General features: G+C 35.5%; 1 protein-coding gene across 1 annotated transcript; it reads left to right on the top strand.

Moving 5' to 3' along the window:
- The first annotated feature begins 14,629 nt into the window (after positions 1–14,629).
- LOC120769404 (mucin-5AC) lies at positions 14,630–69,356 on the top strand. The gene is made up of 5 exons (XM_040096382.1): positions 14,630–14,716; positions 64,767–65,082; positions 65,145–65,382; positions 65,441–65,603; positions 65,663–69,356. The coding sequence occupies exons 1-5, from the start codon at positions 14,630–14,632 to the stop codon at positions 68,909–68,911; spliced, it is 4,053 nt and encodes a 1,350-aa protein (XP_039952316.1). The 3' UTR covers positions 68,912–69,356.
- The last annotated feature ends 2,733 nt before the right edge of the window (positions 69,357–72,089 follow it).

The raw sequence follows: 72,089 nt of genomic DNA, 5'->3' as shown, positions 1-72,089 counted from the left end.
AGCAAATTGGTTATTTTAATTGAAATAATTAACGAATCGGCAATATTTAACTAGTTTGTTAATAAATTGACCAGATTAATTGAGAAAATTAACTAATTGACAATATTAAATTAGTCAGTCAAGAAGTTGACTACATTAGTTGAGTTAATTAACAAATAATTAGATATAATAAAATACATTTTAATTATTTAATTAGTAAATTGATAAAATTAATTGAGTAAATTAGCTATTTGACAACACGAAATGATTTAATTTTATAATAATCAATTAACAAATTGGCCATATTAATTTAGTCAATTAAAAAGTTGACTAAAATAATTGAGTCGCTTAACGATTTCCAAATTGCGAGACAAATATATTTACCAATTAAGTCAATTAATAAATAATAATAATTTAGTCGATTAACAAATTGATGAATACATTAATTGACCACATTAGTTGAGTTAATTAGTATGGTGATAATATAAATTTTAATTAGTTAATTAATAAATTGATAAAATTAATTTAGTAAATAAGCTAATTGACGACAATAAATTATTTAATTAACCCAATGACCATATTGAAATAATTAATTAATAAATTGGCAATATTAATTTAGTAAATTAAAAAGTTGACTAGAATAATTGAGTCACTTAATGGTCTTATAATTATATGAACAAATAAATCTACTACATTAATTAAGTCAATTAGCAAATAATAATAATTTGGGTGATTAACGAATTAATGACTACATAAATTGACTTAATTAGGAAATTAATAATTCTAATTGAATAATTTGACAATTTAGCATTATTAATTTAGTCAAATAAGAAGTTTATATGAATTTTATTACATCCTTAATAATTTATGAAATTATTTCATTTAATGTAATAATATCCACATTTGTAGCAATTCTGGTAACGAAGTTATTACATTTACTACTATTCGTTGGCAACAACTCGTGCGTGGCTAGTTGACGAGACTTCCGCACGAATGAACTGTAATCCAAGGAAAAGTACTTATATGTATGTGCAATAGGGGTATAACTTTTTGAATTTTTTTGAAAAAAAAAAAAATTTACATGGCATAACACGATGAGGAATAGTAAAAAAATGATAACTGCGTTTTTAGTCTTTCGATTTATTTCAAAAACTTCACGCAGAATTTAAATTGAAAATTCGTATGAAAATTTCATACATATGCCAAGAAAAAACACCATATGAGATTATGTTCTTTTCTTTGTGTCTGTTTTGTTTTGCTCTGCTTCCGTTATTCGTCGTATTTTTGCATATGACAAAAATAGATAACGGTTAATTTGAGTAAATGCTTTATGAATGATTGAAACTTCTTATAAGCGTCGCGCCAGTTGCCTTTATTTAGCTGTCGGTCTCTCATTCAGTGCGTGGCGGCTGGAGTGAAAGTGTCTTTTTTAATTAACAATGTCTTTTAAAAAAAGTGGTGCTGAAGTTTTGAAAAATGCAAAATATTGGGAAAACAATTTAATAACATTTGAAAAATCTAAGAATAAGAGAAGAGAAATCAATAACATTGAAAACCCCTTGAGTGAATTGTGTAAGATTCCAAAACAGACCGTGATTATAGGAAAGTATAATGAATTAGCAAAAACGGAGAAATTGAAAAAGAAAAGATGCCAGATTATTTCAAACGAAATGATTGCTTTGTGGTCGAAACTAAACTTTCCGAGCATAACACGTATAGCTGCACAACGGAAGATAACAAAAGTTTTAAATGATTATTCAACATTTTTAAAATTCCCGGATGGCAGAAATGTTACAATGGCGTTCAACAAGTTATGTGATATAACTGATTTAAAAGGTGTCTGGCTAGGAACTGAGGACAAAAAGTTGTATGAACTCCAAACAACTACAAATGGAGAAGTTGGGTACACAACAGCTAAAGCAGTTTGTGTGCATCCCTCCAAAGCTGCCCTTTTAAGAAAAAATGATCAAAGCACCTCGTGTTTAAATAAAGTGGCGCTCAACACTTCAACATCATCAGCTGAATCTGTCGAGCAATCACATTCTCCACCTGTTGGTGAATATAAAGCTCCTCTTCAAAGAAAAAGAAATGCGAAGTGTTCAACAAAAGCAGCAGTGACAATGGTAACAACAGCCCATGTAAGCACCAAAAATGCCGCTAAAATATGCAAAGAATTGTCCAAAGAAGGAATAAATATAGCAACACCAACACAAGCAGGTATTAACAAAGCGATGATTAAAGCAGCGTTGAACATGGAAAAAAATTATAAGAATTCCTTAAGAGATGACATTTGGTGCATTCATTTNGACGGCAAGAAATTTGGGAAGAAAGAAAGGCCGTGGGTTAACAAATGAAGCTAAGGAAGTTAGCGGCAATGGTTCTTGAAAACGGGAAAAGTTTGTCAATTTTTGAAGTTTCTATTTAATAATATATTTTTAGAGCATTAATTAACTTTCTATAACTTTTTTAAGGAATAAGGAATGTATTGGATAAATTTAACCTTTGGAATTCCATTAAAATGATTATTAGTGACACTGACAAACGTTAATACAGAGGTTAAAGTGGAGTTGTTCGTTTACTGCAGAAATGTTTTCAGGAAAAACATTTGTCCCCTACCGCAGTATATTCGATGCCAACATCATGTATTAGATTTAATTTTGAAGCATGTGATGAATGAAGTACTAGGTGGAAAGTCGACATCGCCAAACATCAGTTATGACATATTTACCGAATTGATTATGAACTACGAAAACCTAAAACAAAACTACAAACAAAATGAAGAAAAGTTGATCTTAAGATCTATTAAATGGCGTGATGACATGCAATTTTTGTATGAACTAGGGCAATATTTTAAATATTATGAAGTAAACAACAAGTTTCCATACATAAAATTTAGAGTTTTACCAGCGCTCAGCAACGCTCGATGGAATTCTAGAGCTATATTAGCGATTTTAACGTTCATACTAATACCGGAACACAGAATACAACTTTTTTTTGCCAATTCATATGCAGCGCATGGTATGATGCTTGGTTCTCGGATCACCGTTTTCATAACAATGATTTTGAAATATTGGAAAAATCCGTCAAGCAATTCGAAAACTGCGCATAAGTGTTTTCTTAAACACTGGGTAAAGGAAGATTCTGCCATTCTGAATTTAAAAAGATCTAATATTTGCGCTGAAAGAGCCATCAAAGTTATTCAGGAAATTTACCCTTTTTGTAAATCTGAATATAGTTTAAATCTTAAGTTTATCTCAAATAATATCAAAATGAATTAAATATAATGAACTAAAACGTATATTTACTATAAAAATGTATTTGTCTTGTACTTAAATTAGTCTTATTGCTTCTAAATCAAAATTTGTCTTCTTCTTCTTCGCTTATCACATATGAATTTTTTTCAATTTAAATTCTGCGTGAAGTTTTTGAAATAAATCGAAAAACTAAAAACGCAGTTATCATGTTTTTACTATTCCTCATCGTGTTATGGCATGTAAAATAGGTGTTACAAAAATAGACTACCTAATGGGCACATCTGCATGGATATTCAGCAGCAATATTTGTAATAATAACGACGACAAGCTCTTCAATCACTTTCATTGCTGTGTGCTGCATACCAGACCAAAGGCGTGTGTGTATGTATGTGTGATGCTGGCTGGCCAATCGATCAGCGATGAATCAATATTTGACGCAAACTATTGGCATTGCTTGATTACAAGCAATATAACAAATACATACATACACACATACATACAAATAAATAAATAAGTATAAACAGTAATGCTTGCATCGGTATGTTTGTGTGTTTGAGTGTTGCCAGCATTCAAGTATAGGGAATATTTGCGATGCCCAAGAACGTGCTTTGCGCGCAGGCAGGCATCTCTATACATATGTATTATATATACTATGTAGTATATATGTCATCAAATGCATACCACCAATAAATGTATTTGATTATTTTGCAACAACTGGCTGTTCGTCTGCATGCTCCTTTGTGTCTGTGTGTGTGCGCTTGGTGTTGTCACTTTGCCAACAGCGGGATCGGCAAGATGCCACACAGTGGAGGCCACAGTACGAGTAGCCGGCGCTGAGATGGCGGTGGCGACAGTGGCGGTAGCAATCTGGCATTTGACACAAGCAATGCTGAGCTGACATGACATCAATTTCATGTTGCAAAGCTGCATGCAGCACGCATGCCAACTGCAGCTGGATGATGGTACCTGGAAATGTATGATTGTATATGTGATTATATATAAATATTTAGTATTGATGATGCGAAGAAGGTGGGCAGTTGAGAGAGAGCAAGTTGGAGGGTGTGCGTGTGAGTGAGTAAGAGAGAAAGAGAGACTGAAAAGGGAGTGAAAACTGGCTGAAAGCTAGTGATTGCTCAAAAGCAATGAAGATTGAAGTTTGCGGCGAACAGAAAGCAGCGGTGGAAGTGCATGGAAGGGGGGAGGTATGCAGGAAATGCAAAGTACCACGAAAGGAGTGGCTACTTGTGGCTATGGGTGTGAGGCAGGTAGTGGTAAAACTTGTTATAAATTGCAAATTCTGCAAAGACAAGTGTTTGTCTTAAATTCTTATATTTTGTTACACATAAAAGAAAACAACAACAACAGTAACAACGAACTAAGCACAAAAAACAAAGCTGCTGTTGGTGGCAACAACATCGGCTGACTGACTATCAAAGTGGATAATATGGCGTTTGGTTTGTTGTGGCAAGCGCTGCTGTTAATGATGTAGCCACAACTGTGTTGTTGACAGTAATGCTTGCCTCGGTGGCGCTACCAATACACAACAACATATTTGGATATGTTTATGCTCGATTGCAAGAAATATCAAAGTGCCAGCGCGACAATTAACGCCACAGTCACTTGGTGTACGCTTTGTGGTCAGCAAGTCTGCTAAGCGGCAACGCCGTGGCACTCAGGCAATTATGCTGCAAACTAATGGAGTTATCAACGTTTAAAATTTCCAATTATTGACGCTGGTTTCTCAGTGATATATTGAGTAAAATATCAATAAATTTGAAGACATTCAAAAGCGTTATGAACTTGCCACTGTGCCGCTAAGCTGCCTGATGAAAGTTTTGACAATTATTAACTATGTATGTTGCTAAAAGAAGTTGAAGCCAACTGCAATAAAGAAAAAAATTTATTTTTTTTGCAATTCCTAGAATTTCACCTCAAAATATAAATAAATAAAATGTGATTGAGTAAGAATTTTGTTAGAAAGTTGTAGTAAAATTAGTTGCCACACCTGTCGTAATACTCTTTGTTTTTCATTGAACTTTTTTGGCAGCTTGCTAGTGACACAAATATGTGTTAAATTAAATGCGGCGCCACTTTGACAAGAGTAATATGGCAATAAATAATAAAATCATAAATTTTCTCGCATTAATTGAAGAATTTTTCATTAATTGCCTGCAAAACTAAGTGGAGTGATGGTAATAATATTTCCGTAAGCTTTTTTTAGTTGATTGTGCTTAGAAAATTAACAGAGTTTATAAATTACCATAAATGGTGTAAAGTTACAAAGATAATTTCTTGTTGTAATCAATCAACTTCTGCCTTCATAATTAAATTTCAGAAATTTAAAAATGTTTGTCGGAATTAATTTGGATATGAATTTTCGAGTATTAGTTTAGTTAGAAAGTTTTTTTTTTGTTAAATGTTAAAGACGAATTAGCTAATATCATTAATTAAAAGGGAAAGTTATGAATTTAGTCAATTAGTTAGTTAACTACCTTAATTGAATCAATTAATAAATTTATAATACTAACTTATTGAGTTAAAAATTTTAAAATTTTATTTTCAATTTAGTCATTTAGAAAGTTAATTAGTTTAATTGAGTAAATTTGCTTATTAATAATATTAACTTAATGAGCTGACAATTTTACAATATTAATTTTAATTTAGTCAATTAATAAATCGAGTACATTAATTGAGTCAATTAGCGAGGTGATAATAATAACTAATGGGTAAGAAAATTGACAATATTATTTTTAATTTAGCCCATTAATAAATTGAGTTCACTAATTGAGTCAATTTATAAATAATAATAGCGTATTTTATTAAAAATTTAAAATATTACATAATCTTAATTTTCAATGTAGTCAATAAGTAAGTTGACAACATTAGTTCAATTAATTAAAAAGTAATATTAATTTTGTCGATTAACAAATAACAAATAACAAATTAACAATATTAATTTTGTGATTTAATTTTTAGTTGAGTAAATTGCTAAATAATATTTTCTATTGGTCACTTAATTTAACTACGAAAGAAAACCAATTAGCTTTGTAATTTGAAACGAATGATTCGATATTTTCTGAGTTCTGTTGTTTTTTTACAAGGTAACTACATTAAATGAGTCTTATAACATATGTACGAGGTGTGTTCAAAAAGTATCGCTAATATTGTGTTTTTTCAAAAATTATTTATTTATTCATGAATATCAATTTTGTCCCCTTCAAAGTAATCCCCATGAGATATTATACACTTGTGCCAACGGTTTTTCCAATCTTCGAAGCACTTCAAAAAATCATTTTTTTTTTACTTCCTCAGTTCTTCCTTGGATGCCGTCTTTATCTCGTCAAGAGAAGCGTAACGTCGTCCTTTCATGGTCCTCTTCAGTTAAGGGAACAAGAAAAAGTCACAGGAGCCCAGATCTGGGGAATACGGAGGCTGCGGCATCATTAGTGTGTTGTTTTTGGCCAAGAAGTCGCGCACAAGCAACGATGTGTGAGCAGGGGCGTTATCGTGGTGCAAAAGCCAATTTTTGTTCTTCCACAAATCCGGGCTTTTCTGGCGGATTGCTTCGCGCAATTTGCGCATAACTTGCGAATCGATATGTTTAGGTCCTCAGCAACTTCTCTAACGGTGATTCGACGATTGGCCAATACCATTTTCTCCACTTCATTAGTTTTTTCGTCTGTTGTTGAAGTGCTCGGGCGTCCGGCACGCTCTTCGTCGTTCACATCTTCTCGGCCTTCTGTGAACATTTTGTACCACCGATAAACGTTGCTTCACACACCTCGTATTAGTATTGTTAATTTAATGAATTATGATTATTAATAAATCGAGTGCAATAATAGTCAATTAGTAAACTATATTAATTTAGTCAATTAAAACTTTAGCAATATCAATTTAATTTATTAACTAATTTGCTCAATAAATAATGAGAATAAATAAATTGACTACATTAATTTAGTCGACTAATAAATAGTATTAATTTAGCCAATGAAAACATTAACAATATCCATTTAATGTATTAACAAATTTACTCAATTAATTTTGTGAATAAATAAAGTGACTACATTAATTTAGTCGATTAATAAATAGTACTAATTTGATTGAGTAATAATATTTTTCAACTGAATACCTGATGCAGCTATGAAAGAAAATCACTTAGTCCATTTAATAATTCAATGTACGTGATTTGAAACAAATAACTACATATTTCTGGAGTTCGATGTTCCCTTGCTTTATAAAACTTATATAAGAACCGGAAAGTTATGAATGTCAGTTAAATGAATGTCAATTAAAACCCAGTAGCTCTTGACAGTAACTTAAGATCAATAAGCACATACATACACCTTACTTACAAAGCAAGCTGAACTGAGCGATATAGCTATTTACACTTTGACCAAATTAGAAGCTCGTCATACCTGTTATCAGTAAGCGTGTTAAAGAGGGCTTGCTGATCCACTGTCGAAATACCATATTCTGTGATTTTAGCAAGTTCTCCAGCCGTTGTGAGTGATGTTAGCGCGTCGATTACTTGATCTGCTTTGAGATCTATCAGTAGGCCATAGTGTACGATGAAGTCAGCGCCAATGATCGTAGATTAAATGTCAGCGATGATGATGGGCCATGTGAATGCTCGACGAAGACCAAGGTTGAGAGTAACTGGTAGATGGTCGTTGCATAGAGTTTAAATTCTGTGATGTGAATGCCACATGTGCTGGAAGAGCCTGGATGCTGGTTGACATGACTTGAAAGCTGGTCTGATTTTCCATGTCACTGTCTGCAGCTTCGGTTAGCTGCTCAAGCGTACTGTTATTCGGAGCCTTGAGGATTCTGCACACGATATCAGGCAGCAGCGCCAACTATTTACTACAAAGAAGCTCTTCTGATGCTCTGCTATCAGCCAGGGTCTTTATCTCTCTGAGAAGCTAGCTAGGCTTCCGATGCCCAAGTTCAAGTTCTGTTAAAAGCTTGTACCATTGGCGTTAAACTGAATTGGTGCAACGTTGAATGAGATTTGTTTTTACATAGGTATACTTATCGGAGCCCTCTTTTTGTACTTTTGGCTTCAAGGCACCAACGTCTGCCTTGTACATGGTGTTGTCATTTCCGACGTTTCGCGACCCAAGCTGTACCTCCACTCGAATGCACCAGAGCTCAGAATCGTTGAGTTCTGGACTCAGGGAATTTGAGTTGTGTGACTGCCAGGATGTGATAGGAAGGCCAGTTGCTGTTTCGCTGAAACGCACGTGAGGAGCGTCTCCAGATAACGTTGAGTTCTGTAGCAATAGGTCGTCTTGCCGCTGATGCTGTGTCTTTGCTATCATTTGATTTGCTTGGTTTTGCTCATGGCGAACGTAAAAAGAATTCACCTCATCATATGATACTCTGCAATGGCGCCGTGGTAGAATTTGTTGAGGGCGGAGTTGCCATAATTCGTGTCATCACCGTATTTACCGTCCGATGATTTTTATTTAGAAGCATGAGTGAAGTGAGAGCCGAGAAAATTAAGCAACAAACCATTAGTGATGAATCTGCTTTAAAGTTTTATTCAAAGCAAGGAGTTTCGGTGTGTAATGTAAGTTTTGTCAGCAACAAAACACAGTGTTGCCAACTTTATGCACATTCATATTAGCTTAACTAGCTGTATATTATTTTTCACTTTTTTCACATTTTTCACATTTCTTACATTTTTATACACTTTGCCAACACATTCCATTTCCTTTTACTCCATTAGCCGCTGGCTAATCACACAACTTTATCTCGACTGCCCGCACATTGCTTTTTTTGTTGTGCCTCATTGTCGCCCGCTGCTAAGTAGTCTTCATCTCTTCTGCTCCAATTTTCACTAACTGTCTGTTGCTAGCGGCTGTTAGCTGCATTTCCTCCGTCTAAGAAAACGGCAAGAAAGGCGTCTTTGTAACTAAGCAGCGCTGCTTTGTTGTAAAGTTGTCTTACGAAGCGCTAATCTTTGTTGCTATCATTGTGTCCATAGTTCATATTGCATTGCAAGCTGTTGGCTGTTTGAATGTACAATTTATTTTCTGTTTTTTTTTTGCACCGAAAATTTTCACTATTCTCCTTGCAACTTTTTGTTGCTAGCGCTTGTCGCGCACAAAACTCGTTCTCAACTTTGTTGCAAACAACAAAGAAAGGCGGGCAGAGGCCGTCGTGGCAGCGGAATTTGGTAAAACTCCCCGTGCTGCTTGTTGGCAAGCTGCTGGTCGCTTCCACGGGCTTGTTGTTCACTTTTCCTGCTTCGCCCATTTATTTGTCGCCAAGCGGGTGACGCGTTCGTTTGTGCGCTTTAGACTTGGACTTGGACTTTGCGCGTTGCATTGTGCTTGTTTGCTTGTCGTTGTTGCTGTTTATTTTTGTTGCCGCTAAAGTTTTCGCCGAAAAGTGAGAATTTCCCTGCAGCGTTTCTGCTTTTAATTTATTTTATTTCATTTTGCGCATGCAGCTTTTCATTGCCTCCACTCTTTGCGGCCGCTTGTTTGTTGCATATACAGGATTGTCCACTTTTCTTCGCTGTGGCGCTGTGATATTGGCATTGTCAGTCAGTTTGACTTTGTGCGCGGCTTGACTACTTGTCTGGCCTTTAGACCCGCTGACTTGCAATTTATCTAACCATTCCCATTTGTTGTTGCGCATATCGTATTTCCAATTGTTGTAGAAAAGAAACAAGTTCTCTGTTCTAAGTTGTGGGCTAAATAAAGTGTCTTGTCAATTAAGTAAATATAATACGTAGCGGGTGGCAATCCTCAAGGGCTTAAGTTCAATTTAATTTTTCATATTTATTGTTGTTGCTGAAAAATTGTTGTAGACTCATGGCCACTCGAATACAATATATCTATAGTATGAATGATCAATTCGGTTTTTTTATATAGTTGTCTAAGAAGGCAAGAAATAATGGTTTAAACACGATGTAATGGAAAAATCAGCTGTAGGTCACGGTACCGCTATTTATCTCTAAAGTAGTTTCGAATAGCTTCAAGATTTTTATTTTCATTGAAAATGTTTTTAACCCTTTGATTGTGGTCGAAGGTCATATTGACCGCATAATTATGAAAATTTATTTTTCATTCATTATACTCTTGTTCTATGCTAAGTACTTCGAGATCTTATTAAAACAGTCTCAAAAAAAATTGTTTGCAAAGAATTATCGGGTTCATTTTGAGACTTTTAAAATCCACCACAAAAGATATTCGGTCACTAATGGTGAATATGCAGTTTTTGCGCAAACGAAGTGTGGCTGTCTGATTTGGATCCGTTGGTGTATATCAATTTACACTTCGGTTTTTACTTTTCTACTGCGTCATTGAATAGCTGGATATATTGCTCTGCATTGATGGTTTTTTTTTTTTTTTGAAACTTGAAGAGCGTGCCTATTATTGACGATTTCAACGTCACCCAGTGAGCATGACTTTTCACTTTTATGAGTTGCAGGGTCAAAGTCATATGAAGTTGATTAATAATATTCAAGCATTTTATGATGGCAGATGGCTTTTTGATTTTACGATTTGTTTTTAATAGATTAAACTAAATCGAGTTTTTACACTCTAGAAACTTTATGTACAAGCATTCTTAAAGTATTAGTATGAGGGATTTGAGTGTTTTCAAGAGAAAGGTTGGGGAAGGTGCACTGTCTTTTCCAGCAGATATAAAATGTTGAAAATGTTAATCGACGATCAACAGTCACAGCTCTTTATGGAATGGTAGGAATATCGAAATGAGCAAGGAACCATTTTGAAAGGTCATTTGGGCCTAAGAAAATTAAGGGCACGATCCAAAATCCCTCAATTTTTTCGAAAAACAGTGTCGCATTAACGTTGATGAAACAATGCTTTCCGACTACCAGGATGTCATGAAAGGTATTATTACTGGCGATGAGTCTTAGATTCATGTTGACGACCCGAAAAAAGATGATCGGCCGAATATCGTAGGAAAGGTGAGCCGAAGCCGGAAAAACCACGTCAAAACAGGTCATAAATGTTAAGGATATGTTGGCAAATTTCTTTGATTATCGAAATGTGGTGCACTGTGAATTCCTTCCGACTGGTCAAAGTGTCAATAAGAATTTCTATTTGAGTGATATGCGTTGTTTGTGGAAAGTTATTCGTAAAAAGAGGCCAAAATTATGGACCGACAATTCTTGGTTTTTACACCAGGTTAATGCACCGTTCATTTTCAACCAATATTGTGCCGCAACTACGTGCCGCGCATTGAAGGCTATTCCGGAAATTGATTTTAACAATTGTTTCCAGGATTGGATAAAACGTTAGCATAATTGTATTGGGACCAAGAGAGATTACTTTACATAAGTCTTTCTATTTATTGCTCCCAGTAGTATATATGTATATCTGGAGTTGAACTCAATACATCAGTGAACTTTAAGAAGAGATAAAAACCGAAAATCCCAATTTTTGGCAGACAATTACTATTTATCGCCATGCTAATGATATTTAGGAAGAAAAAATTGGCAGCAAATCAGATAATTGGCCATCCAGCTCTGTCAGATGAGTCTCTTCGGTATGTTTTAGAAGTTATTTTTGGTGCAATCTGTAGTACAAAAAGCCTCAAAGAATTGGAAAAATTAAGAAAAATATACGTACAGAAGGCAATAGAAAATCACTAACTTTTTTGATTTTCCACAGAAAAACCAAAAGCATTTTACGAAAAATGGGCACGATTTTAAGTCAACTCAGTTACCCTTATGTGCGAATTCAGATTGCTGTTGCTAGCATAAATATTAGCTTGCTGAAATATTGCTGAGCTGACGTTCCTTGTAAATATTTGAACTGGGACTAGTTTGAGTTATATGAACCTGCCGGGTGTTGGATGTTACCTCATCTAAAGCTTATTAGGTTCACTAATTATTTTTATAGGATTCGTTAAAATTGTCTCAACAAATTTAGGAATCCCGTTCAAATAAATGCAAAGCTTGGAATAAAAAAGATTTAATTTTCTTAGAATTTGAAGTATTTTCGAACATTATAAATCTTATTCTTTTTAATACGTATGCAGTGGTTGTCATCAAAAGAGAGGTCTCTCAACCCAAACTGTTTTCATCTTTTAATTGGGTTTTTTTTACGTGGCGAGTCCCAAACCCAGCTTACAACCCTGGGGAATGAAATTTCGCCTTTTTGTTTTAGTTCGCCTTCTAACGGATTTTTTTTGGCTACCCAGAGGATACTTTGTCTAAGATCGGAAACTCGTGAGCTGGTTGAGCCTTATGTTAAATAATCGCTTCTGGCCACTTCCGAGTGAACGGCGCTCAGAAAATTTTTCTCACTTGAGTGAACATGTGTACATGGCTCTAAGGTTTATTGAATTTAGAAATATTGGATTATCGCAGAAAATAAAGAAAACAGGAATACATTATATTATGGATACTAAATATACTTTATAACTCTGCTTTATTTCCTTTGATGATAATGAAAGTAGAAATTCATAAAATTACTATTGTAAAAAATAATATTATAACCTTAAAATGAATAAAGTTGTGGGAGTCTATGAAGAATAGACTTAATTATTTTCATTTAAGTGACGATTTTTCAGACAAGCAATTTTATATTGCTGTTGTCATATTTTATGCCTTATACATATGGTTCATAAGGCATTTAGAGCTACCTCAATAGATATGCTCGTGTTGGCATCAAGGAGATAGCGAGAGATCTCAAAATCTCTTGCGAACCGATTCAACGCGTTTTGGTTAATGATTCCCACCATACCAAAATGATTAACCAAAAGGCGTTGAGACGATTCACAAGAGATTTTGAGATCCCCTGCTACTTGTAATGTACTATATATCACTGATACGAAGACACGTATCAAAAGAGTTAAATCTTTTGCAAAAATGTCTATTAGGGGTCGCATAAGAGATGCTAGACAATGTAGCTGAGGACTACTGAGGACTGTTAGATTCATCAAATGGATCATTGCTGGTGATGAGCGAAACATTGCTAGTGAATTGCGTCAGACCGAAAACTTAAAATTTTCGCTGAAAGTAAGAAGGCCATATCTGCCGAAAGAGAAGAAAGTAAACCATTCTTGTCGAGCTTATACCAATTTGACTATTTTGATGTCAATAATAAAGATTTGTGTTAAAGTACGTTATGATTTAATTTTGATATTTATATTTCACATATGAACAAAAGTAGTTCTGTTCTGGAGAGCAAGACTGTAGGAGAGGAGTTAGAATTGATTTTAAGTAGTATGAGGAAAAAATTGCCAATTAAGTTCTTTAAAATTAAAGGAGGTAGAGATTAGAAGTATTCGCTTTCTCTGTTTCTGACCAAAAAATGTGCTTAAATGGGAGATTAATTTCAGTTCACGACTCTTATATAAGTTAAGCTATAATTTTGTCAATTGTGAGGTTAATGTGAACTTTCCTCATATTCAAAATTATAAAAGTTTATACAACAAAATATACATATGTATAAGAAAAATTTAAATTAAATTTAAACTCACTATCACTACTTTAAATTTACAAACTTTATTAATTTTTTTTTACAGAAAATTTGTGAAAAGCCCTCACCTGCAACAGCAAATCCACCAAGTTGCTGAAAAACAGAGCCAACGGCGGCAGCTCATCGCTCATCATCAGCGAACGTCATAACGCCGACAACCAACACTGATGTTAATGCTGCAAGCAAAAACGACAACAACAACAGTAACAACTCCACCAAACAACAAACCAACGGAACAAGCAAACTTACAAGCCGAAACGCTGCCGGTTGGCAACAGAACCCAGAGCAGTGTAGCAGCAACAAAACCGTGCGCGTGCAAGTGATAACAAAAACAACAAGAACAAGAATAACAACAACCACTGCCAGCTCAATTTCATTACGCATATTAAGCGTGAACAGCAGCAGCTGCACTTTTTCAACTTTTTTCGAATTTTTTGCTGCACTGCATTCATTAGTTGATGCTATCAATACAGTTCCACGCGCCATAACACACACACACAGAGGAACACACAGTGACGCATACACCTGCGCGACGTTTGCAACTGCGACTCAGGTGTCACTTCAGCGCCATTGCTGATATGTTGCACGAAAGACGGTGTGAGTGACGCACGTTATGAAAATGAAATTGCCGGCATCCACTTAGCAATATGCCGTTCACAGCCACTGGCCAGCGCTGATGCTCATCTACATGCATATGCGATCTTGTTTGTCAGTGCAAACAAAAATATTATTTATGTGAAAATTTTCGAAATCCGTTTGGAATTTAAAACACTGTGCTGCAAGTGATTACTATTGAATTTTTTTGAAAATAATAAGGCGGCGTTCAGTGTTCACTAGTGTATTGAAATTTCAAGAGTGAGTTATATTTTGTTGTTGTTATATATCACCTTATCATTCACAAACACGGCGGACTACATAAGGAGCGCGAAAATGGATACCGTTTACGGCACAAAGAAATATTTTCAGAGCCTCTCGGGCGCCAGTGATATCTATCGTACGCCGGCGGGTCGCGCTGTGGTGAGTATATTCAGTTTAAATTGGTTAATTTTGGTTTATCTGTTAATTTATGGATGAGGGATAATATTTAAGATCAAAAACAGAAGCATCAGGAAAATTATAAATATTCTATAAAATGAGAATAAATATTAATAAACTAAAAAAAAAACAAAAATAAACACACAAAAATCTAAAAAAATTAAAAATTAAATTTATAAAATGTAGTCCTTATACGTTTTCTAAGATGAGAACAAAAATTAAGAAACATGAAATTAAAAAATAATAATAATAACAAAACAAAAAAACAAAAAGAAATAAAAAAAAAAATTAAAAAATAAATAATAATAAAATTAAATATTCATACATTTTCTGAAATGAGAACAAAAATTAAGAAATTAAAAATTTAAAAAAATAATTAAAGAAAAAAATAATAATTAATAAACTAAAAAATTAAGAAAATATGGCACTTATAAATTTTGTAAAATGAGGACAAAAATTAAGAAACACGTAATTAAAAAATAATAATAACAACAGAAATAAATAAAAAATAAACTAAAACAATTCCAAAAAAAAATAAAATAAAATTCAGTATTTGTACATTTTGTGAAATGAGAATAAAAACTAAAAAAAAGCAATAACAATAAATAAAATTCGTTTTTGTGAATACTAAGTTCTATACATTTTATTTATAATTTTTTAGTTTATTAATTTTTGTTTTTTGATAATAAAATTTTTTACATTTAAATTTTCTAATTTTTATTCTTTCATAGAAATATGGTTATTTCCATAGCTGAATAAACACTTTAATACCGTCAAAAATTATTAGTTTGTTAATTTAGTTAATTTTTTAATTATTTTAATGTTTTCAATTTCCTCCAAATTTTTAATTTATTTTTTAGGTATTCAAAAATTTTACTATTGGTATAAAGAATAAAAATATTAAAAAAAAAAATGAAAAATGAAAAAAAATAATTCAATTTTGATATTTTTACATGTTATAATTGTTGAAATTTTTTTTTTAATTATAATTATTTTTATTTTTCTCTATTCCTAAATTACAAAAATAAATTTTTTCAAATATAATTATATTTTATTGAAAATTTTCTAACTCAAAGCTGAGTGAAAAAATGTAATTCTGTGAAAAATAAAAAAACATTAACAAGGGTTAAGAATAAAAATATTGAAACAATAAAATTGATTTAAAACATTAAAAATTCTACATTATATATAAAAAAATTTAAATATGAAAGTAAAAAAAAATTAATTAAAATATTTGCACATATTCTAATTGTTTAAATTTTTTTGCTTTTACTTTTTTATTTTCACATTTTTATTTCTAAAATACAAAATTTTTTTTAGAATTTTTTAGAATAAAAAATTTTGCTAATTATTGTTATAATTATATTTTATTAAACATTTTCAAAAACCAAAGTTCGATGAAGAACTTAAACTCTGCGTAAATTTAAAAAAAATTAACAAGGATTAAGAATAACATAAAAATAATATATAAAAGTAATTTAAATTTGTTTAAAAAATCAATCATTTAATTAAAGTAAATTAATTTAAAAAAAATTAAAAATTAAATAAAAAAAATTAATTCAATTCAAATGTTTCTACAAATTCCAAATGTTTAAAATTGTTTTTAGATTTTTTAATTATATTTATTTTTATATCTTTTTTTTCTAAATTACAAAAATTAAATGTTTTTGAATTCGAATGTTGGTAAATTAATATTTTTTAAATTATTATTAGAACAAAAATTTAATGAAGAATTGAATTGTGTTGAAAAATTATAAAATATGAAAGCGAAAAGAGGTATAAACCTGCTTTCCCCTCCTTTAACTCACTTCTTCCCATTTCAGAGAAGGACTATGTAACTTCGTCTCATTTTGTTACTCTCTCCACATTTACTGCCATAAAATCTTATAGTAGGCTCATAAGCGATATCCTACTAAATATATTAGCACTATATGCAATTCTACTCGCCGCCTTTAATGCTCCCGGAGCCAAATAATGTGTTAACTTCTTACTCAATAAATAAATTTAGTGCACTTTCCGCCAGCAGCTTATTTATATTTAGTTCCCGTATAAAATTGACCTCACGCCAATCGTAGCACACTTGTTTAATAGCTCACGACTGCTTAGCAGATCAATAACTCGCACTTTCCTTTTATTATCCACACTGTAGCAGGCAACAACTACAGTGCAATGCATATATATACAAATGTATGTATATATATGTATGTATTTATATTTCTGCACTCACTCCAACGCCACTCACTCGCACTAAATAATAGTTCCGGAGTGTTTGCTTCGCTCTGTTCTATGCTCACACCACTTCCTACCCTATCGGGCTGTGCTGCTGGTGCGCCGTGCGCCGTAAGTGCCAATAAAAGTCAATCTTAACACTTTTCCGATAACCACTTAAGCATTTCACATATTTCACCAACACTCCAGCAAGTGTATAAATCAGCTAATAAAGGCGTTTGTCGAGCGTAAGAGTGAAATAATGGCGCAAGCAAAAAACCCAGTAATGCCAGTAATAGTTTTAGAAGCCACCCCTTTGGAAAGGGTGCTAAACTATTTTATATCGAAAGCTTTTATTAAACAAAAGTAAGCGGAATAATGGTTTGGCTCGTAAAAATTTTGTTGCTTTATACAATTGAGGCGTTTTTGGTGTTTTTGTTTATAGGCAGCGAAGGCGTCACTAGGTATGAGTAACCACATGCGGGCATATGTTGAGTAGTTTAAAAAGATATTGTAATATTTTCAGGACCAATTTGAGAAAAGGGTTTAATAGATCATACGAATACTAATACTTTATCATAGTACATATTTCATATTTTTTCTTTTTTCCATTTTTTCTTTTCTTTATATAAAATATATGCATTTATAAACAATAGCAATCCAGGCCGATTTCAGAAAGGGTTTTTTCAGGCTGTTCCGCTCAAATTTTTTTTATTATATATTTTGCTCAGTTTAAAGTTCGATGTAGACTCTATTTTTTAATATATTTAATTTGGATACTGAGAGCACTTTCCGATCACCATTTTGTATTTTTACTTCCGTTTTCTGTTTTTATTTTATTTTTGAAGCATCAAAAAATTTGGATTTCTCTAACTTTTCCGGTTAAATTTAGAGTCACGAAGCAACATTAATACTTACATATATTGGGTATTCGCAAAAATCCTTTTGTATTTCAAATAAAACTTCAATTGATTTTTTTTTGTATTTATAGTAAACTTTATCTAATAAACTTTTTATCATTTTGGTTGACTACTTTTTCACTTATTTCCGCTAAAGACATTATTCCATCAGTGTAAAACTTTTCTGGTTTTTCCGCGAAAAACTGCTGCAAGTAATTTTCGCAGGATTCTCTTGAAGCCAACTTTAATCCATTAAGGGAGATCTGCATTGACCTTAAATAGTAGGCCGATGGTGCAAGCTCAGGACTACATATATGGTGGATGCATCAAAACTTTCCAGCCAAGCTCTCCCAGTTTTTGTCGAGTCATCAATGATATGTGTGGACTAGCGTTGTCTTGAAAGAAGACGAAGCCCTTTCTGTTGATCTGTTCTGGCCGTTTTTTTCGATTGCCTGTGTCAATCTCATCAGTTGTTGTCAGTAAAATATAGAATCAATCGTTCGACCAGACTGATCCAGCTCATAGTGGATGATTCCTTTTCATTCCCACCAAACACTCAGCATAACCTTTCAGGGCATCAATCCTGGCCTCGCGACTATTTGTTGAGCTTCAGCACGCTTGGACCTTGATGATCTCTTTCGCACATTATTGTCGTATTTGATCCACTTTCGTTCGATTTCGGTTCGTTTCAGCAAAAATTCGCAGATTTTAATTCGGTCCATTAAATTTTTCAGAGACAACCCAAACTTTTTCCAAAATTTCATCGACTTTTTCTACGATATGTCCATCAGAGCAAGGTGCATCTTTCACATCGAAATTCCCAGCACGGAAGGGAGCGAATCTTTGCTGTGCTACACGAACTGATGCAGCATCGTCTCCGTAAACTTCACAAATTCCATTGGTGGCTTGCGTGGCATTATTCTCCTTTTTATACAAAACTTTCAAAATATAACGAGTTTCTTCATTATTTTCACTCATTTGTAACTTTTTTCAATTTCCCCAAATTTATTTTTTTTTTGGTTAAATGAAGCTTATGATCTCACCTTGCCAACACTATATGGTATAACTTAATGTGATTGATAGCACTGGAGATTTACGACTGCAACGGCTTCTATTGATAAAACGAAAAGACTTTTTCGACTACACAATATAGAGAATTTTTTAATCAACAAAGCTAACAAAAGCGATGCAGTAATTAAGCATAACAAGGGTAAAACTATGGAAATTGCCTTGCAGTGTGCTACGGCTAGTTGAATAGCTCATTATCTGGCATATTTATACACACAATCAAAGCTAATTTTATTAGCGCAGTAAAAAAAAATTCTTTCCGTTATTTTATTCAAGTATGAAAGCAGATGCGATGATGACTGAGCGGCAATTAGGGCTTAATTAAGAGGTAATGTGCACTTATAAGTCAAAAGAACGGTTTTCGTTGTAATTTTTTTGAAGAATCATTTAATAAAATAAATAGACAAAAATATACACAATTACAAAATTTAATGTACTTCAATATTCAGCGTTTCATTTTGAAACATATTGAATTCCTTTGTTCCCCTAGTCGAGCTCCTGGAGGACCTCCGATAAATAGGTGTCTGGCGGTGAGGCAGAATTTTCAGCTTGAAATTACTTCTAGTCCAAAGATAAAATATTTTTTAATTCACAAACGTAGTTTAAAGCTAATTTCATGTCGAGCGAATTTTAGAAATAAGATATCAATGCGCCTTAAAGTATGCTATGCATTTAAAGATACGCTCTCCCGCATTGTTTACGTACTCAAAGCAAGTAAAGACAAGAGTTGGAGTAAATGTTAAAATACAAATAATATTTATTAAGAAATTTTCAAATAACAACAACAACAAAAATATGATTTTCTTATAAACACCACAAACAACTAAAGAAATGCAATAGCAAACGAGCAACAAACGAAAATATAAAACAACAAATGTTATCAAAACAGCATGTGGGCATTGAAACAGCAACAAAAACAAAAAAAAATGCTTACAGATAATCATATAAGATCACAACAAGCCAACATACAGCTTTATTTGCATGCAGCGAGAGGCAAGCAAGAGTATGCAGAAGCAACAAAAATAAAAAACAACAAAGAAAAAGAATACAAAAAACAGCAACAACAAAAATAGCAAAAACATATTTAAAAAGCAAGCCAACAGCAAGCAACAAGAAAATTAAGAAATGAAGTTGAAGTTGAAGATGTTGCACAGCTTGCGTCCGTGCAACATGCGCTAGCTGCTGCTGCAGTTGAAGCGGCAAAATGTGGAAAAAGTCAAAAAGCCAGCAAATGTCACACAGCCGAGCACAGCACAAGTCGACGGCAGCAACCCGCACGTCGCCAGCTCTTATCGGGAGCGTACTTAGTATGCGCATGTTGCACAGCTTCAGCACATTGTTTGCTTTATCTGCAGGCGACTTCCGGCACACACATATACATATACGTACATATGTATAACGTTACTTATATACTTGCTTGTGTGCCCCGCTCCGGTTAATGTTGCAGTTGCATGTGGCGCCTTTTCAATTTTCATTCAAGTTGCACAAGTAAATCTTGCGTTGTTGTGGTTATTGTTGCTGCTGCTGCTGCGCATAATTTGCATATGAATGTAGAGCGAGTTCATATTGTAGTTACTGCTGTCACTGGTAGCTGCTGGTTATGTGACATTGATGTTGCCACTCCACTGTTGCAACGCAAGTTTTACTTACAACAAATGCGCTTTTGTTGTTATTGTTATTTTTGTTGTTGTTGTTGTTACTCACATTTCGCTTTCTGATTATTATTATTATTGTTATCATTTTGCCTGTGTCTGTGTTGCATGCTGCATTTCTGCTCCAGTTGTTGTTGTTGTGCTTGCACTACTGCCACTTCATGAGTTTGTTGCATCGGAAACCACTTATGTGGCAGACGCTTTGTATGGACTTCCGCTGCTGATGTCTTTACTTGCAACGCTACGCTGCATATACATATATAAATGTACGCATGTTGCATGCAACACAGTTGCCTTTTATATAGTGTGACATTTTGACGTTGCCAGTGTTGCATAGGTTGCACTTGTTGTTGGCGCTGCGCTTTTAATGCTGCCGAAACCCGGCACAAAGGCACGCACACAACCTCACACACAAACTCACTTACACATACAATGTACGCGGAATTTACAAAACATTTTGCATGCTTGATTTCTCGTTCCCAAGAAGTTATATGGCAACAGCGGCGCTTAAACGCTTATACAATGTGACACATGGAGAGCAGAGGAAAGAAGAAGAAGAAGACGAAGGGGAAGAACAAGAAGCTGCAGCAGCAGGCCAAAAAGCGCGACACAATAGAAAAAGGATGGGTTGTGCCGCACAGCCAAGCGTTGGCGTTAACGATTATTTGAAAGAATTGAAAGTTAATATTGTTGTTGTTGTTGTGTGTTGGTAGCTCTTTGTTTGCCCGCACTTTTGTTGTTTGTACAACAATGCTGCGCCGATAAGTAAAGTATGTGTTTGAAAATAAATTGAAAAGCCAATGTGGCAACGCCCACGCTTGCTATGAATAACATTAAGCAACTGCTGCGTTGTTGCCACAAAGTGTTGCATACATACTTTACTTTGTAATGTGTTGTAAAGGCGCGCTCAATGGTGTATTGAAAGTAAATGACAAACTGATAAGCAAATGATAGCGCGCTGAAAACGAGGTTAGGGTGAAGAAGGGCGACAGGGTTGCATGGAAATAGAACTTAAGTTAAGAAAAGTTCAGAATTAAGGAAAGCAAGCAATTTTTCACTGAAAGTAGGAAGTTAAAAATCAAAAAAAAAATATTTTGTATTTATGAAAGAGGTGTTAGAAGCATAGTTGCCATATTTTTGAAACTATAGCAATTTTTTTACAACAACACCAAATTCTTGTATTTTGTACATATGAACGAATATTTAGAGGCCTAGTTGCCAATTTTTTTACAACAACAACTACATTTTTTTGAAAATTTCAGTATTTGAGAATTATTTGCTAAGGAATTCTGGGAATAAAAGAATTCTAAGAACATTTTTACCAATTAACGCCCTAAATTAAAGTTAAATTTTCAGCTATTTTCATTGAAAATCCGTAAAAAAAATATAATTTTGTGTGCTTTAGAGGATTAAAATGTTTTTAAAACGATGCGCTATAAAGAATCACTACAGACGCTTTTAGCAAAAATATCTCTAAAAAAAAAAATATTACTGAAACTCTAAAGATTGTTGAAACTATAATTTCGCCTGAGTGTATGCAACAAATCTCAAAAGTTTAGGTGAAAGCACAAAGAATGAAAGTTTAACTGTAAAAAAATTAATTTCGCGCTCTGTGAATATAAGTATATTCTAAACAAAACTAATTTCTAATACTTTTTATTGAATATCTGTAAAAATATATTATGTGCTCTTTAGAGGGTTAAAGTATTCCAGCGAATTATGGTCCATAAAAATTTTCTAAGAATTTATCTAGAAAGGATGCCACTACACAATATCTTAGACGCTACAGACAGCTTAAAATTAATTTTCGCCTAAACGTATGCAACAAATCGCAAAAAATTGATTAAAGCACATTCAGCATAAAATTTGTATTTATTAATAAAAGTTTAACAATATCATAAATTGCTACCGCTACAAAGTAAGCGAAACATTATAGATAGAAAACAAAAATTATTTCGCCTAAATGTATACAACAAATCTCAACAAACCGTTGAAAGTACTACTAAAATTGATTTAATTTTTTCATAAGTAGCAATAACTCGCTCGAGTGTATATGGAGATATTCCCTTAACATATTTGTTCAACAATGTGCTCAATAAAATTTTAATTTTCAAACACTTTGCAATGAAGGTCCGTTCAAAAAAAATGTCGGAGGTCGTTGGAGAGTTAATTTATTTTCAGTAAACGTGCATTATCAAATATGTTAGGAATAAACTCAGAAAAAATATTTTTAAGAAACTCTACACAGAGTGAAGACATATACAATGCCTAAATTTATGCAATAAACCTCAAAAACTTTGGTTTAAGGACATTCAGAAGTTCAGATTCCTTTAAAAAAAACAAAAATTAACAAGTGACTAACTTATGAATGCTCTAAATTAAAGTGAATTTTCCAAACCTTTTCGTTGGAAGCTCCTAAAAGATACATTTATGTGATCATTAGAGGGCTCGCGTCTTCTTGTGAGCCATATGTGCCTTAAACATACATAAGCTTTGTGCTAAGTAAACATTTTCCAAAAATTAATTAGAAACTCTATAGATAGAACGCCTAAATGTATGCAACAAACCTCGAAATCATCGATTTAAGCACATTGATCCACTCAGATTGCCTTCAAAAGTATTTCCTAACAAGTAGTTAACATATTAACGCTCCAAATTGAAGTTAATTTTTCAAACTTTTTCAAGGAATGTGTTTAATAAATACATTTCTGACTTCACATTTCATTAGAGGGTTAACATCCTATGGAGAGTTTTGTGCCATAAAAAAATATATGGATTGTACTACGTCAATATATTCAAGAAATCCATTGGAAACTCTATAGGCAGCAAAAAAAATTTTTCGCCTAAATGTATGCAGCAAACTTCAAAATCATCGGTTTTGAGAACATTCAAAAATTGAATGAAAATATTGCTTTTAAAAACAATTTTAACAAGTAATTAATCTATTAATGCGCTAAAGTAAAGTAAATTTTCCAACCCTTTTCGTTGAAAGTTTTTAAAAAATACATTTCTGGGATCATTAGGAGGCTAAGGTGTACTAAAGAACTAAGTGCCATAAAAATACGTAAGGATTGTATTAAGTAAACATTTTACAAAAAATATATTGAAACTCAATAGACTGCTAAAATAGGTTTTTCGCCTAAATGTATGCAACAAATTTCAAAAAAAATTATAAAAGTAATACAGCACCTCACATCTTCTTTAAAAACACCTTTTATAACAAGAAAATACAACTTCGAATTTATATATGTATGTAAGGCAGTTTTAAATTAATATTTATTTTCGAACATCTTGCATTAAAAGACTGTATAAAAACAGTTTTAGCAGTCTTTGTAAGGTTAACATATCCTGAAAAATAGGTGTCAAAAAAATTCAATAGGAAGCCAGTCAGAAAACATTTTGCTTAAAACCGTACGAAACTCTGATGGTAGGAAAATCAATTGTTTGCCTAGATGTAAGCTACAAATTATCAAAACTATGAATAAAACCGCATTCTTTCACTTCAAAATTAAAGATTTAAGAAAACTATTTTTTTGAGAGCATACTGAGTAGTCGCACCATATTTTAACACAATAATGCCTGAAAAAACTTAAATTGCAATCCCTTTTCATTAATAGTTTAAATAAAATAGGTTTTTGAAGTTTTAAGAGGGTTAGTATATTTTAAAAAATTTAAAAAAAAATTCTACTCAGAAAATATTTTTCTAAAAACTGTGTTGAATTCTATGGACAGCAAGAACACATATAACGCGTAAATATGTGGTAAAATCGCATTCTGCAAATCAAATCTTTTTCAAAAAATTTTTTTCTCTACAAATCATGTGAAATATAGATAGTACACCAATTTTTTTTTTTTTTAACTTGAAAGTGAGCTAAAAATATTAATCAAAGCGCATTACGCAACTCACTTTGAGTTCAAAAAACAAAAAAAAAAACAAAAACAAAATAGTTTCTAAGAGAATAAGCTTTGAATATATGTATGTATATAGGGCAGCGCATATCCTATATCTTTTGCACCCTAAATTGCAACACTGCACCATCATTAGCTTTACGAGTAAAAGTGCACTCAAGTAACTACAGCAGCATGTCTAATTAACTGGCGGCCAAACAGGAGAAACTGCTAAAGTACACTGTAAGGGATTACACTACTAAAGGTAGTGCAAGCTAAGGAAGCGCTTAAAGGAAATACCAAGAGCAGAAGACAAGATTAAGAGATAAGATAGTAAGAGAGGCAAATAAAAATGAAATTACTTGTAAAGGAAGTGCGCTACACACACATACTTTTATATAGGTTTACACAAGCAAATACCATTAACCTGCAAAAGCAAGCCCTTGCATGAAAACTTTTCGCCAGCCAACAACATTACATATATTTTTCACCTCATTATGATATGTTGGTGCACTCACCCACTAAATAATAAATAAACAAGTACTATAGTACATTACAGCTTTTGGCTTTTCACTATGCATATGTGTAGGGGTAAGGATATGTGTGGCAACGCCAATTCACAGCAGCTGAAGCAAAAATTAACTCTCATCCCTGCGTTCTCGGTTTGAATGGCTTTTGCTGCCAGTATTTTGGCTACTTGACACAAGGGCTAGCACACTCTATATTATATATGTCTATATTACATATGCATATATATGTAAGTAAGTCAAATCTATAAACTTTTTATATTTTTTATGTAAGCTTGCTTTCTCAGACAACACACAGAGCATTGGTGCTGAGGAGTAAAATGACGATAAGCTTATGTATGAGGTTTTTTGTGGTTGCTGTCAGTAGATATAAAATAAGCCAGAAAAGAATATGCAAGCAGTGGCGTAGCCTACAAGTTTCATGAGGTGGTTTGAACAAAAGTGAATTTTCACAACATATCTTTGATATTATGTATATAAAATTTAGGAACTAGAAGCCACGCAAATTCGAAGACAGCCCCCTTCGCCCCCCCTTAACTACGCCACTGTAAGCAAATAAAATACAAATTTATTTAAAAGATGTTTGCTTGGCCCTTGTTTGAAGAAGAAAAGAAAGAATACAGGAGACTGAACGAATGAAGTACAAGAAGCTCTTCACTCAACGCTTATGCGTATTTGGCAGTAGTAAGAATGTAGCAACGTCCTAATTTAGTTTAAAGAACTAGCTTTGGATCTATAAACCTTCCGGAAGTTTGTCAAAAACTAAAACTTGTACGGCTGCAAAGCGCAGAGCGGAATGTAAGAGGTCTTCTTCTATTGCAAAAAATCAACTTCATACTCCCGGCCTATGAGCCAAATTCGGTTTTCCATTCAACTTAGTTCCCTGCTAGGATTATTGCGACCCTCCAACTTTTCGATACCATTTTTGTAGTACGACTTGTGCCTTGCCTCAAAATAGGCTTCAGTTTGAGCGATTACCTCTTCATTAAACGAAAATTTCTCCCCAGTATTAATTTGGAGTCTGGGAACATAAAATAGTCGCTGGGGGCCATATATGAAGAATCCGGAAGCAATTCGAAGGTCAATTCATGGACTTCGGCGTCGTTTTCACTGACTTGTGAGGTACGGTTCAATGTTTTGGTGAAACAGCACTTTCATATTTTTCAGATGCGGCTGTGTTTTGGCAATTTCGTTCTTCAAACGGCTCAATAACGCTATGAAATAGTCGCTGTTGATAGTTCTTCCTTTTTTAAGGTAATCAATGAAAATTTTTCCATGCGCATCCCAAAATACAGACGCCAAAATCTTGCCAGCCGACTATTACGTTTTTCCACTCTTTGGAACGGGTTCTTCGTGCGCAGTCCACTTAAGTGACTGTCGATTGGGGTTTGAAGTAAAATGATGCTGCCTTGTCATATATCGACGTCGTTCGTTGGTGACAACTTCTCCTGGGCGTCTATTGCGTTCACCGTCTTCGCTGCCCATTTCAACACGTCTACACTTAGCATACCAATCTTTGATGGTTGACTTTCTTAGAGCAGGGTCCTCAAACTCGTTCAAAATTATATAATTTACTAAGTAATAATTCGTCAGCTATAAAATTTATATACGCTCTTTTTTAAGGTTACGGAAGATTAACTAAAAGTCATATGAATTTAAATCTAGTGTTGCGATCTATGTAGCCAGGGGACTTTTCAATATACCAGGTATGTCAATTACCCCGAGCTGTACAGAAGATGACTATTTGAAATCATCAATCCACTTTCTGAGTTGTCCATCTTTTGACAGACGGAGTTTTAAAAATCTCGAAAACATCTTAAGCAAATTTAGCGAAATAACGGGGACTGTTATTAGCTGTTTCACCACATTTTCGGTAGGCTGTAAACAGTTCACCGATCCTTAAGTGTCTGATGAATTCTGCATTACCTTTGAGACGGGACTTAGTTTTACGATCTAACCTAACGCAAACCTCAGTTCAGTTTGTACAATTTAACAGTTTTCGATTTCTTTTTGTAGTGCCAATGAACTCGTTTGTTGGTGTATGGGTGATATAGATCTAATCCAAACAAGGTTTACTGAAACTGCTGTCGTTGATATTGTACCGCTGAGATGCAGCTCGAGATAAGTAATATTTATATTGCAAAGAAACTCAGTTTTCATTCTGAGTTATCCATACAAGTTGCTACACGTTATTTTAACTGTTATTGTAACCGATAAAAAATTAGTTGGAGAGTATACCTAATGTCATTATTCTCGATGAAAGTCTTCAATGAGTTCAATCTCAAAACTACTAGATTATTTGTAGTAGCCATCATTTTCTTCTGTGTTGGAAAGGTGAAATTTGGATTATTCGTATTAATCTTCTCATATAATGGATATTTCATGGCATATGTATGTCTAGAGAAAATTACTCTGATCCTTCTGGGTTTTTTACTGCAAGTAACCTATATTCTCATCTACGAATCGCTAAGCGACATTATTTGATATTTTCATAAAAGAGTACAAAATAGTTGTTAACACCATAGGTAATGACGTCACAATTTCTGTCAACAAACTAAGAAAATTCGAAGTACTATTTGAGAGTCCGGGCTTCCGAACTTCAACTACTACTACAGCAATTGTGTACTAAAGTATAGAACTCGAACAACTCAGAACTCAATGTATGGATTTCGATATAACACTTTTTATTATAAAGAAATTGCAAATAATAATTACAATTAAAAAGCAAACTAAATTAATATCATTATCAATTCACGTTGTCATTAAAAGGAATAGCTTCAAACAAACAATTTTTTATTCTTTTCATTGGAAGCGGGTTTTTGACGTGGCGGGTCCCAAGCCCAGGGACGAGATGGTTGGCCTTCTCACTTTAGTACGCTTTCAAACGGATGTTCTGTGAATACCCTGACTACACTTGGTTTAAGCCCGGAAGTCGCGAGCTTCTGAAGTCATATGTAAAAGAATCGTTTCTGGCCACTGTTAAGTGAATGACACTCAGGGAACTTTCCTCATCCTCCAAACGAACGAAAGGTTAAGCAGTCCAAAAATCACCAACATTTGCGCGTCTAAAAAATGCCATTTTAAAGTTGCATCAGCCAAGTACAAACAGTTGAACTTGTGAAACACTTCAAGCCGTAAGCATCAGCAACACTTAAGCGGCTCAACATGTCGCGCCTTCATTTGCACCTGGATTAGTGAAAGAGTGTGGAAAAGCGCAATGAAATGTACTTGAGAAAATTAAAAAATATTTCTATAAAGCAAAAATATGCAGACGTCAGCGAGTGACACGTGAAAATATTGCCAGCAGCACCGCAAGCATACATAATACTTTGCAGACTTCGCGTTAGTAAATACGACCAGACAAAAGCTCATTCATAAATTCATGAATAAAATAACTGAGTGAGGATAGTCATTGGCTTACTCATTGCACAAAAGCCACTGGAAGGCATTGCTTCCATACACTTATAGTATAACTATGAATGTGAGTAGCTTTATGCTTTTCTTCCTTGTGTCTCTATAATTCTTTTAAAATCGTACGCGAATTTGCGAATATTAAATAATGTGACAGCATTGGTTAAATAGCACGAATGCGAAGAACGAAGTGCAATAGCAATGAATTGGCGTTAAAAAAAGAAAGTCAACAAAAGGCAGGCGACTTCACCGATTTTCTGCATCGAGAATGTGACATTCCGTTGCCGTTGGCTGTCGCAGTTCCTCAACCGTTTCCGTAGACGAGTACGTTTCCTGCGGCTGTCTGCTAGCGTGCTGTTGTAGTTTTGCACGTCACGGTACTCGCTGTTGATGCTCCGCTTTTGCGCGACCTAGCCTGTTCACCCGGCTATTCAGGGGCGGCAGTTTCTATGACGAACACCGCCAGCTTCTGACAGAACTCAGCTGCGCGCTCAAAGCCTGACATCGCCGACATTAGTAGCTCCTTTTACCGTTATTTGTTGGTGAAAAATATGAAAGCAGCAAGAAATAGCGAAAATAAAAATTGCAGCGCTGGATAAAAGTGACGGACAAAGTGGGTGCCGCACACACACATTCCATCTAAAAATATGCAGACGTCGGGTATATGCAATTTTGATGCCCCAACTAACGGTCTTCTATTGGCAATTTTTTGATGTTTAAGCTGGCAGCTGTCGGAAGAATTAAAAATAAATAAAAGTGGCAAATAAAAGCAATTGACAAAAAGTTGTAGTTTGCCAACTTTCTTTCCTGGTAGTCGTTTTAGACGTGTTATTTTACTTGCTTTGGTGGGAAAAAACTTTGTTGGCGCAAAAGAGGGACCAGCACAGCGTCGATTAGGATTAGAGTTCGTGCAAACTCTTTTCAAAAAAGAGTTAAAGGATTACAAGCAGATGGCAGTTGAACGAAGTTTTAATTTTTGTATTGAAATTAATACGTATTTAAATTATTTATGGTCGACAGGGTGCTATGAGGGAGTATAATGAAATGAGAAAACGAATGTTAGAAGAGAGAAGGAGAAATATAGGGTTTGCAAATTAGAAGAATTTATTCAAAACTGGTGACAGGTGAAGAATTTTGTTAAAACCGCTTAGCAACTAATGAGTTAAGAAAAAGAAAGAGACAGACGGATGTAGCTATATATAAGAATAAATTTGTTGAGAGGAGCAGAGACAGATATATCTATATGGATTTATTCTACATAAAGACAGAAAAAGATATAGAAATATTTAAAAATAGACAGTTATTTACATATACTTATCTAATGAGAATTATATTCAAAGAGTAAGAGAGCAACAGATAAAATACTATGGAAAGAGAGACAGATATACGATTATGTATACATATAACTATGCAATAAGACCTTTTGGAAAAAGTGAAAATTGCAAAAAAGAGAGAGATGGAAAGAGATGAACAAGAAAAGGTGCGAATTTGCGCAAGAGAGAGAGAGAAAGAGATGGATATATTGAGAGCAATGTTAAGAAAAAAGGAGCTTGGAAGTCACTAATGATTTTTGACGCCACTTTTACAGATCAACTATTATATGGTATAGTCAACATTTCGATAAGAGAAGTTACTACATTTTCCTTATAAAATCTGAAAATGCACAATACTATTACTCAAAGTAGTGCCCATTTGTGGCTATATAATTTGTTGTATCTTCTCCTCATCTCCGAACGTCTAAGAATGGATCAAGCCAATTTTTGATACTATAATTTGATGCGAACCTCATTTCAGTGAGTGCGTTCTGCATCGACCGGTACGAAATGGTAATGAGAAGAGAAGAGGTCTGTGATATGAGGCTGGTGAGGTAAAATTTTTTAGCCGCCGATTCCCAAATAGTTTTTAACCATTTTTGCTGCTTGAGGTCGAGCGTTGTTATAACGGAAAAATATTGCCTGGTGCATTCTCGTGAATTTCGGTAGTCTCTCGGCAATCACACGATTTCATTTGATGAGTTCGTCTTGATCATTAATGGTTTCATCTGGTTTTAGAAACTCACAATACAGCTCACCCGTTTGGATTCCACCAAATATAGAGCATTACTTTGGCGCATGGATTTTCGGTTTTGTCGTTAATGTGGCTGGTTGACCAGTTTTCATATGGGATTTCTAGGGTTTTCGTAGTTGATCCATTTTTCATAATCAGTAACAATAGGTTACAGCAACGACCTTTTCGTAGCACTCAAGCATCATCTCCTGAGATCAATTCATGTAAAAACTAATTTCCTTGCCTTTAAATATATGCAGTAGGATGCAGCCAAACGCAGACCAGGAAGTTACAGACATGCCAATTGTCTTGATGTCTTTTATCGAACATTTGTACAGTGAGTCCTGCATGCTCCCAATTAAGCAGCATAGTGAACTCCTCTTCAAGCTGTTTCTGCTGGGGTGCTTTCATAGAAATCATCCCTGCAGTCACCTGCTTGAAACGGAGGCGGTTCCGTTAGGAGCAAAAAGAGGTCCCTCCTCAAGTACATCGACGACATAAGACAGAAGGCCGACCAGACTTCGTACGCGACTAACTTCAGATATATACTGACTGCCAGTTACATTGGAGCCATAAACACTTTCACTCCTACTCAGTGAATGACGTATTTGGAGTCAAACCATTACCCACTGCGGACGATAAGCGTGTGTTACCGCGAGAATCGAGGGAGACCCTTGCGCATCCTCGTTCTGGATTCTGTAGCAGCCTTTTTAACCAGAGTCGACCACGACTTATTTCTTCCGACAAGTCTTCGCATGACTCTAACCATTTCTTTGTATGCCCAGCTAACCCAACACATCTGACATCCATCTCCCACCACACGTAAGACCAACGAAGAAAGTTTTAATTGGAAGGCAAGCAGTTGGTAGACTTTTCATTAAGGTGACTTTCGTTCCGAGCGAAATTCAACAAACCTGCCTATTGTGTCTTCTCACAGTGAAGAAAACCTTATGGACCGATGATAACATCACTATTATCGGGAGGGAGACAGAATTTAAAGGTATTCTCATAGAACCCAAATATATTTTACTGATTCTTAGACCATTTATAAACTTTTTGAATATTCATATACATTACTTGTATTAATATATTTTGATTTTAATAACTGTAAAACAAAAATACCACTTCCTGCCACATATTACGGTATTACGGTACTACGGTGCAGCATCACTAAAAGACTTAAATATATGTTTATACGTAACTGTTGCAGCAATATATTGACAGCTATTTTGTTGTTGTAACGCCTTTTGCTGCCACCGGCACTTTTGTTATTGTTGTTGCCTGTGTTATCGCTCACAATTTACGCATGTTTTCATTTGCAACTTTTACAATTGTTGTTGTTTTATTATTTTTCGCAACTATATTGTTATTGTTGTTGCGTTACTTTAGAAACTGCAGTGTCAATTGTAAATTGTGCAGTTGACGTTTTATACGTTGCTGCTGTTGTTGTTGTTGTTATGCAATAAACTGCTAAACAGTGCTGTTTATTTATTGGCCTTTTTCTGTGTGCAAAACTTCAAGCGGCAACATTATATGCACGTAGTTGCAACCACACATACACAAAGTTCACATATATGTGTATGCCACATTAACATGGCCAACAACAACAGCGACAACAAATTGTGTTTTTTCGCCTTTTGAATAGAACTTGCTTTATTACTTTTTCCATATCACTTACTTACTTGCCGTTGTTGTAGTTGTTGCTTTTGTTGCAGTTGTTTTTGCTGCTGCTTACAAGTGTTTGGCGTTTTGTGTATTCGTGTTTTTACTGTTTTTTTTGCTATGTTTTTTGTTGTTTGTTTGTGTGTTTTTGTGTGGCAAAGAGTTTGGTGTTGCAACATTATTGCACTTTGTTGTTATTACAGCGTACTTTGCAACTTAACATATGCCACTTACGCAAGCAGCTAGCAAGTGTGTTAGATTGCGTGTTTTTGCGTGTGTGTATGTGTGAGTATCATATAACAAGTAGTTACACAATTTCTTTATACGTTTTGCGTTTTTCTCCTTTTTCTTTTTCCTTTTCGGTTTTTGCTTTGTATTTACTTATTTATTTTATGTCTCTTTTTGGCGTGTCTATTTTTTTGCCCTTGCGAGTTGTAAATTTGCCTTCGCTTGCTGTCATTGACAGCTCTTCAGTGAGCTGGCGCGGTTTAGCGCCTTGGTGTATGCAAAGTTTTTCTCTATTTCTTTTTTTTTTAATTTGGTTTCGCAATATCTTTTTCTCTGCTTTGTTGCATTACATAATTGCATATTAAATTTGAAAAATATTTTCCTTTCTGCAAGTAAATTTTATATGCTTATTTATTGTTATGTAACATGGAAGTTGCTTGTGTGTTTTTATAAATTTTTATACATTGACTCAAGTCTAATATAAACTCGAATTGAAACTGTCGGTAATGAAAGAAAAACTTAATTTAGAAGATACTACTTACTACTACTCCGGTAAAGCATCAAAACCTTTTAAGGACATTGAAAAAATGATATTTTATCGTTCCTTCTGTAGCTGATTTAATACTTAACAATGTTCAGTGGACGAGGTAAAAAAATGAGGTCCTAGACCAAAGAGTACTGAAGCATGAGTCGATACTTGTATAGTTTGATCTCTAAGGGCTAAGGACTTGTCAACAGTAACTCAGTGACCTCTTCCAGCTAGTTTTAGTATGACAATCGCTTTCCAGTATAATTAAACATAGTTATTGCAAAATTACTACTCTACTCTACTTCTTTATGAAATGTTTCCTGAGAGGATATTGCTTCAAAGCAGCCAAGCTTCCAGATTATTCAACATCTGCTTATATAGCGAAGTCTTCTCAAACTAAAGAAAAATTTCAAAGGAAACAATCTGATCAGTAGGTGAGTCCAGAAAGCTCACACATTCTAGAGGAACGTTCAGTGTGATTTTAATCTAGGTACCTACCGTGTTAACAGCCTAATCCCACGATGCGGACCAAAACATGTTAACATAGGTATATTAATCAGCGCCCCAAAAATGTTAAGCATTATTTTATACCGATTGAGAGTGTGGAATGAACACACTTAGCACTTTGTTAAGGTGTCACAGCTGACTAAAATATCTGCTGTACCTTGTTGCTTGGATCAGCTTCTTCCCATATTGGAGTTTAAACCACAGAGATTACGATACTTCACAAAGGAGACCGCAATCAGTGTTGAACAGTTTGAAGTGAACTCCTAGAGCTCCTGCTGTATATACGTATGCTACCAGAATAAAGTATTCGGTCTTGTAGCCGATGTTACTTCCAGTTCACTACTGATATTTGTATGAGCCTTGTTGTCAAAATGAACATTATGATATTCGATATACATATATATAATAAATGATGTTACTTCAGACTTGTAAGCTGTCAAAGATAAGCTTAATCGCATCTTTTCCCTTCCAAATAAATGCAATTAAAATAAAATGAAGGAGTAAAGCAAGGTAAGCAAGTAATTGCAGACATTAATTTTAGCTAAAAGAACTAAATGTTTCTTGATACTTACTGCGTATATTGTCCAGCAAGTAGCTAAAAACCTATTCGTTCTTACCGTCAATGAACGAGGTTTTCATTGTCTGTGTCTTGTAACTAGAGTATGCCTTAAAGACCTAACAACAATGTTGTGTTCGTTAGAAAGAAATCTCGAACCGTGCTCTAAAAGAGATTTTTAGCGCACTAAAGCTCTCAGACCGCATAAAAGTAAAAAAAGTTTCAAACATTGAATGCGCTATTTCGGTGAATCAAATAACCAATAATTGTAATTTCTAACTAGAAAAGGCATGGTAGAAGTTTTATGAATCCTTCGGTGGAATAATTACAAGAGTAAATCGGATTTGATGAAGGTATAAGGTTATCTTAGGAGTTTTGGTGATTCTAAAATATTGATAAAAATTTAAGATTATCTAGACCGACAGTCCGCTTAATCGGAAGTTAAATGTTGCATAAAAGTCGCTTGGAACCTTTAATAATAGGCCAAGAGTTTATAAGTATGCATAGAAAAGAATTCTTGTTATGTGGGGTGCTCTCGATTTAACACCGAGAACTTTCATGAACCGAATTTCCATCTGCAGATGGCTGCCGAATCGCAACAAAATCGATCCATTTTTGAAGAGGACCACGGGGAGCCGACCAAAAATGTGGACAAGACAGGTTTGACCGTCAAGAACGGTTTGCTGTGTTTTCAACGGGATTGGCAGGGAACCATCTACTGTGAGCTAGTCCTCTATGGCCAATATTTGAATCATCAGAAGGAAGAAATTGCATAGATTCGGCCAGATTCCGGAAATAATAAAGGAGTCAGGATAACGCATGGTCACACACATCGATAGTGACTTGCCAGAAACCCTGGTAGCTGGTTGAGAGCTTCTTATAAAATTGTCTTTAAAATCGCAATAAGTTATCGAACAAAACGGATCTAAATTTCCAATATTACATTTAATACAAAAACAATGGTTTCACTTTTATTATAGAAGTCCCTATCAATATAGCAGTCAAACAGTCAATGATCATCTCTATAGGAGGAAGGCTGGGCAATAAATCAATTATGAAAAATAAAGTAGTAACAGTTTCCAGAAAAGTATTTAAAGATATTGAAAACTTCAGCTAGATAAACAGTTTTAATATGTCCGCAGGTGAAAAATCAACAATCTCATTTGACCCCTACTCACTAAAGTTGTACAAACGTTATTTTTATTAAATAACAAATAATTTGATTAAATATTTATAATAATTTCTATGAAAGCTTCCAATACATTCAAACATTATTAATAAGTTCGCTGGCTTGAAGGAGTTATAAGTACCTGCTCAAATCAGTCTTTCAACCATTGGAATTCAACATCCTTTCCATTCAAGCGCAGACAATTGAGCTGCAGACGTCTACCACTCAACTATTATGTATGCACACTTACAAAAAATACATACATACATATATACACGCTTACAAACATAACTATCAAGCAGTACGTGCTTGTCTGAGCCACCATATCAATCTCGTGCACATAAAAGCTGTCCGTTTTCAATTTCTTTTTGCCACAATTACATGCAGCTTCACTTAATCCTTTCGCTCAATAGTTTTTCGTGCTTGCACTTGTAAGTGTAGCTGGCTATGTGGAGATGTGTGGGTGTATTTGCCTTTGAGCTTGGCATTTAATATGCAAAAGGTGTTGAGTAGCTTAGCAAAAGAGCGTGTAGCAGATAACTTCGGCTGCAGCCAGCTGTCTGAAATACTTTTCTACCGCTCTCACATGCATTTTTGTCAAGTTTGCAGCAGGTTTAATGCTGCAGGTGTATATGTGTGTGTGTGAGAAAGTGTTTGCGCGGCTTGTATGTATGAGTTTAAACCATTTGTTTCGACTGTCTGTCGCTGTATGCTAGTCTGACTTGCCTGTATACGTCTGCTAACATGTCTGCTTTTGCCTTTCTTCTTCTCTTTCACATTTTACCGTTATGTGTTACCGCATTTGCGTTTTTATATTTCATTCAACGTCGCTCAATGCAAATACAAATACAAATATTGTTCTGATTTTGTTGTTGCTTTGCAACATTTCCATTTGTTGGAAAAAATTGTCGCCAAGTGTTTTTTGGCTTAAAAAATTTGTTTACGCCACCAACACACCAACCGACTGTCTATCTCTCGTCTGCCTCGCTGTTGGTCTATGTAACCACTAGAACGAAATAAAACCAACAACAACGCCAGCTTACTTGGTGCAGCTTCACAAATTGCATTGAACCTGAATCGCACACGAAATGAACCTGGTGGGCCAGCGATGCGCACTGAATGCTGGCAGCTATGTTGCCCGTGGCAGCACCGTGCTCGTATTTTCGGCAAAGCACTCGTATCTTACAGTTACCTGCACTCACATACATATACAAATATACTCGCACACATACAGCAACAATCGCGCTTTTGTAGCATTGCTGTTGAGCTTTTACTGCTGTCGCTTTGTTGCTTTTGGGGTCATAGCTTTGCGTTTGATTGAATTTCTAGTTGGTGGCGGGCTCTATTTGTCGCCACATGAAAGTCAAGCGGTAAGCATCCGCAGTCAGGAGTCAACTATCGTTGGCACTGCTTTCATTGCAAGTAGCATTTAATGTTTCCTGTCACCTGTGCTTGTGGTGGTGGCAGTGGCGGTTGACTGCACTGATTGCTGGCGCTGCTGGCAGTGGCAATCACTGTTTGCGAGTGGCTTTGCGCTTGTTAGGGGGTTATTTATTTAGAAAAAATATTAATAAGAAATGAAAGTGTTGAAATAAAAACGAGTTGAAGAATTGATTGGAAGTGACGGATTTAACCAAAAATTGGGCTGTTTAAAGTTACTTAAAATAATGTTTTTGATTTGAATATGCTACGAAATTCAGAACGCTTTTTGTTAGTTAAAAAGTTCGTTTAGGTGTATGTATCTGAGATTTTTTTTTTATTCGAAAATTAGATCGTTTAAAAAATGAAAAACCAACGCAGCACTTGAACATACTCTAAAATGCATTCAATTTGAAAAACATCTCACTTTAAGCACAAGTAGGTGAAGGAAAGCTTTTAATACATCATAAAAGCTCATATAATCAAACCAGGTAAATTCATTTTATCACTTTGATCTCCATAGAAAGAATAGAGCTTTTAAAAGCAGTAAAAATGCTCTGCGGAGCATAAAAAAGTTCTTTAAAATTGTAAGTTTTCAGTTCCATAAAAAAAAAAAAAAAATAAATAAATAAATAAATAAATAACAAAGCTTTTAAAACTGCAAAAAAGGTTTTTCTCGCTCGTAAAGTTTTTTGGAGTTTTAAGTTCTTTGAAATTTGAAGTTTGTGGTTTGTCTAACATGATCTCCATGGAAAAAATAAAGTCTTTAAAAAGTGGGGAAACCTCTTAAAAAGCTCTTAAAATATTTTGAAACTTTATGTTTGTGCTTTGTCAAACTCGATCTCTATGGAAAAAAGAAAGCTCTTAAAAACTGAATTAAAGCTTTTAAAACGCTTGTAAGGTTCTCTGATGTTTAAAGTTTTGCTTTATTAAACTTGATCTACATGGAAGAAAGAAAACTATAAAAAAAGCTCTTAGAAACTGCTAAAGTTTCTTGAAATTTTAAGTTTGCGCTTTGTCAAACTCCATCTTCATGAAAAAAATAAAGCTTTCATAAACTGGAAGGAAGCTCCTAAAAAAAAGCTCTTAACGTATTTTGAAGCTTGAGGTTTTCCATTTATCAAAATCGATCGTGAGCGAAAAAAAGCTTTTAAAAAAACAAACAATTTCTAAACGAGCTCGCAAAAGCTAATAAATTCCTTTGAAATTTTAAGTTTTCACTTTCCTCCTAAGAATTTTAAAAGACAAAAATAAATAGAGCTTTTAAAAACTGTAAAAAATCTTTTGAAAAGCTCTTAAGGTACTTTGGAGTTTAGGTTTTCGATTTACTAAATTCGGTTTTCATCGAAAAATAATCCAAAAATTATAGTTCCTTTTATTTAAAGAAAGGTGTTCTTTAAGAAAAGTTTTTTATCAAAAAAGCTCGGAGTCATACCAAAAAGCTAAATAATATAAATAAAAAATTTTGTTTAACTTTTCCGTAGTTATAAAAAAGCTTTTGCTAAGAGAACTCACTTTTTAAGAACTTAGTAGTCGAATAATTGCATTTATTTCCGCTTGTCGTAGCTTCAAGCCAAAAATATCCACACATTAAGCTTTTCCAGTCTCTGAGCTTCCGTAGAGCTTTTCAAACAGAATTAAAGATTTTTCGATGTTCTTCTCTTCATGTTCCTTCTGTTAACAGTACATATGCTTATAGGTACTTCGCAGATTATAGATCCCAATAATTTGCAGTGTTCCTCTTAGATCGTGCTTTTCTACTAACCAGAGAGGTGTGTGGAACAACATTTAGTTCCATAAAATCTCGTAGCACTAAAACTATCTTTCAATCCAATCGGAGGACACATTCGACCAAAAATCTTTCATTAGATTTAATTTTCTGAATTACAACCCAATGGAACAAGGCGGGAACTGGCTCTACATATGAAAAATACAGAATATCTTCGAGAAACTTTCTTCCTAACTTTTCCGAAGTGATCTCAACAAAAATGTGTAGTCTTTGACGACTCTTTTCCAACATATTTTCATATTCATATATATCTATATTCATATTCATATTAGATATATCTATATTTCTTTATTGAGTGGTATTTCTCAAAAAAATTTCGTATTAAGAGAAGCTGGAAGTCTTATCAAAAAGCTCTATATCCTCGAGCTCATTCACTCTGTAAGCAAATCTATGAAAATAACTTTATAAACACACAGTCGATTTCTTTCCTCTATATAATTTGCTAGCAGGCTGCGATTAGCTTGGTCAAGTGATTCTATCTTGCAGACTTGTTCTACAATAATTTCGCTTTACTTCCGTCTCGCAATTTTCTAGTGAGATGCGATGCGCTGCAGAAGTGAAGCGCCGCATCGCAGCATATAAAATTTAGTATGAAAACTGCAAACCATTTCCGCTCATAATCAGCGTACGTGCAATTTGCCTATATACGCAAGTCAGCCCCTTATACTTATGCACCCAGAGACCGTCGCACACACACCCAAGCGGCTGCTGCCGGCACTCAGTGCGCCATAATGCAGCTGCCGTTCGAAGATTCAATTATAAAGCAATAAAAATCAAATAAAGGCACCAACTAACAGTATGAAAGCCAATGTGGACGACAAAGTGGTGGTCGGGGTGCGGCAGCTGATAGGAGTAAGGAAGCAAGGAGCGGCAATAGCAGCAGCAGTCAACCAGCCAATAGACCATTAAGAAAATGCCACCGACTCTAGCCAAGCAGCAACCGAAGACGGCAGATAAAATGACTATGCAACAGTGTAGTTAAAGTGAAGAAAAAAATTGTATATTAAACATAAAAGCACTGAGAGCCACTTGTGTGCATGCAACGCACGCAGGAGCGTCGTACCACAGCAACAACGACAGCTGAAGTGCTAAAGTTGCTTTTAGAGCTTCAATAACTTTGGTTAAGTGCAGGAACTGCAACTTTTCTGCTCGTGAGGCGCTGTGTCTATTGCACTTAAAGACAAAGCAAAATGGTGGGTGGGGAGAGTGGTGGGTATGCGTTGTGTAAAAAGTGGTGTATGAAGTGGTTAAGGGTGGCAGCGAAGCCAACAAGTTGCAGCGTGGCACCACTATCTTCTTAGTGTGCATATTTAGATGGCTGCAGCTGTACACACACACACACACACACAGACACATGAAGGGCGCACTTGCCGCAGCTAAACTTCGATAAGATTTCTGCATTAATGCTTAGTGTTTTTGTTGTTGTAATTGTTGGTTTTTACACGCTTACGCTTGCTTTAGCCGCTGTTTCAGGCAGCTTATGCTTGCTTATGGTCATTGTTTCGGTTGTTGCTGCTGTTGTTGCGTTTGTGTTGTACTTCTTGCTGTTGCGGCAGTTGTTGTTTTTGTTGCAATTGCTATTTAAGCGTTTTTAATTTAATTGTTATTATGTCTGTCTTAAGCGGCGAACGCGCAAATGCTTTGGATTTTCATTGTTTGCAACACGCTTCACTGGCTTCTTTGCTGTCGGACGCTTTTTAGCACTTTTTTACTTTACACTTTTTCCCTTTACACCCACACAATATGCGGGTTATGTGGCGCTGAGGCACTGCGTTGACTTTGTAGATAAGCAGCAGCTGGGAAAAAAGTAAATGCAGCAAGCGTTAATGAAGCATGGCATTGCAAAAGCACACAAAAAAATACAAAAAAAGAAATGCATGAAAGCTCAATGAAAGCTTGAGAAAATTGCGCAAAAAAGCGCTTAAGCGCTGCTGTCATGTTTTTATTTAGTGTTGGAAATTTTTTAAGTGCGCGCTTGTTATAGTTGTAATTTACTTAAAGAAGTGTGAAGTATTTTAATTGAGACACGATGAAGTTGCCGCACTCATTGCATTACTTTATGTAGAGTTGTTTTCAGCGCAAAGGAATGATAGGAATTGCGAAAGATTAAGGTAAATACTTAATACAATACAACTGGCTTTAGAATAGTCTAAAATGTTCAAGTCTACGATGGAACGAATATAAAAATCTTCTAAGGAATTACACTACTTGGCGCGCAGGACAAAGCGAGAATCCTGGAAAATTGTTGTAGTGGATTTGAAAAGATCCAAGAGGTGGTGAGACTTAGCAAACTATTATCCAAAAGCTTCGCCTTGTTCGCATAAGTAACGGAGAGTGGACGGATAACTGCCAGGACTCATTGGAAAACCTAGTCAGTGTGCACTTTTTAGGCAGCAAGGAGGCGGTAAGTCTTAGCTACGAAGATATTGGTGCAGTAAACATTCCGAACACATCTTTCCGAAGGATAAAATAGAATCGGCAATCATTTGACCCATACAAATTCCCCGGTACGGACGGAATCATTCCAGCAATGCCACATAATGTGCTCTATCTATCCATGCTATGGCTAACGGGTAGTTTTAAGGGTTGGTTGAAGCTCAGCTATGTGCCATACCAATGGAGAGAGGCTAGGGTAGTTTTCATACTAAAGACAAGTAGGGACAACCCAACCTACTTAAAAGAGTTTATGCCTATAAGCTTAACTTCCCTCCAGCTGACATTAGGGCCGCAGCGCCTCCTAGAATTTTGTCCAAGACGCAGGACGCATATACGAAGGGCAGATCAATAGAGACTGCACTTCATACACTGGTATTTAGCCCATTCCTTCCCACTGTCCTATTTATAGGACACCATAGTAAATATTTTTTTTTTCAAAACTGACCGTTTATTTTAATTATTTCTGTAGAATTCATGTACTATTTTCTATTAAAAGTATTAACATTATTTTAATATGAATTTTTAAAACTGGTCAATTTTGTAATTTAGGTCACTACATGATGAAGAGAGCCAAACAGAGGCGTTGCCAAAGACTAGGTTGTAAAAAAAACCTTTCACTTTTTGTGTCAAATGCGATAAAACACTTTGCAGTGATTGTTTTATACCTTATCATACAAAATAAGCTTAAATACGATGATAATTTTAATAAAATTGATTTTCTTATAAGCGTTATCTCTAATTTTTTTCTGAGCATATATCCCCAGTTCCCTATTTATATGGCGGGCTGATTCATCAATCAAGGTATTTTTTTATTTTATTTTTTTATTTCATATTCTTCTTTCTTAACGTATGAAGAGCCCAAGTTACAAATTTCATCAAAAAGTTGCAATGATTTCGATGCTTGGGAAGTAATGGGTTAATATCGAAAGGTCTCTCCAATATAAAGAATACGATCTTGGAGCAGTCCTGGACATTCCTGGAGCGTGCTGATCCTGCTATACAATGCTTGATCAGAAGCCTTTTGACCTCTAGACGTATAAGGGCAGAATGGAACGTCACTAAAATTGCCAAGGAAGTCCAAGGTGAAGTGCTATCTCCGCTGCTATATTTATCGTTTCAGAACTAGAAGCGAAAGTTGGAAACGAGTATGGGTTCTGCTATTAATTTTAATTTAGTTGGAACTTAAATGGGTTGGTTGCTTTGAGGCCCATCCAACATTTGTTTAATTGAAAAAGCGTTTGTCCACAGAAAAGTGAAGGAAAATTTATTAAAAAGATAAGAACAAGTAAAGAAGGGATAAGTTCGGGCGTTATAGAACATTTTGTACTCTCGTAATTTCAAACAAACAAAGGCGGAGAAATACTTTCAGGTGTTTACAAACTTTATTTTAGCTAGGGGAAGTATTACAATGATTCCATCAGGCAAGAAGATTTGTTAGAGAGATATTCTTTCTGAACTTTATCAAGATTTTTTACATTATGACCAACCAATAGATGCGATACACTGTAAAGTCAACTGGATGTTGGAAAATATTTATGTTCGGTTATGGCGACTAAGTAAAGTGGTCACAATTTTCTCCATTTTTGGCATAAGGGAATGCTGATTTAATACAAATTTTCTTAACGACTTCGGCGTAGTTAAGAATGCTACCTTTTGTCTTGTAGATTCGTGATTGTAAGCGACCTACTTATGGCAATAAGTTGTAGTTTAGTCGCGCCGATCATATGACAAACCCTAGGTAACGTGAGAGACTCCAGTATATGATACGGCACTCAGCTTTTAGTAACATTTTGAATATAGCGATTTGCTGGATTTTCGCTTAATGTTGACGTTGAAGATCCAAAGATGTGGCTGCCTACTGATGACGGTCTAAGGTCAAGTAGTTTAAGCTATAAGTAAAGGTGTATGAAACCACACAATGCGGCTGTTGTAAAAAGTCAGTGTCAAAAAATTATACTATATATGTATGCTGTTATGCATAACTTCCTCGATCGTAATTTTTGTACTATTGACCCTTCTATGAATGAACGAAACGATTGAATATGAAATATTTTATATTTTCTTTTAGTTGAAAGGCATTCATTACCATAGAACAAACAAAATTGTAGTCTGATGATTTCGTTGAATCACGAAGAAAACGCTGGCTCTTTGCTTATTGCTAGTTATAGCTTCTAAGGAGATCTAGTGATGTTGTCTATCGCTACAGGGTTTTTAGAAGGAGTTCTGTTTTGATGTAACAACTTGATAATTTCGAAGGTTATACTATTTCTCAATGATTAGGATAGGGTTAGGTTAATATGTTATTTCTAAGTTTAGCTGCAGAATTCTGCCGAGTTGATAGTCTTTGGACGAATAAAACTCCGGGACCCTTCTGGTTACGTAGACCCGAGAAAAGTGCAAAGAAGTTTTCCCCTCAACTTCCTCCATATAAGACTTTACTTGAAGTCTCGACACCGATTTTTAGCTTTACAGAATGTACGCCTATTGGACAATGTCTAGTAAGAACTCACATATCTGCGGCAAGAGACTATTCAGCCGTTCTCTATACTCCTGCATCAGTAGCGATTTGATCTCATAGGCAGAGATTGCTTCAAGTGCCGCTTAGCTATCGCTAAATATGGTTATACGTTCGTTGCGATAGTCGTGTTGAAGGTTTATCTCTTTGCATCGAATATTTTGGTGATACTGTCCCTTGGAAGAAGGGTCAATGGTATTACAATACTTAACTCCGCTGGGACAAGATTACTTTACCTCTGCCACACCCTTTTGCTGTCATTTGTAGCAGTGTATGTTTCAAATCAAGTATGACTTCAATTGGTGCCGTCAAACAAGTGCTCATTGCACCCAACATGCGGATACACGAGTCGTCGCAGCTTCGATAGTTGAAGCCCTACCGAAGTCTTCGCAGCTTTTGAGGCCCAAGCCACCACCCCATTCATGATTATCGGCCACACGATCATGGTGAACAACCACCTAACGATGCAGGTGATTTGCAGCTCCAGAATTTACCATTGTCAGGTCAAGATACTGCTTCCACCGCAAAGGGGAATCCAGCGTGACCCCAAGATATTTGACCATGTTGGTCATCTCTACTTCTGTGCTCCCAAGGGTAAGGTTGCTGAGGTCGGTCAGGAACCTACGTCTCGTGAACGGAACGATGGTCGTCTTAGAGCGCATAGCATCACTTCTCCTCTTTACAGCGAACTATCTGTTGAGTCGAATATTCTTCTAGCAATAGAATTTTAAGAAATCTAATAACCTGGTAGTGGAATAATTTGTTCCTTTTTGAGAAACGGATTTTCATATTTCTCATTGTGAGCTCATCAGAGGTCCTTAGATTATTTTAATATAAAAATCTAGAAATGAAGAATATATAGATACGTATTGAAAATATTATCATACTTTTCACGCATTTCACAAATTATAAATTTACACAGTTATGTGATAATATAGTCGAATATATGATTAGATTTTGCTGCTAAATATTGTGCTTGCGATTTCGCTGTGAAATCTTGTTCAACAAGTGCAAATCTGCATAAAATCACAGCTTTTCGGATACAAAAGCGCTTGAGTTGCGCACAAAATACCTAAAAATCCAATTTAATTTTCTTAGAAAAAAATTCGCATGAGATGATAACGGAAAATCCGCATTTGACATACAAAAACGTGGCCTCTCATGAAACGTACATGCATTTCGAGTGCCTCCTTAATGCGAGTTGAGTGTGTATTGGTAGGAGGATGTATACAATTTTGTATGTGTGCATATGTATTGGTGTTGTTGTTGTTGTTAGCGAGTACTAAGCATATTTTGCATGCAAATTGCCAACACGTAGCCGGCACACGCACACTTATAAATATTTAAGCGCACATTTTTGTACGCATAAAGAGATTTATGTGGCATCCACGGAGGCAAGTTGTATTTAGAAATTTTCAACAACATCAAATCAGCATAATCGCTTTATAAGCGGACGACACAAATCAAACGCCACACAAAATCACACGAAAATCGCTGAAAGATGAAGAGGCACACTTAAGCCGCGGCGCAGCGTGACACAACGCTAGGCCGAGAGAAGTCGAGATGCTGACGGTGGCGGCGTGAGAGTTCAGTGCTTCAGTGGCGCGTTGATAGCAGCGGCAGCGTCAACGGCACACGACTGATAGAGCAGCTCGCAGTTAGCTACACACGTCTGCCTGTTAGAATGCCCGTCAGTCCGCCAGTGCGCCCGCTCTCCTGAACTCCCCTGACTGGCTCAACTTGCACAGTCGTTCAAATCAGCATTAAACATCAGTGCGAATTTCCTATTTATGCTTGGCGTGACGCACATAAAGGCGACATTCAAGTGGTGCCACGAACTCTAGGCGCTATGGTGTCGCACAGCAAACCGCAAGCAGACAGACACACCGACGCATATAGACATTGAGATAGACACACCAACACAGCAACACACGCAAATCAACCCGGAGACAGATACACCGCGGTAAAGGCAGACGTAACCGACTCCAGTCAGACAGACATGTGGATACCGCAAGCGCACAACAAAGCAGGCAAGGCGGCCCAAGGTGGGTAGGCGGCAAATGGTTGGACCGACTCGGCTTTGTTTGGTCGCCGGTGCCGTTGAGGGTGCGTTTTCCAACCGCCCGTTGATGTTGATACTCATCAGCCGCTTGCCAGTGCGCTGAGGCGTGAATTTCTAGCATAAACAAATTGAAAATTGCCAAAGGCAAATATCAAATTAAAGTTAATTTTCGTATTTTACACGGAGCGTGAGTGTATGCGAGCACAAACACACATGCAAAAGCAGATAAACACACATCTATAGGAGGAGCTATACAAAGTAGCCAACGCAGGGCTGCCTTTGTAGCATGAAAAATTCGAAAATCAAGCGTGAAGTGTGAGGAATGCATTAAAAATTTACAAAAACAACAAAAAATACCTAAAAATAACAACAACGTCGTACACCAAAAAGTAGCCTACCGAAGTGGATTCCACCTAAAGCACACCGAAAAGCAAAAACGAAATATAGAAAGGCAAAATCATACGAAAACAACAATAACAACAATAAAAAATAATAAAAGCAGCAACAAAAACACAATTTGCGCCAGCTAGAACGCGCCACAACGCTAAATTACTCATTGCATTTCGCATAAAGAAAGTAGCCTTGAGGGTCCAGCGCCTGAACACAAGGTATATGAAGAAGCAGAATTAAAGAAATGCGGACAAAAAGTCAATTTAAAAAAAATAAATAAAAACAAAAAAAATATATATATTAACTTCGACTGCACCGAAACTATAATACCCTTCACAAATATTATACAAAATGTTCCTTACCAGACTTTAATGGGACTTTAATGCTATAGTGATCCGATAATAGCAATTTCTACGGAGATTGAACTACTCCGTAGGAAACCAATCTGTCCCAATTTTCATGAAGATATCCTTTCAAAGAAAAGAGTTTTCCATACAAGAACTCCATTTTGTTTGGTCAGTCTGTATGGCCACTATATGCTGTAGTCATCCGATCAAAAAAATTTCTTCGGAAATTGGCAACATTTCTTAGAAAAATAATCTGTGTCAAATTTCATGGCGTTATCTCGTCAACTACAAAAGTTTTCCTTACAAGGACTTGATTTTAAATTGTCGATTTGTATGGCAGCTATATGCTATAGTGGTTCGATCAAAACAATTTCTTCGGGTATTGTACCATTGTCTAAATCAAAAATCTGTGTCAAATTTCATGGCGATATCTCGTCAAATACAAAAGTTTTCCGTACAAGGACTTGATTTGAAATTGTCGGTTTGTATGATGGCTATACGCTATAGTCGTTCGATATCGGCGATTTCATTGCATGAGCAACCCCTTGGTAAAAAAAGAACATTTACAAAATTTCAAATCGATATCTCAAAAACTGAGAAATTATTTCGCGTATAAATAGATGAACAGGCATGGACAGTCATCCGTCAGGCGAAATCCACGCAGCTCGCGACGCTTTTGATTTACCTGTTACGAACTTAGTATGCCCGTGTACAGGGTATAAACAACAAGTAAAGCGTAGTAAATTAGCAAGCGGCGTGTTGCGCGTGCAGGCGTACAGTCGGGCAGCAGCGTGTGGCACGTTTTAGTTATATCTGATGATGTTGTTGGCTTCTCAAATCTGCCAACGCTGCCGCCGTTTCGTTAAAGCGACACCCCGCCTCCCCTCTTACACACTCATTTGCGCACTTATTTGCTTACCCACATACTTCTGTTCTTAATAGAGCTGCCTAAGCTGTGTGCGGAGTCACTTATTATACGCTGCTTACATGCGCCTGTGTTGTGTTATGCCCCAAAGGTGAAAATATGCTAAGCAACAAAAGCAATGCGATCCATATCAGTTACAGCATTGTAAATAAGATGAAGGCGCGCAGCTTCTCTGAAGTACCAGCGTGCTGCAAATGTTGTGTATTGAAGTGATGAGGGGCGCGCAAGTGGCAGTCGGTGGTGATGTGGCGCGTAGCACAAGGTAAGGTATGCAAATGGTTGGGGCGCTGTGTGAATGCTTCGTGCATTAGTGTCTACAAATTGGCCTCTAGATCCAGGTATTAATGAGTAGCTATGGTGTTGATGCTCACGGTAGATGCTTTTTTATGTTAACACGTGTATATTTATAAATTGATATACAGCTGTGGGTAGATAAATAGAGCATTAGCGTAGGTAAATATACATACATTTGTATATATGAAAAATATTTTTTTGTTAAGTAAACTCACATTTGTAATTGATATTTATAGCTCTGTATACAACTTCTGTGGGAAGTTTTTAGACGAGAGACTTCAGTTTATTGTATTAAAATGCTAAAATAGGAACTTAGTGCAATATAAAACTCAGTCGTGATTTGGTTTAATGTGGCTACACAATTGCTGAAGGTGATCAAAATATTGTGCTTTTGTTCGAAAGAGAGCAAAAGCGACATCTATCGGCCGAACAGCTATTTTTTATTCAATGTTTTATAACTACTTAGTCAGTTGAGTTGCCATAAGACCCAACCAATACACTTATTTATATTTTGAGCTGATCAAATATAGTCTCAAATTTATAGCAGACATTTCTAGTATTACCACCAGTTTATGCGGACCTTGGAGCAGTACTGACTATCTGTTATACATCCGAAGTCACTGTAATGCATTTGCTTGTTCTCATATGGAGCTAAACTTAATTAATTCAACTTAACTTAACTTAACTTAACTTAACTTAACTTAACTTAACTTAACTTTATTAACTCAACCTAACCTAACTTAACTTAACTTAACTTAATTTAGCTTAACTGAACTTAACTTAACTTAACTTGACTTAACTTAACTTAACTTAATTAACTCAACTTAACTTAACGTAACTTAACTTAACTTAATTAACTCAACTTAACTTAACGTAACTTAACTTAAGTCAACTTAACTTAACTAAACTAAACTTAACTTAACTTAACTTAACTTATCTTAACTTAAGTTAACTCAACTTAACTTAACTTAACTTAATTCAACTTAATTCAACGTTACAAAATTGTGTTATTTTAACAAAGGACTCCAGCTAAACTATCGTTGACTGTTTCTCACTGTAAATACTTATAACAACTTCTTATTCCAACTGAAGAAAAACCTCGAAAATTACCCTATATATCTAAAAATAATTGGCGAAAGTTCGGCACATTCTTTGACAAGAAATTAAGCATAACCTAACGATTTTTTTTATAACATGAAAAATTGCAGAACGGCTCTTAATACGTTGGATGCCACTGCATCATCTTTGACTAGGACAAAAATCTACTCCCAAATGCCAAGCAAAAGAATTACATGTTGCGCTTTGGTCTAGGCGTGTATGGCCGGTGATACGTTGGCTACGTGTTAAGCAAGATACCTTCTTGGCAATATTGAATGATTGATTTATTGCCATATTTGACATTCTTGGCCACTTTGCCAATTTTTTTTGAACATATATGAAAGAAAAAAGGAAATAAAACTTAAAGACAAAATTTTAACGCTGGAACAAATATAAATTTTTTGTCACGCAAAATGTAGTTTTTTGAAAATTTATTGCATTTTTTTTAATTTTTCGTCTGGACTTTCCCGCAATTTTGATATGGAATAAAGCTTTTTTTTGCATTTGAAATGATGATAGGTATCATAAGCTATCTGCGATATTCTATACTGAAACTATGTCGTTTTTGACAATTTAGTGCCATTTTTTGACAGTTTTATCTACTTTTTTTGAGAAATTGATTCGAGTAATTTGATTAACTAATAGAAAGAGAATCATATGTGACGGACTACACTTCAGTTGTCGTTTTTGACATTTTCGTGTAATGTTTTTAACGTCTCTATTTCAGTACTTTAATAAGTTTGCCGAAAGTAGATTTAAAAATTGAATTTAATTTCTATTTTGATTTTATGATTTTTTGACAGTTAAGATTTGACAAAAAGTTTCAAAATAACAAAAATGTCAATAATATTAATGTATATGCTTTTCAATTGTTAATCTATTGTAGGCTCTTGAGTTACGGGTATAAACGCCCGAACTTCTAAGCTAATAACGTTTTGTCAAATTCACTGACGTTTTTTTCAGAAATCTAAACAGGTTGTGTTAGGCTTATTACGAAGTATGTAACACACAGAATAAAACATATAAGGAACGCAAATAATATTTTTTGTAAATTATTAGTCTTCCAATTTTTAAAATATTGATATCAAATTTTACAAACGCTCTTCTATCTCCAAAGAGCTGTTCATTTGACGGAATTGCCGATTTTTAACCACTATAGCATATAGCTGCCATACAAACTGAACGATCGGAATAAAGTGTTTGTATGGAACGCTTCTTCATTTGATGAGTTATCTGCAGAAAATTTGTTACGTAAGCAATGGTACAATTTTAAATAAATTGTTCAGATTAGATCACTATAGGCTATAGTTGCCATACAAACTGACCGAAAAAAAATCGTGTCCTTGTATGGAAAACTTTTTTATTTGACCAGATAACTCGATAACGATTTTTTTACACCCTTTTATACCCAGTAAACTGCTCTTGAGGCAAACTAACGCTATTAGAACACCCTGCACAAATATTCCATCTAAATATTGCCATTTTCTATTCATCTAGCTCCCATGTTGTGGTCATATATAGCCTTTTTGTGGTTCCACGAATCTGCAAAAACCACTTAAAGAGTCACAGCATCAGTGTAATGGGATAAGAGCAAAGCAGAGTCGACACAGCATAGGTGTATACACATGTGTAGGTGCTCAGACACACATACACACCCATGTACGGCTAAGTGAGTCGAAGGAGTCACAGATTAAAATTACCAGCAACGAGCTGCTGGCGCGCCGGAGGTAGGGTGCGGGCAAACCAAAAAATATTTGCGTCCTTTTGCTGCTGCAAAAATGCCAAAGCAATGTAATGTGATGTGATGTGAAGTGAAGCGGATAGCGGAAATGCCAGATAGATTATGTAGGTTGTCGGCAGAGCAAAGCAGCAAAAAATACGCAGCAGCAGCAGATGCGGTGCAGGCAGAGGATGAGAAAGATGCTGGTAACAGAAAATCAAACAACACTTTGCATTTGCATTGGCTGTTTCTTTTGGAATGTGAGTGTGTGATTTGAGTTTTGAGTGTGTGTGTGTATTTGTGTGAAAAACTATTAAATGACGGCAGCAAGCAGCATAGTGAAAATTTGTCGTCGCAAATGGTATTTGCTTTATTTTTTCCCGCAGCAACACACTATCTCTCTGTATCTCTGTGTATCTGCGTTTATTTGCAATTTGTTTGCGTTGTTGTTGCTGTCGTTTTTTTTGCATCTACCGCAATTGATAAGAAATAATAAAAAGTAGCAAGAAAATAAAGCAGAAGTCAAATAGTGTTTAAGAGGGTAGCATGGCTAAATTGAAAAAGACTGCCACAACAGGAGCGTGTTGAGTGCTGGGGCTTTGCTTTTATGGATGCTGTTTTTGTTGTGCATGTTGTTGTTATTGTATTTTGTGGCTGATAAACCAATACAGGCGCACTAAACTACAGTTTTTATGTATGTCGTTGCATATGTGCTTATATGTGCGTATTCGTGACCATGTCCGTATATGTTGCATGTGTTGCATGTATGTTGCAGCGCCTCAAATGGTTCATATGTGTGCGTGTAGCAAGAAATTGCTGCAAAAAGTGTTGCTTTGCTTATTTTGTGCATCAACAACTCCTTCAACTGTGCTTGCAACACACGCCTGCATGAGTACTTCCTGCAAGTCTTGCTATATTTTTCATGCTAGCAATGAAAAAACATACGTGAGTGTGTGTGTGTTTGACGTCGACAGAAAAGCGATTTTTCATATGTCAACGATATGTCAACTTTTGCTTGCAACAGACACAACTTAAGGCAAAGAAAACTGCAAAACCGCATGCGCATGCATATTTGAAAGCACTAAATGTATGTAAGTGTCCCCCTATGGTTGTTTATGTGTGTGTTTATGTGATATGCAGCTTCTTTTGACACACCACTTCTATTCATGCAACAAATAATATGCGTCGTTTTTTTTTGCATTGAAAACGTCATAAAAATGTTGCTAGTGCCAGTGCAACATTTGTCGGTGTTGCATGCAGCATTAAAAAGGCAAATTTTTTTGCCGTTCATTTTTGGCACTCAGCTTCCAAGCAGCTCGTTGTTGAGTTTTTACTCAACAAGTTCTTTTTTATGACTTTCAAGTGTGTTGCTGCCACACTCTCTTGCATACAAGTTGCATATATGCATGAGTATGGTTGTTGTTGCAGTTCAGAAAAAAGTAAATACGGTTGCGCATCTCAAGCTGCGCTGAGCTGCATAAGCAAATCGCAGCGCAAAAGCGACAGTGTGGCGCTTAAGCGTATATGTACGCATATGTATATATGTGTGTGTGTGTGTGTGGCAGCGTGCTATTGGAAAAAGTTTTGTGTCCCGAAAAAGTCGTGCAACGCAATGCAGTTGAATTGCTGTCAAAATACACACGTTTATGACACATGCATTTCTTGTTGTTTTTGTTGTTGGCTTTTGTTGGTTTTTTGGCAAAAAATTGAGTCGTAAAATGAAAAAAGATATGCATCAAATGCTGCAGCTCGTCATTTTGACAAAAGTTGTCGCAAAGACGCATAAGCGGTAAAATTTCGTGTTTATGTGTGCGTATTTTTGTATATGTGTCTGTATTCCGTATATACATACATATGTGTCTATGTATGGATTTGCTCGCTCAGGTTGGTAAGAAATTAATAAAAGTTTGTTTGACACTTCAGCAATGCAATTGTTGCTCACTTCACGCGCGTATATTTTATATGCCACATTTGGGCAACATTGTTGCAGCTGTCAGTCAGTTGCAACAAACATTTTAACATTTTTTTCACACAAAAAATAAATTTGCATAATAAAAGTCACTCATTTTGAGCGTGTTATAAAAGCGCGATTTAAATATTTTACTACGGTAATATTTGTAAAAGCGTTGGAAGTAACGGTATACAATAGAATGTTTTTTTAATCAAATAACAGAACATAAATACATATGTATTATTCTGGCATGGTTACTAGCTACCGATTTCTTATTAAAACGTCAGTTAAAATTGCACTTAGGAATTCTAGCAAAAAAATTCGGAAGTTACTAACCATGATATAAAGCTGGATTCTTAGCGGTGGGTTAAATTACGTTGCATCAAATTATTTTACAAAATTGTATATAAGCATAAATTTGGAAAATAGGTAGAATAGAAAAAAACTGGTATAATTTAGGTAGACTGGTATAATCGAATAGCAACATAAAATTACGTGAATAATCAGATTTTTGAAAAGTAGTGGAATTAAACAAAAAACTGGTATAAAATAACTAGACTGGTATAATTGGACAGCAAGATAAAAGTGAATGAATCAACAAAAAATTTAAACTTAGTGGAATCGAACCAAACTGGTATAAAACTCAGACTGGTATAATCTCGTATAAGTTAAACAGGCCTAATAAAATCAAAAATGACTCACTTAAACTTAGTAAATTAGTCGAATCGTAGAAATGGCATCAATAAGAATATATGGTATAATATAATAGGAAGCGATCCCCCAAAATTTCAAAAATTAGTCGAATCAATCAAAAACTGGTATAAACAAGTAAAACTGGTATTATAAATAGAAAGCAATTCACTAAATTTTGGAAAATTGGTCAAATCGAACAAAAACTGGAAAAAATTGCTTGGACTAGTATAAAATAGCAACAGAAGAAAAGGGATCTCCCAAAATTTGGAAAAATAGAATTATCGAACAAACAAAAAGGTATAATTCAGCTACACTAGTTTAGTCGAATATCAATATATTGATAAGCGATTATACCACTTTTATAAGATAGTCTTTCGCACTTAATTTACCTCGTTAACTTGGTTATTACTTTCATCTGCGAACTTCTTTACACGAGAACACAGCACAACCTAATCGACGACAGAAATGTTGAATCGAAAACAAATATGGTCTAATTGGCTCCTTTGTGTTGTTCTGTGATCAATAATACTAATTTTTGACTCATTTCGAACAATTTGATGACGTAGTCGGCCTCAAGAAAGAGCTTCGAAACACGGCGTCAAGCGATGAGAGAGATTTTTCTATTTGAAATTATCTCAAATCCAAAAACCAAAACAAAATCAATGAATCAATTCAGGAAAGGCTGAAGGAACTGTCACATTTTCATTTTTGACAAAGTGGAGAGTTCCTAAAAAAGCCGTTTCTTGTGAAAAAAATTACACTTCAGAGAGTTTTAAAGGCACGCGAAAAATTCGAGTTGAGCGGTGCAACCGTTTGGGAGAAATTTTCTTCACCGACTCTGAAACCGCGTTTCGAGAACAACGCTTTTAAAGTTTCGAAGCCGATTATACTAAAGTAAAAAGTTCTCAAAAATACCCTCATACATATCTCCAAAACTATTAATTTGCCAGAAAAACTTAAAATTTTGGGAAAAAGATTCTAATATGTAGATACTGAAGCAAAACAAATCGGTATTTTGAAATTCACAAGTGGATGCAAAAGCTTAAGTGGCCTCCCGTTTTGGTTCGACTGTCTACAAGTCATAGGTAATACTGCTATCAATTACAGAAGTTTTTTGAGGATATAATACCGTGATCAAATTGAAATTTTTGGGTTATACTTCGCGTGTTTTTCGAATCGGTTTTTTTTCTGTAAATTGGTTCTGTTAGTGACATCAATGCTAAATTCCACGCCAAAATATTCATTAGTTATTGAGATACGCGTCGTTTTGGGAGGCTCTAAAAGTGAATTCTTCGCTTTTTATTATGTCTGAATCCACCACATTTTTAACTAATATCGTGCCGCAACTACTGCATTCGCCGGATTTACCTTCGTGTAACTTCTGGTTATTCAGCAAATACACATGACCACTCCGAGGTTACCGTTTTGACTCAATTGATGATATAAAAGCTGAATCGAAGAAGGCTCTGATGGCCATCACGATGGAGGATTCTTCCAATTGCCAATTCATTGGCATAAGTGTATTGCAGCGGGAGGGGATTTCTTTGAAGGAGATGAAATGAACAAAATTCAGCTTTTCTTTGATGACTGAATAAAATCTTGCAAATAATTTTCTAGCTAAGTTGATATCTATAATCCAGTCATTATGATTGCAAATAAACCACCAAAATTTCTTCAAAATCTTATCTGATATACTTGAATTAAAACTCAAAAATTGTAATATTTCTTTTTGTGGAAGGAAATCCAAAGATTATTGTAGTAGAAATTTTAAATTTAAGTACAAATTATGCTAACTATAAATATTTCTAAAAAAAACTACAGCCTTTTACAGCTTCTTAGCAAGAACAATCAATTAAGTCTATATAGTTAGAATCACTTATTTCAGCTCAAAATGTCGATCAAAACAACCTAACCAAATCAATTACGCCACATTTCATAATATTTACTATGCGCTTATGTAGATAAAGCGCTTATTTCATTTATTCTTGAAATCACACCTCATAAAGTTCTTATTATAACAATAAATATTATGGAATTTGATATTTACAACTTCTTCATACAAAAATACGCGAAAAAAATAAAATGAAGGTTACTGACACGGTTTGTGTTACTAATTGTCAGCGTTCTATTGTTACAGTTAGCTTAATTTAGTAGCAGTGGCTTAATGCAAAATAGTTATTATTAGCATAACCATCGATGTTGTTATGTTTTTCTATTTTTTAGAGTCTTTGTGATTTTTTTGTGTCAGAAGAAATTGTTTACTTTGCGTTACTAAGCGGTGGCTAACGCAAAGCAATGCTAACTATATGCTCTTTACGGCAATAAGTGATTATCTTTCGCTCTTTCGCTTCGCTTCTGTAAGAGGGAGCAAGTGATCTGTGTGAGTGCTCTCTTAGCAATATGTGGCTAAGAGATTGCTGTTAGCTATAAGAGAATATTATAAGCGTGACTATGTGTTTAATTTATAGCTATTGTATTGAAGAGAAGAAAGGGAACTTAGAGAATTGTTTCATATAAAAGTATTTTTTAATATATTAAAAAAACTATAATCACTTTTAAGATTTGTTATTATTTCTTTCAATACTTGAACGTTTTTTAAGGTAACTTTGAACACTTCGAAACTTTATTATGATTACTTAATTTTGGAAAATAATATAATGAAATTTTATCGAGATTTGCACTGCGATCCAAGATCTATTGTGCTTTCACCGCTATAACACATACTCTCAGAGGCTCAGTACTTTGAAATTTTGAAATAACTTTGCTCAAAATTCAAAATTATTATCGGGTGACTAACCAAAAATATTTCGCCTATTTTTTCCTTCCCTTCTTCTTTGGACTCACTTTTTTTGGGGTCACTTTATTATTTGACTTTTGAGCACTACGCTGTACTTTATTGGTTGTATGTCAGAAAAATAAAATGTTTGTTGCCGCGCCATAAAAAGGAAGCTTTAATGTTTATTTCACAATGGGTGTTCTGGTTTCAAAGTTCAATAATCTACCAGTGTTGATTATACACTCAAATATATCATTGAAATAGTTTTGAGGTAACGCCGGCTTGAGAGAAAGATGAAAGTTTATGTTTTATTTTAAATTGAGTTTGATTTTAAGTCACTACTCAGGAATGATTATAGTTTTTTAGAGGGATATTTTTTTGATAAAAGCAGGTCTAATCCCTTCTTTATTAAAATAAATGTTTTCTTATACAATTTAAAAAAAAAAATCTGATTTCTACTAATATGAATTGTTTAATAAAATCTATTTGCCAAGAGCCAAATAGCTCTGAAATGAACAATCTGACCTGAACTGAACAATTTGCTTCGGACTGAAAGAAAAACATTTCATAAATACAAAATTTTACTATCACTTTCAAGGATGGCTTCTTAGTCATTGCTAGTATGCCAACGCTTAATTCATTCCACTTCTTATAAGCCTGAGATTTCTGTGCCTTCAACGAATTATGTTTTTTACAGTTTCTGCTCAGTTTATTAGCACCATTAAGGACATTTTTGGACAGTTTTTATATCATATTCTAAAACTTACGAATCGTCAGCAGTATGATGCGTTTGACAAGCTTAGGTTCCTCAGCTACGATTTCAAGCATATCTTTTGCGACCTCGACATGAAGTCGTGTTTGTGGAAGATTCAGTTCTTTTAGTATGGGTCTAGCACCGACACGCTTTCCACCCAAAACATTAACCAGCTGCTACTTCTCTGATGACAATATGACCACTGTTTCTTCAACTATCTGGATGTTATCATCATTAACAAAGGTGGTTGGAGGCATTGCTTGAGATAAGTTCCCGATGACTTCACGCGATTTTTTGAATAAATTCTGATTTTTAAATAACTGTGTGGTACCTTACTTGCTCTTGTGATAGAGCAGACTCCGCTAAACACTTCCGCAATATTTCAACGTTTCAGTAGCCGTGATTCCAGTGATAATTGAAGTCCGACGCCAAAGTTACGGCCGATATTGTTTGAAAGAAAAAAGTTGTCAGACCATAAACCATCAGTAAACTTATTATGCTTTGCAGCATGTGACTTCTGGCTTAAGAGCCATGAGCAGAGTATTAAATACTTAGTGCACTTTCGAAAGTTTAGCAGAAACTAGAATCTAACCTTAACTCGATATTTTTTAAATTCGTCTACTAGCCATTGATGAATCTCTGGTATACCTTTTTAATAATCTTATGAGTTCAGATGATCCTTACATTTCATAATAGTTATGGACATGATAAAGCTTTCGAAAAAAAACTTTGAAATAAAACAATCAAGTTGAGACGTAGAACGCTTTAAGCTCCGTGCGGAACTTTAGTATGGGGAAAGCTTCTAAAATGTTATTATGTTGATTCGGTTTAAAAAATATTTGAGAAAATTATTGCTAGTTAATACTGGTGGTATAAGATGAGAGATGTCTAAGCGAAATAAGCTAAAGGTGTTTGAAGAGAGAATACCAAGAGATGATAGGAAAATTACAGAGTTGTTTCACAAAAAAATATTCATGTAGGTGTTTTAAGTCTTTCTCTTATAAAGTTATCAACTTCACACCTTTTCTTAAATTAGAGCACCAACTGTCTAGGATTTGCATAATATTTGCAATTTTGAAGCATCTCTGTTTAGATTAGTTAAGAATATGGTACAGGTAAATGGTTTTCGTAGCATTTAATTATTAAAACATCACTGAAATATCAGCGTTGCTACTCAAATTGTGAAAACTTCTGCAACTGTTAACATATTTTTGAGATTTTCATGAACATTTTGCCCAACATCTCACTCTGCTGCAATTGTTGTATCTTAATAGATATGGAAATATTAGGTTCAACACACTTCTAATCTTATCTTTGTTGAACTAAAAATAAAATCAAAAGATTATACACGTAAACTGAGTTCATTAAAAACTATAACTACAAATATGTTTGTGTATTTAGCCATTAACATACCCGTGTGCATTCTTGTTAAGCAAACATGTTGTCATATCGGACACTATTTGAGGCACACTAACACAGATCAAGCGTCATATCCTTTCTGCTGCACTCAGCCTAGGTAAACGTTTCATGCCGATTTGAAGTAAATATAAATATATTGAGTTGTAGCATTGTAGTTGTAAATATTATTAGAAAATGGAAATCAAAACACCTGCAACATGCTACACACCAAACGATATGGAAACAGAAGCAAACAAAAATTAAGAGCAGAAAAGAACTACAAAACGACCGGTAAAGGCCCACAATTGTTGCCGCCGACAATAGAACGTGTAAACAAGCAGAAATACGAAAGAAAAAACGTTCAAGCAAACATCAATCGAAAAAAAGCGGAGTAAACGTGCAGCGGAGCGAGCATTCTGACAACAAGCGGTTTGATGTTTCGTCAACAGCTGAGTATGAGGCGACATGAAAGTAATATCGGCAAACATTTGGAATAAAAAGTGTGAAAAACGCCGGATGGAAGGGAAATAAACATGGCAGCATGCCACAGAAGAACTTGCAACAAACGATCGCTTGCATATAGGCATGTGTGTGTTGGGATTTGCGGCATTAGTGAAGCGTCTCAAAAAGAAAATCAAAGACCGGTATGCAAAAGATACGGAGAAGTAATATGAAAACGATGCAAAGCAAACAAAGATTAAGAACTATCGATATTTGCCATGGCGCTGGCGTATGTTGAAGATACGTGGGTGACTGTCTTCAAAATAACATTAAAATATAAAAAAAATAATTTTTTTTTGCAATAAATGAACCGGAGGGAATAAAAATCTCTGAATAAAGATAACTTATTTTTATAGAGTTGCCATATTTTCTAAAAAATTACAACTATTCAAAATAAACATAAATAAAAATAAAAAATGCAATGCGTGCACCAAAGTGAACTTAAGAATATTTGAAAATAAAAACTTATTTTTTTAGAGTTGCCAAATTTTCTAAAAAAAATTTAAATCTTTTCAAAATCATGACTGTTTGAAATATAAATCTAAATAATATTTCAATATATCCTGCTCAAAATTAAAATTAAAAATTCCTTACAAAATAACAATAATTTTAATGTTGCCATCTGTTCCCAAAAAAAAAGATTTAATTCCGTTTGCTATCGAAAAAGAAAATTGTTAAATAGACAAGTTTTCTGTTTTAAAAATTTAGAATTCTAGAAATGTGAGATAGAGTTGCCATATTTTCTAAAAAATTTAAATATCTTCAAAATAATGCATGTTTGGAATGTAAATAAAAAAACTTTTTTATAATTCCTGCTCAAAATTAAAATTTAAAACTCCTTAAAAAAACTTTTTTTAGCGTTGCCACCTGCTCCTAAAAAAATAATTATAATTCACTTCACCATCGCAAAAGAAACTTGTTAAAATTAGTATTATAAAAAGTTTAGTTTTGGAAGTCTTTAACAAAATAATACTTAATTTAGCGTTGCCAGACTGTTTAAAATTTTCAGTATAAAAAAAAACTAAACGTAGAAAAAATATAGCATTTGTGCTTACATATGGGTATGCGGAAAATTATGGGTGATACATTTTCAATAACATAGCATAACAAAATAGAAAAAGGGATGCCAACTATGAATATAAAAAAAATTAAATTTTATAAAAAAGTGTAAAAAACAACCATGCATAAGAAATTATGAATAATAATGCAAAACAATTTAACAAAGAGAGTTGCCAATTGTTGCCATCTTTTACAAATAGGATTGCCATTTGTAAATATAAAAAAATAAGCACTTAAAATAAAACCTTATAGAAAATTTAAGATCAAACTTTTCTTGAGTCATTGTCAAACAAATTCTAAAATCTTAAATTTTTATTCAATTTTCTAAGGGTTGACATCAGTATATAATATATGCTCAAAATCAAGCACTCTTATAATATCATAGGAAGCTTACAAAATACTGTTCAGATATACAAACATGTGCGAATTTTCCTATATTAACAAAATTTTGATAGGGTTGCCACTAAAAAAGCTTTTAGTTTTAGGTGAAAATCATAAATATTTGACAACGATTTTATAAGCCTGAAAAAGTGAGAAGAGAGTAAATAAACCAAATCTTTGAGCAGGGTTGCCATATTTAACAGTTTATTTTTTATTTGAAGCTAGACATGTTTGCAGTGGAATGATCAATTGCATGAAAAACAAAATTTTTTTTGGATAGGGTTGCCACTTTATTAAAAAAATTTACTTTAAGAGTTTTTTTTTTATTCAGGCAGTTATTTTTTTGCAGCAATAAAATTCATATCTTCGAAATTTTAATATTTGGAAACATTTCATTAAAATACATGGTAACCCTCGTATGACTCAAAAAGACCAGTGCTGCAAATATAGATGTTAACCCTCACTCCCTTTAGGCAAACACACACACATACCAATGCGAATAATAACACACAAAGCAGGCAGTCTACTTGGACACTGGGAGCAAAAGAATTGATGGCTGCTTGAGTGATAAATCTGACAACTGACAGGCAGACGGCAAACAGTTCAATGAACTAAGGCAACAAAGAGCGAAAGCAACACCGGTCTGTGTGAAGTGTGGCTAAAAGAAGATTTCAGCTGCTTGAGAATGGTTTGAGCCACTTAGAAGCGGCGGGTAACCATAAGAGAGTGTGACTAAGAGCTAGAGCAGTAGATAAGGCAGTGTGTGCGGCTGACTCATACTCTTGGTTTTAAGCAGATGATGTGATATGCGAAGGAAAAAATTGAAGAAACGTTTTATAGCGCAAAGTAAACACTTTCGTTATAAGCGATGAATTGATATGTTTAGCAGAAAGTGCATGTTGCAATAGTGGCAAGCAATTGCTGTGCCTCAAAGGACATTTATGTGAAAAAAATACATTTATTGAATGCATATGAATTGAAGTTAAATATGCGCATTTATATATTTCCTGCTGTGAGTCGCGCGTGCTTTGTTGCAACAATGTGTGGTATGTACGCTTACAGTTGAAAGCAATTTAATTGAGTTGAGCTATGTAACTGATATCACGAGCTTATAAGTATGGCTGCAAATACTTTATGACAGCCTTGAGCGGGCAGCGGAACTCCACACACACACACACATGTATGAACACACAAACATATTTATATGAGGCTAAAAGGAAGCTATTAACGGCGCCAACATGTTGGTGGCATTTAAACAGCGCTGATATAATTGTATGTAAACATGAAAAAAGTTCACTTTGGTTGCACGGCTGCACTGAAACTGTAATACCCTTCACAGCTGCATTTCTTAAAGCATAAAAGGGTATAAAAATATATTTTTGATGATTTTGACTGGTCAGTTTGCATGGCAGCTATGTGTTATAGTGATCCGATATAAATCATTTTTCTTGGATATTATAGAATTAAAGTCGAAACTAATACACGCCAAATTTCGTGAAGAGATATCATCAAATAAAAAAGTTTCCCATACAAGAGCCTGATTTTGAACGATCAGTTTGTATGGCAGCTATGCATATGCTATAGTAGTTCGATTCAAGCAATATATTAGGAGATTATAACTGTGCTTTGGGCAATGATCTATGCCAAATTTTATGAAAATATCTCATCAAGTAAAAAAGTTTCCCATACAAAAACTTGTTTTTGACCGGACAGTTTGTTTGGCAGCTCTATGCTATAGTAGACCGATCTGATCAATTTATCCAGAGATTATAGCGCTGTCTAGAAGAATAATCTGTGCCAAATTTAGTGTAGATAATTTGTCAAATAAATAAGTTTTTCATACAAAATCTTTGTCATAATCTGTCAGTTTGTATGACAGCTATATGATTTAGTGGTTCCGATTTGAACAATTTATCCATAGATTATAACGCTGCTTGGGAAAGTTATCCGTGCCAAATTTATTGGAGATAACTGGTCAAACAAATAAGTTTTTCATACAAAATCTTTGTCATAATCTGTCAGTTTGTATGACAGCTATATGATTTAGTCGTCCGATTTGAACGATTTCTTCGGAAATTTTAGCTTTGCCTTGAAATGTCATCTGTGTCAAATTTCATGAAAATCTCTCATCAAATAAAACAGTTTTCTTTACAAGAACTTGATTTTGACAGGACAATTTGTATGATAGCTATATGCTACAGTGAACCGATCTGAACAATTTTTTCGGAGATTGCATTATTGCTTGAAACTATAACATATGCTAAAGCTTGTGAATATATCTCATCAAATGAAACAGTTTTCCATATAAAGACATTATTTTGATCGTTCAGTTTGTATGGCAGCTATATGATTTAGTGGTCTGATATCAGTGATTCCGACAAACGAGCAGCTTCATAGGGAAAAAAGACGTGTGCAAAATTTCAGCTCGATATCTCAAAAAAGTAGCTCCTAACTCGAGTAAATACAGGCGATTGGACGTATTGGACTTGACTATACCGGCTCAGCTTGTCACGCTGATCATTTAACTATGTATAGAACACACATTTTAGGAACGCTGTGTTTTCTTCAGTCTGTTACAAACTTCGTGGCAACCTTAATACACCTTTTCAAAATCCTGGGAAAAATGTTTATGCCACTTCTATGGTATACACATATTACACACTAATTTAGTTGTAGTTGTGCATGTATGCTCTACATACTTGAGGGCTCGCTCTAAAGTGCTGCTAAGTATTACAAAGTATTAAATTCCATTAAATGCAGGAAGCTGTTGCATTTGCTGCTTGCCACACACCAATATCTCTACAGTTATAAAAGCACACAGCTACATTTTGCATTAGTGTGCGTGTGGCTGTACGCCTAGCAACCATAGCATATAGTTAGAAGCGAGTAATTTATTTTAATGGCAACACCATTAACGACTGATGATTTTAATGTTACTTTTAGCTTTTTTTTGATGTTTGCCAGCCTTTTGTTGCCTCCGGCCGGCGAGTTCAATGGAATCCTTTTAGCATGCGCTCATTTTAGCTGCAAAGCATATCCAATTCAACGTATAGTTTGGCTGTGGCATTGACTGCACTTGAAACAGTTTTGAAGGTCTCACTACAAAGTGGCACAAACAAACACATGAACATGTAGCTACATGCCACATGTTGATACACAAATGCACACGGAGGGGTTTTAGGCAAATTTCTATAATTACAATGCTGCCAATTTAGTTGGTATGCAGTGTCTATCAAATAGCTAGTCAGTCGTGTAGTCGGCAGCAGCTAATCGAGATGAAGTTTTGTGCTTGCCATATGTATATCTATATCTGTCTATATATATACATATATTTACCTATACAGCGCCACCAACTCGAATAGTTATTTTTGCCGCCATTACCTCTCAACCCAGCATTATCTTGCGCTCATTTCGCTGTAATTGGGTGTGTGTGCCCGTGCTGTCCCCCGGGACATCATTGTCTGCCAGACGAAAACTGGTTAATTGTTAATCAGTTGACTAGCATTGGCATTGGCATGTGTCGGATTACAAATTGGCTGACTAACTTCAAGCACTAACATATATGTACACTATAAGCACTATTATATACATACACACACATATATGTGTGTAATCACATGCTGTCGCTGGCATCTGCAGTACCTGTCAGATATTAATTTTGTAGTTTGGGCGTTGGCGTCGACGTCGGCGCTGCATGCTGTTCAAGCCCACTTGAAATTTTGCCGCTTGTAGAGCTTTAATTAACTAGGCGTTGCCACATAACTGGTATCTGATAATCGCTTGCTGTTAATTGTTGATGCAGAAAATCGCAGGCTATAACAGCGCTGCGTGCAAGGAGGGACTTTGGTTGGAATTTTCATTGTTGCTGATGCATCTTGATCACTTTCATTGCTTTTCGTGTCATGTAGTTGTATGAAGAGACAAAGTAAGATTGGACGCTTCTGATATTGCCTTGTATAAAAAGCTTTCGCGATCATGTTAGCTCGGAAAATAGCACTATCATCTTCGATGATTCTAAAAACCGGTAATTTTTTAGAGATTTATCATCCAGAGTAGTATCATCGGTATAATGCCCTTCAGTATACTTTGAGCCAAATAAAGCATACAAGAACGATCTTCAAGGCTTTTGAAGTACATGTAGGCACAGTATACAAATACGCCCCCGAATAAAGCTCACAAGTTTTATAACGCTTATTTTCAGAGGATGAATGACTTAAAAAGCTTCACACTAAAAACTACATTCTATGAAAGCTGCGGTATAAGGCTGACATAGTATATACATCTATAAAGAATACTTATATCTCTAATGGCTTAAATTTTATAAAAGCTGCGGTATAAAACACCCAAAAGCTACAAAGCCCACGTTCAAAGCTTTTTAGAGCATAATTAGCTCTCGAAGATCTAAAGTTATATAAAATGTACTCTCCGATCAGTTCCGGCCACAGATGGAACTTGTTTTCCCTAAACAATTCCACACCGAAGCTAAATTATAAAGAAAAAGCTTATGTTTAAAGCTCACTAATTTTATATAACTCACTTTCTATGTTTTTTCAAGCACTTTTAGATCAGGAGGAGTTTAAAAGCTTCCTTCTTAAGCTTAAAGGTTATAAAAACACCTCTTTAGAGCCCATAATTCTTAAAAAGTTAACATCTGGAACACCTCCGGCCATAGTGAGCTATTTTAGGCCTAATAAAAACACCTGCCAAAAATTAAAGGTTTCAAAAAATCTTAAGTTTGAAGCTTATAAATCTTCTACTATATAGCTCACCTTCTGAGCTTTTTCAAAAATGTTATGTTACGAAGACCTTGTAAAGCTCTCTCCTAAGACTTAGAGTTTGTAAAGTAACTTCTTATTAAGCTTTTTAACTTTAATCTTCAAAAGCTCACCTTTTGAGTTTCAGCAAGCCAATGGGACCCATAGTTCTTTGAAGATAGCAGGATTAAAGATGTTGGAAAGTATTTGGGAAGGTGAAAATAGGCTTAGTTTGAGAGCCTTAAAAGTGAGAAAAAAATAAAATTTTAGAAAAGGGAAAAAAATTAAATTTTGAAAATTGTAGGTAAAACTATAAAAAGATATAAGGTATTATTTTATTAGATTTTTAAAGAATCTTATAATGTAGTTCTTTAATGATTATGATAACTATAACCCGTACGTTCCTTTTCTCTCTTTACAGTCCAACGATTACACCTACCAAAACACATTGGGACGTCGCTCGACACTTGGGGCCTACTACCATATGAACAAACAACCTTCGTACACGAACGAACACAGTCTAAATAGTCAATACAGTTATAATGCGTGGGGCATATGGCGTGATGGACGCAATATAGCGCCCTCAACATTCTCCGCCAAAACGCATACACACTACCAGAAGCCGCGTTCATTCTCCATCATACTCACGACCGCAGTGTTTATTGTGCTACTCGCCGTGATCTCAATAGCCGGACTGGCGTTCTACTTTAGTTCGGTGAAAGCGAATATGGAGGATCGTAAGTAGTTTGGCCTTAATTAAAGCGAAAAGTTAACAAATGATATATTCTCAATCTTACAGCTGTGTTGGGTTTCGAGGGTTCGTTTCGCATAGCGAAGGGTGACCTCTTCTCGACGGGTTTAAAGTATAATCATACGACGACTTATAAGCAGAAAATCGAATTTTATAAACGTTTCATTGAACGTTCGCTGATGGATAACGGTTTGCAGCCGTTGCGTGTGGACACGTGGGGCTTTGGTGAGGGACCGCTGATAAAGGTGTCTTTTCGCACATTTTTGGATGTGAGAAAATTGCCACAGTGAGTAGAAAACTATTACCCATATACCGAATAAGACTAAACTCAAAGTTTATTGTAGAAATATACATAGCGTTGAGGACTACATCAAGGAATCACTCTTTCTGGAAACCACCGCAGCTAAGTCGCTTTATCGCTCGCTGCGTATAGATGCCGAGTCTGTGGAAATCAAACGTATACTGGATGAGTCAGTTGTGCGTGCTGCGTCGCTCTTCAAGGATGCTGTAAGTATTATTTGATTTCTCAAACTGTAATTTATAATTCATGAGCTCATAATTACCAGGTGCAGCAGCCCACTAGTCAGTCACAGCTGGAGAAGCGTCTAATGAAGAAACCCAATGCGCCAACTCTACTCTCGAAGCCAGCTACCACCGTTAAACCACGTACTACACATCGTCCACACTCAGTCGATGATGAACCCGATGTCGATGTCGAGAATGCGCCAGTTATACAAGGTTCCTTCGAGGGTTCATTCGAAATTACTAAAACCGATGCCGATATCTCACGCAAGAAGGTGACGCCGACCAAGGCATACACCAGCTTACCACCGAAGGCGGTTACACCATTTGCATTGCGCGTCAAGCCGAAGAAACCATCGATAGAAAAACTTACGACCATCATACCACAGAATCAGCCTTCACCAACGACTTCTGCCGCAACATCGACAAGTACTACGCGTGGCACTAGCACTGTTAAAACTACACGCACCACTTCGACCACGACCACTAGTACGACTACCACAACAACAACTACGACACGAAAACCGACTACAACAAGCACCAGCAGCACCACGACTACCACAACTACAACTACACCACCACCAACTCCACCACCCACTACAACTACTACGTCTACCACAACAACAACAAGTACAACCGCAAAACCCGCAACCATTCTACCGCTAACATATCCACCTCCTACCGCTTTTTCGCCGAAACAACAATTCAGTTTGCCACCGATGACTACACCGTCCATTACCTTGAGTGTGCCGAAGTTGGATGCTAACCTCTTTGCTTCCGTGCCTGTGCTCGATACACAACCTTGGCGTCCGATACATCGTGAAGTGCCTGAACTGTTGCCTGGACCCCCGCCGGCCTTTCCCACAAAAACACTTGCTAATGTAGACAAGCCAATGCCCGTGGCACCACTCGCACCGGCCTACAGACCTGATCTACCAATGCGACGAAATGATGAAATGGAGTTGCCGTTTATACCGGACAACCCCTCACCGCCGACACCGTCCGCCTTCAATCCATACGCTTCCGGTTACTTTGGTACCGCTGTGCGAAAACCGGAAATCAGCGCAGAAGCTACGAATCCACAAGATATGTTATTCTATCACAGTTTCGGTAATCCGGTGTTCATGCCTGGCACTGAAGATATAGAACGTTTAGGTGCAGGCGCACATGTGAAGCCACATCCATTGCCGGTGCCGCTAATCGACGATGTTCTCATACCACCATTTAAACCGCTCATACCGGGCATGGATAAAGTGCCGATTGAGAGCAATGAGAAGTTTGAGCATCTCGGCGGCGGTGTGATCGTTAAGAAGCACGAGTTGGAGTTGGCGACTGGTCAAGAGAAGTCGAAACCTAACACCGAGTTCGTGGCTAGTGATGCCGATAATGAGAGTGAGACCGAAATTCCAACGTTGCTGCAGCAATTCGCCTTGGAGGGTGTCACAACCTCGACATTCAGACCGAAAGTCAGCACACCGAACATTAATCGCATCGAGTCGAGTGCTAATTCCGAGTTGGCCGACACAATTGGTGAATTCTTTATGGGTTTGTTGAACTTACCAAAAGAAAGTGCACGCAACACGACGAAACCGGCAGTAGAGCCAATCGAGTCGCGTATTGAACCAGAGGAAAATGTGGAAGAGATGGAGACCGAGCCTGAATCTAAAGTGGTGCCGAATGAGGAGGTGCAGGAGGAGGAAGTACAAGAAACCACCATACCAGTTACGGCAGTGGCGGGTGAACCAGCCTCGGTTGAAACTGATAGTGTTGAAAAACCAGGGGTGGACGTTATTGAGGAAATTGCAACAACAGCAAAACCCACTTTCTTAAATATTAAAGAACTCATACTGAAGCGCAATCAGGCAAAAAATCAAACGCGTAATATCGACAGCATAACTGGGCGTCCTACACCCACAACAACACCAACAACTACAACGCCAACCACACCGCCAACACTCTTTAGCCCCACACTCAAGCCGCCAGTGACAAATTGGAATCGCCCTAGACCCACATACAACCAGAAACCACCGACCATACTTGATGACTCCAATCTCTTTCCTTCACAATCGAAATGGGAATTCGTGAATAGTTCAGCGACCAATAGCTTCGGCCATACGGGCAACATGCGTAAAGTATTCAATAAGACGCTGCAGGCGTGGATTTCCGAGGATGTGGGCGGTAATACGGAGGATAACTTCACGCTTAATGACATCAAGACACGCATAAATAATGCGACCAACATACAAGATATTTCGCTTATCTTCGATACGCTCGCATCCAAGTTGGGCATTACGCCCATGGTACAAACAAAAGTGCCGCCATTCTCACAGAATAAGCTCAAACACACGCAGGTCACGAGCAACAACAGAAGCAAATTGGCAAACACAACGGCAGTAACAACCGCAACCACCACCACCTCCACAGCACGTCCATTAGCGTTTAGAGACAAACCGGCAACAATGACCACAGTGTATTGGATGCCCACAACTAGAAGAGGCACAATAACGGCAGTACCAGCGACCGCAACCAAAATGCCTTGGACATCAACAGCAACAACAACGAGACGAATGACAACTACGACAACAACAGCAAGCACAGCAACGACAATGCCAACATTGCGCACGAGGCCAGCCATAACTACAACAACAACAATTGCGACGCCGACAACAACAAAAGCACCAACAGTTATGCCAACAGCAACAACCGACGAACATTTCATTGAACTTCCGCTACGACGACAAGAGCCATTCATCAAGCCCATGTCCAGTTTCATGGAAGACACATCCTCTGAGGGCATCGGTGCGGCCATACCAGTTGTGGGTGAGGCCGAGGTGGAGGTCATCGACCCAAATAAATACGAGGAAATGTTGAAGTCATCACAGTTTGCGGCGGATACCACAACGGAAACGGCACCACAATTGGTCACATTGCTGCCCGTACGTTCCAACTCGGGCATACGCACATACCGCCCGGCCGTGGATGAGGAAGCTGAAGCGCGTAGTAGCAGCGGCAATGATCAATTGCCGTTGGCTGAGGGCACCGGTCAGGTGGAAGTTGTGCCAGAAGTGCTGCATGGTACGGCTGGTGTGGCCGGCCTAGCAGAGGTTGTGGAGGATGCCGTAAGCGACCCGGTGGTGCCGACAACATCCATGCGTCCGAGTGTTGTTACGGCGCCACGACGTGGTGGCGGCTTTTTCGCTGGCATACGTAGAAAGAGCGACATTAGTCAGGCGCGAAGGTTTCCGCCAGCCGAAGCGGTCGTCAAAGGTGGTCTACATGTGAAAGTCAAGTGAGTGGATTGGTGAGGTGACCAAGAGAAAGAAGCTTCGAATGGCATAACTCAATTAGTGCGAGATTTCTGCGTTTGCCCTTGCGCTTTGTGCAAAGCTTGAGGTAAAGGAAAAGAGACAAAGTAAGAGTAAAGCAGAAAAACGAAACTAGGAAGGGAAGGAGAAAAAAATTTGCCTCGGAACAGTTTTAGTTAGGAAATTTAGACAAAAGTATTTAGTCATCTTAATTGCGTGAGTTTTAATAACCGGGCTACCAGGTATCTTCACCTCGTTGGCGTTTAAAACCTAAGTTTATGTTTCTATTTTATTCCACAAACCAGTTCTTGTTCATTGGTTGTTAGCTGTCATTACTGAGTAATTGTCTGACAGTTTAAGCAATTTCTGAATGACAACAATTAATGTAGCATGAAAATTAGGTTACGCAATTAATAGGAGCTGCTTTCACATTAAGGGAGAAGCAGTGACATTACTTCCGTAAATCTTTATATATTTGAAGTTAAATAGTAGAAATAATTTTTAATAAAAAAAATATAAAACTAAAGAAAATATTTTATATTAAAACTAAATATAATTTAAAAATTAAAAAAAAAGTAAATTTAAATATTAAAAAAAAATTATTTTCAATTTTATATAAATACCTATATACATATAAAATCAGTGAGGAATAACATCGGTTTAAGTTATTTCTAATTTAATTTTAGTTTAAGTTTATTCATAGCAATAATATGAAAAGTTTTTAAGCACTAAATGTACTACTAAAAATTTGTTTTAGGCAGAAAAAGCGTAAATAATTTGTACAATTTATAAAAAATTTAAATAATTTTTAATTTTAAATTAATTTGAAATATTTTTAAAACTAAAAAAAAGTTAGAAATTAAACTAGAAATACTTTTTAAAAATTTTAGCTCGCTTAGTGTGAAATAAAACGAATTACAATTATAAAAAAATTTTATATTGATAAATTTAAATACTTTATGGATTATGTTTATAATAACTGAAGTAATGTGAACCATTTAAGCGAAAAGATATTTAATTTTTTGTATGTATTATAATTAATATTGAAGATTTAAGTCGTATTGTATTTTTTGTATTTTTTTTTTTATATTTGATAGTTTCGAATAATGTACTTACGAATTTTGTAAAAAGAAATTAGTTTATTTTTTATTTTGTATTGAAATAAAATTAATAAATAAAAGTATTTTTAAAATTTAAAGTTGTGAGTGTTTTCGATATTTTTTAAATGACTAAAAACGTAAGAGAGGCACAATTTTTTGTCTAAAATGTGAGATCCTCCATACGTGCGTAATCCGGTTTTATATAAATGAATACCTCGAATAAATTTAATTACGTAAAGAAGGCAGCGAAACACTTCCTGTAGTTCAACAGCTCCATAAGTTGACTTGTATGCATTGAATCTGACCGCTCAATGATAACACTACTCAACAAACCTTAAGTAAAAGCTTGCGACAGATGTGCTAAAAAGCATGTGCGGTATTTGTGGTGTCCTGATTACAATTTTGAGTTCAAAAACTTTCCATTACCTACAGCTACTTTTTTCATTTTAGTAAATGGTGGTGATTTGACCCGTACACCTCTTGGCTACTACAATTTATTATGAATATTAACAATGTATTATGAACTTTTTACTATTGTATTCGTTATAGCAACCCAAAATTATCAAGAAACAACCTCCAATATCATAAATTCCAAATTATTGTAAACTAGTGTAACATAATAGTATTAAATATAAAACCCATTCGTCGAAATATTTTTTTTCTCGGTTAGTACGAGTATGACTGTCAGCGATATCTGTGCAAGAGCTCACAACGAAAGTTGGTTGTAAGAGTGAAAATAGAGTTGGTTCCAAATGACCATATTTTATTGAAAAATAGCGTCTAAAAAAACTAAAATTATTATATGTAGTATATGGGAGTTGGGGCAGAATCAACCCGATTTTATCTATTTTCCCTAGTACCACACTACTATTAACATAACAAATACTAAAAAACTAATCATATACAGTAAAGTCAGCCGGATGTTCGACAATTCTGATATTGATATTTAGGGGCTAGGTCACGTTTTCGCTCAAATTTGTTTATTTTAGGCGCAAAGATACACTGAGTAAAATACGCTCTCTCATTTTCATTGAGCTAACTCACATATTGGCCGGTTTGTGAGGCACAAACTTACCTGGAAGTTCGAAAATTATACATAAGTATTTGGTATATCGGGGCTAATTAAGTATTGGCCCGATTCAACCCATTTTTGATACACAGACATACTTTTGACAGAGAAGGAATTTCAGTTATGTGCTGATATCTCGCGCATCGACCAATATTTTCGATCAAAAGTCAACCATACATACTGGGGTCCACATATTCGGTACCTAAAGACATTATTCGTGCAAGGTTTCATTCCGTTATAATAATTGGTTCTTGATTTGTGTGCTAGAAAGTCAAAGAATCAAATGGAATTTAAAATTGTGCTATATGGAAAGTAGCGTGGTTGTTGACCGATTTCGTCCATTTTCACATTGTGGCATAGGAATATAAGAAGAATATATCATACTAAATCGGTTTGTCGGGTCCCGAGATATATTATTTTACCTTTAAGTAGGCTGTGCCACACCCATCGTCCAATTTTCACACCGGCTTCCATGTAGCCCTCTCAAGCCATCTCGGAGATACAATTTAATGTCTTCGCAAGCTCATCACGTTAAAATTTCAAAGCTCAGACGAACGCGCTTTTCTTGCTTTAAAGCCTTTTATTTTACCCATTCACTTCCACAACTTTCCACGAAATTACAGTGAATATTTAATTAGAGAATTTGTTTGAACAACGCAATAAATTCTTGAACTAATTAAAAGTGCAGTTTGCAGGCAATAAAAAGAAAAATATTAAAAATATGTCGCTAGCTGTATGAATATGTTGGAAAAAGTTGAAGCGGAGGAGGAGGAATGAAAACTAAAAGCGAATAACATAAAGGGAAATTAGCTTAAAAGCATTGTGCTAACGAAATGACCAGAGCAATGAAGAACAAAAGCAAACACGCCGCGTCACAGCGGACAACGCAGGCGACAAACTAGCGCGGCAGCAACAACAACAACAGCAACAGTGCGCACATCATTGGAAAATCTTGCCATTTCCGACTTCATTTCCATTGCAATTACATTTGCATTTT

The sequence above is a fragment of the Bactrocera tryoni genome, chromosome 2 (assembly GCF_016617805.1).
Source record: "Bactrocera tryoni isolate S06 chromosome 2, CSIRO_BtryS06_freeze2, whole genome shotgun sequence".
Taxonomy (NCBI): Eukaryota; Metazoa; Arthropoda; class Insecta; order Diptera; family Tephritidae; genus Bactrocera; species Bactrocera tryoni.
Note: the sequence above shows the minus strand (reverse complement) of the source record. Positions and strands in the feature narration are given on the sequence as shown.

Coding starts and splice junctions, on each gene's coding strand:
- LOC120769404 (XM_040096382.1), top strand. CDS start 14,630: ATGGATACCGTTTACGGCACAAAGAAATATTTTCAGAGCCTCTCGGGC. Junction 14,717..64,766: donor CGCCGGCGGGTCGCGCTGTG/GTGAGTATATTC, acceptor CTCTCTTTACAG/TCCAACGATTACACCTACCA. Junction 65,083..65,144: donor GAAAGCGAATATGGAGGATC/GTAAGTAGTTTG, acceptor TCAATCTTACAG/CTGTGTTGGGTTTCGAGGGT.